This window comes from Notamacropus eugenii, chromosome 2, assembly GCF_028372415.1.
Source record: "Notamacropus eugenii isolate mMacEug1 chromosome 2, mMacEug1.pri_v2, whole genome shotgun sequence".
NCBI classification, from domain to species: domain Eukaryota; kingdom Metazoa; phylum Chordata; class Mammalia; order Diprotodontia; family Macropodidae; genus Notamacropus; species Notamacropus eugenii.
The window spans coordinates 209182726-209243673 of NC_092873.1; the positions used below are offsets into that span (position 1 = coordinate 209182726).

The window sequence follows — 60948 nt, forward strand, 5'->3', positions numbered from 1 at the left end:
CAAATAGCAAATGCTTAATATGTGTTTGTGGAAATAAATATTATTATCTGAATAATAAAAACATAGTGGGGATTTGAATCACTAGCACTCACACTGGATCCACACCTCTGCAGTCCTCCTCATCTGGCCAGTGGATCAGCTCTAGGATTCCCTTACTCAAACTAGATTCTATCCAGCACTCCACATTGGTGAAAGTGGTGGTAGGCCCTTGCCCTAGGGTTTTCCCAGAGACTAATAACAGTGATCTCCTCAGGTCCCAAATAACCCCCATCCAAAGCAGCTGCATTGGCAGCCCTCAGGCTTCCAGTGCGTGACTGACTTTGATTTAAATCTATGCTTTCAAAGTTAAAAGCCCACACAGTTCATAGAAATAAGGAAGGTCTAATCCTACTCCCAGTCATACGCAGAACATACCTACATTCCAGTGATTTTGAATAGACACAGAGGTTCTGTATTTGAGGACCGGGTCAGTCTGAATATTCAAAACCTTAAATAGAAGCCTTGTTTGGGGGGGAACAATAAACACAATTTTTGGTGGGGAAAAAATACACACCTTCTTTTACATGGCTATAGCCCAGTCAGAAGTCAAGCAGCTCAAAGGCAGAGCTAGCGTTCCTCCTCTGATTCTGCTGCCATGTCTGGTTTGTTTGAGGTTATTTTGACCCGAATTTTCCTTACTTTATTCAGTAGCAAAAGTTTATCCCTAATCTTTTTTTATTTTGTTAGCTTTTCTTAGCTCCTATCCCAGCAACTTCATCTTTCAAGTCTAGTAAAAATCAGCCCTTTGGCTCAGGAAATGCAGCGATTTGGAATAAAAACTTTTATTAGAGCAAGTAATTCAGAGGCATAATAGAATTGAGCAGCATTAGTTAGTTAATGCTTCCCTTCCTTTCTGTTAGACACTATCATTTACATTGGGATGGGATGAGGAAATACTGGCTAATAATTACAGCTGTCCAAAAGGGGAGTAGGTTGCCTTCAGAGATTATGGGGTCTCCCATGCTTCCATGTGGGGATGGTCACACACAAGGTCTTACCATGACTCACAACTGTGTATTTGCCTAATTAGAAATGCTAACATTCCCCTATCTGTCCACAAACTATGAGCATACCTCTCCCATACTCCATCCTTGGCACACCTATCCTCTACCTTCATTGATACCTCTACTCTCTCTGCTCCTCTGTATTTTCCCAGACTCCACCTTCACTTTCTTCCCACTCCAACCTCAACCCAATAGTCAGGCATTTCTACTCTATACCATCCTCTGCTCTTCTACCTTTTACTCCCAATCTCATTTTTCTCTGACCAAATCCAAGGCATGGATTACTCCCACCATTACCTCCTTTGCCCCTATTCATGAGCTGAGGCAGGGAGATAGAGGAGATGCCACAACCATGATGACTGGGGATATTATAAATTCATTTTTCTCTAACACCAACTGGGCCTTCACTTCAGCAAGGCAGTCCTTGTAGTCTTCCCTAACTGATTATCTTTGGATTAGCTTCCTAAAGAAATTATTCCAAACCATATTCTCTTCTAAGCTGGGGACCTTATCTCTTACTTTCCTTAAAAACAATACAATAAAATTGAGGTTTTAACAGTTCCCTGTTCTCTCATCCCTTTCATCTCAAAATCCCTTGCCATCATCTCCCACTTTCCCCATTTCTCCCAGTCTCTGAGATGGTCCTTCTTTCTCCTTTCTCCTCCAAGGTCAATCCCTCTACCTGTATACTAGATCCCATCCCTTCCCAATTTCTCTAGCAGACTGCATCATTAGTCATCCTTATTCTCTCTCTTTCTTTCTCTCTCTCTCCCCTCTCCCTCCCCCTCCTATCCTCCCTCTCTCTCATTTTTAAACTCTTCTTACCATCTCCCTGTATTCTCTCTCTTCTCTCTCTCTATATGATCCATATGGTATCATGGCAAGAGGGTTAGTCTGGAGACCAGGAAGCCCTAGGCTCAAGTCTCACCTGTGACACATGGCTTTGTGACTCTGGGTGAATAACTTAACTTCCCCTTGCTCCAGGTAAACATCAAAGGTTATAAATTGCAGAAGGTGCCAACTCTACTTTCCTCATCCAAAAGTTCCCTATATCAAGGCCCTTTCCAGATCCTAAAACAAAATGGATACTGTGCCTAATAAAAGTCCCTTTCAACCTTGTGTTCCAGCAAAAATTCTAGGATAACTAACGAAAATGACTTCATGTCCTTTAATGATCCAATCAATCAACAAACATTTCTTGAGTCACTACTATGTGTAGTAGACAGTATGATGTCTCAGACATTTATGATGTTTTATACAAAGATAACTCTCATTCGCATTTATCTGATTAATAACAATCATGATATGAATATTTTATGAGTTCTTTCCTAAACACTCAAAGAAAGCCTGGTACAGTGGAAAAAACATAGGCTCTAAAGTAAGAATAGCTAGGTCCAAAATCTACCTCTGCAATTTAATATCTATGTAATCTTGGGCAAGTCCCTTGTCCTCTCTGGGTCTCAGTTAATTCATCTGAAAAATGAAGGGTTTTGATGGATGGCCTAAGGTCCCTTCCAACCACTGATGTGCTGGCAAATGTTTAATAGTTGGCTCTCTAGGGGGGGAAAGGTATGCACATAAGATATTTTTAAATTTAGTCTGCCTTATTACTATTTTCTCCTTCACTTTCATGGGTCTAATGTAACAATCAATAAAACAATATATCAAAACCTGATTTGTAGCATTTGTTAATTTCCACAATGCAAATGCTCATACTGAAAATTTAATGATCTCCTTGTTAGCCTGAGCCAGTTCTAGCACACTCCTCTTTCTAACTCTTTCTCTGTGATTCTGCCTTACAGTCAATGGTAAAATTAAATAAGATTGAATCAAGTCATTAAACTAATCAAATTGTACATAAATCTGTTAAGGAAAAGGCAGCATAATATTCTTAGCTATGAATGAAAGCTGAATTAAAATATCATTGTTCTTGTGAACTGTTGACTTTATAGAGAACCATCACACAATGCCAACCTTTTACTCCTAAGCCAATTTTATTGGAATCTGCTTAAAAGTTCAGAAGATATACTCACTTTACAGTGTGGAGCAATAGTCTCCATCTTCTTTCAAGATAGAGTACTGAATGACAAATTAAACTTTCAGCAAGTCTTGATATCTTTTAGAAATGTAGCATATGTTTTCCAAATCAGTCAACTACTTAGAAAGTGAATGTGAAGAAGCAGACAGCTTAGACAAGCCCAAAATGTCATGCTGCTGAGTTGGAAAAAGAAAGCTTACTTTATTCAGTCAATAAGGAGGAAATTTCTGAACTTTGAGTGATAACTTAGCTTGTGTTTAGAATGCATAATACTAGCTCAAGATTCTCAATGACTTGGTTCACCAGACATGGAATACTCCAAGATTCCTTAGCCGCAACTTGAGTAACTCTGGTAAATAAAAGGAAGAGATCAATAGCCAAACAGAATTAGATGGTAAGCATAGAAGAAAAAAAAAAACTCTGTCTTACAAAGCAGGACTAAAAACCTGCCTTACTGAAAGAGTTTTATCAGATTCTTTAAAGGATGATATTATGCTTCAGGAGCATGATTCGACCTCTAATATATCCAAATCCATCAAATACGTCATGCCTTTATAGAGTGAGGGGAATGGGAAGAGACAGACAGTGAACAGAGGCATCAGGTTCATAGAGCTACAGCTGAAAAGAACTTCAGAGTCATTATGGTTCAACCTCTCCATTTCACATATAAGGAAACTGAGGCCCACAGTTAACTGTCTTGTCCAAGATCACACAGGCAATAAGCATCAGAGGCAGGATTTGAACCCAAGCTTTCTCATTCTAGAGCTAATAATCATTCTAGTGTTCTACTAGAATGTTTGAATTTTTGTTTGTTTGAATGTTTGTTCTAGGCAAAACACTTTCTTTAAATTCAGGCAATAGATACTGTTATTTGACCATAGCAGAGAGGTTAAGTAACTATTTTCAAGCCTTATGTAGTCTATGTAGAATGTAGTGTCAACTTGAATCATTTGTGGTTTTAAGACCAAAAAATGTAAGGTATCCAAAGTTCCCAGATCACATTTATATTTTAGGCCAACATATATGTATGTTATGTTTAAAATATCCCATCAGAATTATGAGTAGAAGGCTGCTATGTGGTATTTCTCCCTGAATCCTTTTTAGCATCTTCTACTGGGGTAATAGCAAGTAGAGCACCACAAAAGGGAGAAGAAATATTCTTTATACGAAGAATACTTGCTTAATTTTAAAGATATCTTTTAAGAAATGTCTTATAATTTGAATTATTCACATGCATTTGCAATTGTAATGACATTTTCTCAATGTTAAGAGAGTTTTAAGCTGCACCTTTTTTCATCTGTTTGGTGGAACGTGCCCGTGTTCTTTTTGGAGTTATTAATAACTCCATGGATCACAGCTTTATTTGGGAAGAAAGAAAACGCTTAAAGGTGTTTTTCATCTGACAAGTGTTAGAAAAAAACAAAATCACTCGCTCACACTCACTTGCTTCTCTCTTGACAGTTTAGCAAATACTTCAAGGTCAGGTGGAAAATGTATCTTTGGCTCTGCCCACACACCCTCAAGCGAAGCCAAGGCTGGCAATGATTTCTTCAGCTTGATAAATGCAGAATGCAAGGCAGGAGACCTCTGTTCCTGAAGTGAATTTCTGTTATTTCTGGACATTCTATTTAGATGATGTGCTCTATCTGTTTCTTTGGGTAAAATCAACTTGAAAATTGTTCAACCTCTGCTTCCCATGGCTTCTTCTTGTGGCTGTTCAGTCTTAATGAAACTACAAGTTCTACGGGCCTCCATGAGCAAAGGGAATATCTTTTTTGTCATTATTGGTTGAAATTCCATGCAATTGCTAAGGTCCAGAAAGCACTTGAAATGCTTTGGCTTACCACACCCCTGTAACCACATTCATGTGTGTGTATACAATCGTTAGCCTCTAAAGTGTGCAAAGAGAAACCAATCTAACCATGTGCATTTTCCATGATTGAACCAATGGCTTCAGTTCTGCTCAATTAAAACGGTCTGCCCAGGACTCTCAACAGCACAGTGATTGATGTCAAGAATTACCCTTAATGAGACCTACTGGCTGCTTTTTAAAGAAAATGGGAAAGGCTCACATGGATCTCCTGTCTTCAGTGGTGTTTGGACTAGGGAAGTGGAGTGCCATAAAGACAACCAACAGAGCATTCCAAAAAAGCAAAAGTCAGTATTGTTTAACAAAGATCAGCTGCTCAGGAGACACCTATCCAAGGCCTGGCTGTCCCAAGGGCACCGTCTGCTGGTTATAACCTTCACAGGCACCAAAAACACAAGTAGAACTTACATAAATGAAAAGCACAACAGAAAATATCCAGCCAAGATGTTCAAGGAGACTTCTACCTTTGGATTGGAATGTATGAAAAAGTCAGTGCCATGGATTCCACCCTTCTTGTATCCTGTGAGATGCCAGACTTTTAGGAACACAGGAGGTCTCCTAAAGAGACCAGCCAAGAGATACAGAGCCTTGCCATTTAAATGAGGCTACAAGAAAGGGCCAAGCAGCTGGACTCTTCATTGTTTAATGTTCTTAGGGGTTTGATGAAGACTAAGCAGGCTCCCATGTGTCTCTGTTGCTACTCATTTTTGCACAGTCTACCCACAGTGACCTCTTAATATCTCATCAAGAATGAGAACAGCTTTGGTGGCTCCTCCTTAAGATGGAGCTTTGCAGTCAAGCAGCAGGTTGGGTCTCCCTCACAAAGGCATTTCCATGTACCCTCATGACCCTGGCCTTGACCCTTCCCCTCCACCACTGCCACCCTTCTTCAGATGCTGTGTTAAATATATAACATGGCTTTGTGTGAACAGAAGACATCTCTCATTCTTCATTATTTCACTCAGGCTAGAGGTCACAGCAAGGACTGAGACAGCTCTCTTCTCAAGGGCTAAAATCCTGTATCTGAGTGGGTATCTAGCTAACACTGCCAATGACCCCATCACTCAGAACACTTTGTAAAGTGGCATTTCCAATCAGTGTCCTGACTTTGAAGACTCATTTCTTTCTTCTAAGACATCCCTATTTCTTTTTTTAACCCTATTTCTAAGAACCAAAGTCCAGCAAGCTTACTTTGTCAGAATATGCCCCCCAAAAAGTAAATTATGCTAAACAGTCCTGCAGATTTAATGCCATTGAGGATCAACACACATTAATGTGACCTATATTAGAAGCATATATCTAGGATGCAAAAAAATCACTACAGTGAAAAGTTATGTCAAAATACACAGAAGATTATAAAAAATAAAACAGCATTTTTTTTCTGGAGGAAGAGTAGTCATCCATAGTACTCTAAATACATACGTGGCATAACTCAACTCTCCTTTTAGGTTCTTAGCTTCCTCTCACATATGGAATAGAGCCCACAACTCAGAAAACAATACTGAAGTGCCGAATGATCTCAGAAAATTGGGCCTCCAATTTGGGGGGCTGCATCCAAAGATATCTGCTTGGTAAAGAGCTGAGGACTCCATGTGGTTGTGATATTTCCAGAAGAATGAAGGACTCAGTCAACCATGATGAAATTTTGAAGGATTCCACAGAGTCTAAGCGTTTCAAAGCTGACACTTCAACTGCTAAACCATTCCCTCTGGTTTAAAGGAGTGATTATTTGGTTGAGGGAAAGGAGAGATGAAGGAGGGGTAATGAAGGAGATTCTTCTCTAGTAATGCATATGGGAACATCCCTGTATGATTGCATATGAAAGAGGATGGAATCTGAGGAAAACCTACTGATTCATTCAGACACACAAATCATCCAACGGGGGGAGAAAATCCCATTTTCTCTTGAACTCTAGTAGGAAATTTCCCATGCCATAATTGTATTTGTTATAGTGCAATGATCAAAGGCAATAAATTCCTCCATCTATCCCCATTCAGGGAAAACATATGGCATTACTAGGAGAATCACATGTAATGCTGATTTTGTAGGCTACATGATTAAATACCCATGTGGAAAAGGGTACATTGGGGAGAGAGCAAAAGCACTTAAAAGAAAAGGATAAAAGCATGAGTGCTATGATGTGAAATCTACTTCTATGAAATCTAATTTGATTGGTTGGTATGGAAACTACACTGCCTGTGGAGTCTGCAGGAAAGGGAGCAAAATAATAGCTCACATTTATAAAGTGCTTTATAACTTTACAAAGCACCTTCCTCAGTATACCTCGTGAGGCAGAGAGTGCAAGAGTTCCTCTCCCCATTTAAAAGATGATACTGAGACTCAGGGTGTTTAAGTAATTTGCATGAAACATACAGCCAGAAAATGAGGGGGTCAAAATCTGAAGCCCAGGCTTCTGACATCATATTTCACAGCCTTAAAGTGGCAGTGGGCTTAGTAGTACCTGGCATGTAATAGGTGTTTAATAAACACTTGCTCATTGATTGATTATACTCACTGGTTGATTATGCTATGCTACCTTCCCAGGATACAAATAACGCATAGATTAGCACACAATATAGGTAACACACAAATTTTTAGAAAGATCCCAGAAATTCAGAATCTAGGCTCCCCATTGGTTTTTCCACAGGGATCAAATGTGAAAAAGCCATAAAGGGAAAAGAAAAGACAAGAAGAAAGGTGGAAAGAATCTATATTTTATTTGATTTTCAATTCTCAGATGGACAATTGAGTCTTGTGGAGTTAATCTATTCATCCTTGGTTCAGAAGGCAGAGGTGGCATCTGGGAAACCAGACCTTGGTTAAAGGTGACTCCTCTCTTCTAATACTTCTCACTGTACTATGTCTAGGTCTCTTTTTGGCATTTATCACTTTTTGCATGAATATTTGTGTCTGAGTTCTCTTTTCAATTGTAAGATACTTAAGGGCAGGATTTGTATCTTGTTTTATTTTTGTACTGTAAATATTTCATTATATTTTTGGATTGAATTTATGGAATACATTTAATTTGTAGAGTTTGTCCTTGTCCCATCCTGATACTTCACCACAACAATCCATTATATATCCCCTTTTCTTACTCTCTCCTCCTGAGTATTCTCAGCAACCAGGGAAGACCTGAATAATGAACTATGAAGTCTACAAGAAGGGGTCGAGATTCCCTTTCTAGCTACGGTGTTCCCAGCTCATCAGGAATCAAACGCTTTGGGCTTCAGATTCTTCTGGTAACCTGTATGCCGTCACTCCCAGTGATCTAGATATACTTTCTTTTGGCCCTCTTCTTTTAATTGACAATGTGGAAATAGCCATAGTTGCCCCTGGCCAGTGCTCATCATCTTTAAATTGCTTGCTTCAGGTACAAAATTATGAAGTAAATAAAGTGTGATTTCAGTGCTTCTAGCCTCCCTTTTTTGATGGCTTTGGTGATGACCTCTCCACATTTTCAGTTGCCTAAGACTTTCATGACCCCACTATCCATCTCCTATTAAAATCTGCTCCCACGAAGGAATTTATAAAACTCATTCATACTGTGTAATAAGGCCTATAGATTTATCTAACGAAGTCTTATAAAATGTCTACCAAGATTTATAGAATTATGCTCTTCTCCTTACCACAGGGTATTTTAAGTAGGTTAAGTCCTTAAGCCATAGGCATAGAGATCCAAGGGAGATTTCAGAAATTATCAGGCAGAGGAAGATATTTAAGATGGGATTTGAAATCATTCCATGGAGGTTGCTTCAAACTCTACCTCCTTTTAATGACAAAGCCAGTTTAACTGGATTACAGAGTTTTTTGTTTTGTTTGTTTGTTTTGTAGGAAGAGCAAGGAGGCCAATGTCACTGGAGTACGTGGAAGTAAGTAAGGAAAAGAATACTGGAAAGGTAAGAAGGTACCAAGTTATAATAGATTATAAAACTCAGATAATATTATATCTGACCTTGGAAATAATAGGCAACCACAGGAGTTTATTGAATAGGGGAGGAAGGAATAACAACATGATCAGAACTGTACTTTGAGAAGATAACTTGGATAGCCAAGTGGAGGATGGCTTAGAGTTGAGAGAGAATTGTAGCAGCAAGAGGAATCAGAAGTCTATTGTGATAGTTCAGGTGTAACATGATAAAAGGCTGGACCAGGGTAATTTCAGTGTTCAATGGAAGAAGGAGATGTATTCCAGAGATGTTGCAAAGGTAAATGCTCCAGGCCTTGGTTACAAATTGGATATGGGAGGATGAGGGAGTAAGGAGACAAGGATGACACCAAGGTTGCAAATATGGGTGGCTGGGAGTATGGATAAAAATTACCTTTCTCCCTCATGTTTCTCACTGTACTTTGTCTAGGTCTCTGTCTTAGAAGTATAACACTGTAAGTCTAGGATATGGGGAGAAAATTTTGGACATGTTAGGTTTAAGATGTCTACTGAACATCCAGTTCAAAATGTTAAATAGGCAGTTGGAGATGCAAGACTGAAGGTCAGGAGAGAAGTTAGGGGTGTACAAATAGATCTGAGAAGTATCTGTACAGTCAAAAACTGAATACATAGGAGCTGATGAGATCACCAAGCTAAAGACTATAGAGGGAGAAGGGAAGAGGAAACACAATAGAGTCCTGTGGTACAGAACCAGTAGATAGGGAGAGGACGAATATTAAAAAGAGAAGATGACTGAGGATGCAATCTGCTGGAGAAGATGAAAGGAGATGGGATCAAGTGCACATATAGAAGAGCTGACCTTGGCAAGAAAAAAGGTCACTTCATTGTCAGAGGCTAGATGAAAGGACTGGAAAATAAAAGATTATGTCAAAGGATTTTGAGATGAAGGGAATGGGAGAAAAGGGAGCTCATGTCTAATGGTCAAATTTTTATTTTATCATTAAATTAAGAGGCAAGGTCCTCAGTTAAGGAGTAGGGAGAACTGGAAGGTTTGAGGAGGGAGTAGAAGTTTTAGAATAGCTTCTGTGGAAAGTGAGATAGGAAATCAATTAGAGAGGAAGAAAAGGACTGTACTGCTGCTCTGAGGTCTCAACTGAATTTGAATAATATAAATTTATAATGTCCCCACTCAAAATAGTTATGAGACTTTCTCCAGATGCTTTCAGGCCCTTGTGAGTAGGAGTAGAAGAGAGAAGATAATGGGAATAATCCAGAGCCAAAGTCTGAACAGAGAAGAATAGGAAAAGGAGGCAAGAGATTTAAGAATACAGGGTTGAAGTGGCTAAAAATTGGATTGAGAATGGAGGGGAAGAAAGTGAAGTCAATGTAGGGGTAGCCTGTAAAGTATGGAGAAGTGGAGGGAGTTGAGGTCTCAATGAAGATAAAAAACAGCTGCAGGAGGGGTGAAGCAGAAGGAGAGATAACATGAGGTTGTGGTCAGATAGAGGAATATCAGAGTTTCTATTAGGCAAGTGGGCAATGATGAGTGTGACCATCCCTATAGGTGGTTGCAGTAGGATGCCTTCATGGGTGGGTCATGGAAAAGTCACTAAATGAAAGGTAGTTTGAGAGGAAGGGCACAGGAGTTAAGGGGAGTGGAAAAGGAAAGGGGAGCATTGGAAATTGAATGTTTTCTGTGAGGGACATAGAATCATAGTGTGTCTGGATTTCAGAGTGCAAGAAAGAGAGTCATACACAATGATACTGGAAAGACTGGTTGGGGCAAGGCTGTGAAAGTGTTTAAAAGCTAAATAGAGGAATTTATATTTGACCAAAGAGTTGACAAAGAACCACTGGAGTCTACTGAATAGGGTAATTGCATGGTTAGATATCTGCTTAAGAAAAAATATTTTGGTATTAATGCATAGGTTCCCAAAGTGGGCAATACTGTGTCTTAAAGGGTGTGGGAATGATCCAGGAGGGTGTAGATTTGGGTGCAATTTTTTTTGGGGGGGGGCATGTCGAATAAAAATAAGGAGAGAATGGAAACATAAGAAAAGACATGAAAGTTTTGAAAAACCATTCATACATGTTTCATCTGTTTTGTAACAGAGTTAAAGTAAGAGTGATGACATTATTTTCCAAATAAACACACATAATACAAGTTATAACCCATCAATGGTCAAATTCACCAACAGGTCTTAACAAGCAAGTGTTGGCAGGTGAGTGCTGGAGATTCAGCATGCATTGGTAGGAATATGTTCCTGTAATGACTTGTTTACAAAATGATACTATACAGTTACATGATGATTGCATCATCAAAATTTCTATGCAAAAAAAATATAAATTTATAGTAAATTATTAAATTTAAGACACATCATTTTTAAAAAATATTTTATGTTTTTTGGAATGATGCAAATTTCAAAAGAACAAAGGGTTAAAGAAAGTAGATAGGAGGGAGCTAAGTAATTTTTTAAAGGGGCAATAGGCCAGATAAGTTTGGGAATCTCTGATATAGAGGATGGACTTACATGGGCAGAGAGTTGAGGTAGGGAGGCCAATTAGGAGACTGATACAATAATCTAGGTGAGAGGTGATAGGGCCTGAATGAAGGGGGTAGTTATATGAGTAGATAGAACAGATCAGATTTGAGACATGTTGTGGAGATACAACATCAAGATTTGGCACTTGATTGGATGTGTGGGATGAGGTACAGTGAGTAGTAGAATATAATGTCAAGATTATGAACCTAGAGACTAGAAAGATGGTAGGACTTTTGACTGAAATGGGGGAGTCTGGAGAGGGGTAGGTTTGAGAGGAAGAAAAGAGAATGGAAGAGAATTGGAAAAGTTCAGTTTGAAATGCCAAAATATCCATTTTGAAATGCCAAGATATTCAGTGTGAAACAACCATTTGGAAAGCAGTCATGAAGGATGAATGCTCAGGGAAGAGACTGGGGCTACAGATATAGATCTAGTGCTTAGCACAATACCTGACACATAGTAGGTGTTTAATAAATGTGTTGACTTGAGTTGGGAGTCATGGGCATAGAGATGATAACTAAACCTATACTAGGTGAATTTTGAGGTTCCTTTCTAGTTCTAGAGCTTTTATTCTAGTATAAAATCCAAAGACTCATTAGGAAGCGTATGTAATTAGCAGTTTTATTCATTTCCACTGGCCCCAGTTTTTGATACAGACTGTGTAATCTGAGGTAGGCTAACAGAAAACTGAAAGCTTTTTTTTTTAATTTTTCAGGGGGAAGGGAGGCAGGGATGATATCTTCAAGGCTCCAGGAACCCTCCAAAGGCCAGTCCCTTTTTCCTGGCCTTAATCATAAACAAGTTTCTCTCTGTGAGACTCTGACCTTCCCTCTACTCTCCCACACACATTAGGAAGTATGTTAGCTCTTTGTCCTAAACTCAGAGCTTGATTCTGGTGCCTCCAACTAAGTAGTGTCTCTCTTAATATAATACTTTTCCTGCTCAGATCTCTGGGACCTGTTGAACTCTTCTTCATTTAGCCACCTTCCCTGGACTTTACTCATAGCCTGCCTGTACCTGCCCAAATATGCTTTCCTGGACCCTCCAGATATGTTTGCCCCTCTGGACACTCTTTAGGACAGGGTCCTGGAACCTTCTAGCCAGCTCTGTCCAGCTGCCTGCTAACTACTAAAATCCAGACTTTTCAGAACAATTTGACTTGAAGAATGGTACCTTCCTAACCTGGTTTAAACTGATTTTTTCCCCCAATTTTAATGAACTCTCCAGTCCCACTTCATAAATCCAAATTGTCCAGACATTTGTCAGGTCAAACTCTGGTCCAGTAAAGTGTGCTAGCAACTCTGGAATGCTTGGAAACAAGTGACACAATCTTTCCTTGCTTCACACTCACAATCTAAAAACAGAGTTTTTGACCACTTGGGGCTTTTTGCAGATGATAATGGAATGAAACTTTTTTAAAGAGACCATTTCTTTTGACCTCTGAACTGAAAATTTTCAAAGACCATTAGAGGAACATGGAGGTACAGAAATCATTTTAAGGTTAACATCTGACATAGCAATAATAACAATAATAATTCACATTGATAGTGCTTTTACAAAGTGTGTTATATGGATTATCACATTTGGTGTCTACAGTGATCCTGTGAAGTAGATTATACAAGCATTATTCTACCTCTTTGACAAATGAGGAAACTGAGACTCAGAAAAGTTAAGTAGTTTGCCCAAGGCACAGAAGTAATTTATAAAGTCAAGATTAAAACCCATTTTTTTTTTTACCATTTTACCACATTTTGAATTTTACCTTTGAATTTTTTCTAAGGAAATGGAAATGAGAATACAGTTCTGTGCACCTGTCAGGCCCTCCTAGAATTAAAACAGACTGATAATAAATTTAGTCATTCTTTTTTGTTCCAGGTGCCAAAGATTAGAAATTCTTCTGCCTTATCTCCTCCCCATATCCTAGATACTCTCAGGCTCACAGTTATCTAACCAATATCCAGCTTTGCAGCCCCCTTTGGATTGCTTTTGTGGGTTCCCTCTTGGTTGTGCTCTGTTGCTTCATTTTCTAATTCCTATCTGGTTATATCACTTTGATCAGCAATGCATTGAGTATTAGATCTGATTTCATACAATATTCATAACCACAAGGATAATATGCCTCATTACAACTGAGATGCATGCAGCAATTTTGAAATTTCCTGCTCTTGTTTTCCTTTTAACATGTATCCTGGCTGGTGAGAATTTATGTCCAATACAAATATATGAAGCTAGGGTAATGTTTGGTCTCATTGCACTGGTAATTGACAACCTTCCTATCCATAGAAAAGACTTGCTAAGCCATCTGGACTCTTGTCTTGCCAGTGCTGGGCGATAATTTGTTTAGTATTCACTAATGTTTTGGCCATTCCAGTTTTAAATGACAGCGAGGAATTGGGCTGCTAGAACTTCTTTGCACACAGGGTTCCCCAGTTCCAACAGATGCTTTCGATAAGTAGAGGCTTCTTGACATTCAGCTTGGTCTCTTTTCTCGAATTTTTCATGATTCTTCTTTACTAATATATATTTTTAGATGTAAATACGAACAAAATCTTTGGTCATGTGTCAGCAATTTGGAGTGATTCATGCAAAATCAAAATAGAATGAAAACAAAACAAAAAGAACTTGCATTCTCTTCCAGCTCTCCATAGACCATTCACCAGTGAGATTAAATAGCTGACCTCTGTACCATGCCTTGAAGGTTAACTAATTCAGTGTCTTTTGAGATGGGAAGCCTTAAAAATCAAATATCCTATTTTTCTTTTTTTGTTGGTAGAAATGCCCTCTCTTCTCTAAAATTCAAAACTGAAGGCTATCAATTAATTTAAAAGGCAATGCACAAACTCAAAACTAGGTAGTATGTGGGGGAGGGGAGGCATTTGTGTGCATGTATGTATATATGTATGTGTACATGTGTATATTTATATGTGTGCATTATATTATGTGCACGTGTGTATGAGTTGTATGCATTGTGTGTGTTATGTCCCTGGTGATCAAACTAGAGACAATCTGTCAAATATTTTCTAACATAAAAGGGCCACAGATAGGAGATTTGTAAACTAGGATTTGCAGGCCCCCTCCCACAGAGAGATTTCAGGGGATCTGTGAACTTGAATGGGAGAAAAAAAATCACATTTATTTTCACTAACTTTATCACTGAAATTTGGCATGTCCTTCAAATATGAATTTTTAAAAAATATTCTGAGGAGTGCATAAGCTTCACCAGACTGCCAAAGGCATCCATGGCACCAAAAAAAAAGATAAGAACCCTTGCAATTAGGTAAATATAAGATATGACTAAAGAAGGTAAGCTAAAGAATAAGAGTGAGGTTATTCAAGGCAGCCTGCTATAGAACCTCAAAATAAAGGGTACCATAATCTGATCAGACAATAATTCTGGCACTTGACAAGCTGATGTATGTTTGGCATGTAATTATATTTATCATTTGGCAAAATTATTTAAGTATACCATAGTCCTTGTTTAGGTACATGGAACTAGTGAAGGAAAGGAAACTAATAAAACTATGAAAACCTATGGCTTTGAAAAAACAAGAATGACTGACTCAACAAATGGACTTCTAATCACACGTACAGGGAAACCACAACAAAAAAGCATCCAGTCTCCATTAAAAAACAGAAAATCCAGGACATGATCTATCAGTAGTCTACAAAGACTAAAGCAAATAAAAGCTCTCCTCTTCCCAGCAACAATGATATTGTAAACATTCTTCCTCATGTGAAGGTTATGAAGTCCACTGAGTTCCTTTGGGGAAAACTTTATAAAATCTTGAACACTATTGTTTAGAAAACGATCAAAATTACCTGTGGTTCCTCCTTTCTGTGTCTTTGGGCTGCAGCTTCTAACTTGGAGATAACCTTCCCAAAGGCTAAGAGCCTTTCAAACTCCTTGTGGTAATTAATCAATACAGCATTTTTCGCTTTCTCCAGACCCTCTCCTCCTCTGAAATCCCACAGAGGCTCCAGCAGAGAGAGCAAAAATGCAAAGGAGGTCTGTGGTTTGGAGCAAGCCCAAACTAAACTGAACTACTCTTGATATGTATTAAACTGTCAGCAAAGAGCACCGTGACCCCAGAGAGGAGAGAGTGGGGAGCTCCTCTCGAAACCTGCCCTCCAGCCTTTTGAAGTGCTAGGTTTAGTGGGTCATCTCAGAGAGAGGAATGATAAGAAGAAGATGCTCCCATTGCTAGAATCTGATTACCCTGGCCCTCTTTAAACCTTAGAACTTTGCAGACAGCCTGAGTTCTCTTCATATCTCCATCTAAAAGTTATCATATCCAGTTGGGCAACTTCTTGTCCTTGTATTTCTGGTTGACATTAGTTATATCACCAAAGTCTTTTCCCCTCCCTACAGCAGAGGTTCTTCACTTGGGACTCATGCACCCTCAAAGGGTCAGGAGATAGATTTCAAGGGATTCTGTAAACTTTAATGGAAAAAAATACATCTTTATTTTCATTAACCTCTAGCTTAAATTTAGCATTGCTGTCCATTATGAATATAGGTAATAAACATTATTTTGCAAAGGGGTCCATAGGCCCATGACATGTACAAAAATTTCAGAACCCCCAGCCTAAAGTCAACCTAGAGCTTCGTACTGAAATCCTGCTGTAAACCTTTGAACAGATCATTTAAGTGTTTTACCTACCTTAAAGCCTTGCTGTAACAATCAAATTAGGGAAAATCTATCAAAATTAGAAGTGTAATAGATAAGAGATTCTTAAGCTAGGTTTCACACCATATAGAGATTTTAGCAGATCTGCAAACTTAGGTGTGTGTGTGGGTGGTGGGAATTACATGTTTATTTTCCCCAAACACTGCCATGTCACCAAAAGAAGTTAAGAACCTTTGCCATAGATAGAAGTATTATTAGAAAGTATGGACTAGGAAGTTGTGAGAAGAGAATCAAACTGAGCTTATTCTGGACAATCTACTAGAAAGCCTCAGCGTATACTTGCCTCTCCCCGTAAAAGTATCATGGGCAGATTGAGGGAAAGGGAGGAAGCAATCCCATTAAGGCCTGGATTGAGAATAGATATGGAAAGAAAGAGTTCAGAGAGAAGACTTCAGACAAAAAATAATATAATCGTAAGGTTAAGATTAATCTGGAGGATAACAAAACAAAAGACTACCAAAGATATTATAGTAGAAAAAGATCACTAGATTTAAAGTCAATGAATCTAGGTTCAAATACCACCTTCATCATTTATTACCGATATGACCTTGGGCAAGTCACTTAACTTCTCTGGGACTCAGTTTTCTCATCTATAATATGAAAGAGTAGATCTCATTGACCTCTAGGGTCTCTTCCAAACAATTAATAAATATTTATTAAGCACCTACTATGCGCCAGGCATTATGCTAAGTAGTGGGGCTACAAAAAGAGGTAAAAACATAGTTCTTGCCTTCAAGGCATTTACAGTCCATTGAGGGAGTATATATCAAATATATACAGAGCAAGTCTATGATCCTACGATCATAAGAGAGACAACACACCAAAGGTTTGAACCACTTATGTGTAGAGCTAATGGCATAGTTTCTCAAATGACTTGCATGGATACAGAAAAGAAAGAAGTAGGCAGGAAAGTATGGCATCCATATGATGGCATAGGATCTTGGAATCAGAAAGTTATCGTTATTATTGTTTTTAATTGAACTCTTTTTTCCCCCTAGTAAATACAAGAAAAGGCAAAAATGCACAGAAAAGGAGACAGGCTTGGAATTTGTTGGTATAAACCAGAGATGAGGAACCTCTGCAGCCTCTAATCTACATGTGGTCCTCTAGGTCCTCAAGTGCGGTCCTTTGACCAGACCCCAATTCAATTCAGCAAACATTTCTTAAACTCTTACTATGAATCTGTTTAGAGGAAACTAAGGGGCTCAATGGATAGAGTGGCTAGGCCTGGGGTCAGGAAGACTTGAATTCAAATCTCACCTCAGACATTTATTAGTTGGGCAAGTCACTTAACCTCTGTTTGTCTTAATCCACTGGAGAAGGAAAAGGCAAATCACTCCAGTATCTTTGCCAAGAAAACCCCATGGACAGTGTGGGGTCACAAAGAATTGGACACAGCTGAACAACAATGAGTTGGGTCTTGTGCTGGGTACTAAAGATACAAAAAGGAAAATCAATGCAATTCCCACCCTCGAGTTGTTGATAATCTGATAGAGGTGGTACAGGGAGGAGATTAGTTATGTGTATAATGAGCATGCTACAAAGTGGGTTTTTATAAGAAGAAAGGAAGAGCCTAAACAAAGGACTGTGAGAACTGGGAGGAGGCAGAGATTAATTTTAGTTAGGCGATCAGAGAGTTTCATGCAGGAAATGGCACCAGATCTGGACCCTGAAGGATATCTACAGGTAGAGACAAGAAGGGGGTGCCTTCCAGCAATAATACGTACTGGGAAGTAGAAGCAAAAGGGAAGGAATTCCAAGAAGAGGCTGGATAACCACTCGTTGGGGATGAGATACAAGGTGCATGTTGTTAGACGCAGGCTGGAGTAGACTGCCTCTGAGGATCCTCTCAACTCTGAGATTTTGTAATTCTGTAAAAGTAGATGATGAGGGTGGCCCAGGATTGGGAATTGTAAGGGTGAAAACAGTGGGGTGGGGGAGAGAGGAAATGGATGGATGGTCCTTTGTTGAAATGACTTAAACTGGGTCAAGAATATGAAAGAAAGGAAATAAATCCAAGACTGGTGATGGCCTAGTAAATAAAGAAGGATGAAGGGGACATATTCAAAGAGTATACATTTCAGAGAAGGAGGAGGAGTAAACTGATGGAAGCAAAACAAAAGTTTGGAACTTATAGTGAAAAGTTATCACCACCTGCCTAAGACTCCCACAAAGACAAGAGGATCATAACGATGCAGGATACTCAACAGGACCTTATATCTCTTCCTCTTAGAGAACCACATGGAATGGGGAAAATACAGCATAGTCCCAAGCCAAGTTAGAGACCCCTGCATTGAGGGAACCAACCAGGGTGGAAAACTCTATGAATCAGGAAGCATAAATTTCCAGGATACTAGGATACTCTGCTGGATTTTCAGGGTCAGTTAAGTAAGACCACTGTCATTTGTCTATCCTCTTAGAAAAATGGAAGCCACTGCATTACACCAAGACTGAAAACAAGCAGAATTCTAAGGAAAGTGAGAGAAGAGGACAGAATCTAGCCCTGTTTCAAGTGTCAAGGATGATCCATTCTAGTCCCATGACTACAGGACCACAGAGTCAGCATTTCATTTTTAAAGCATTTTCATATACATTTTCTGATTTAATTAATACTCAAAAACAACCTTGGGAGGCAGAGAGGCAGGGATGATATTATAGTTGCCATTTTGCAGATGCAGAAACTGAGGCATGTGTTGGGTTGCAAGGAACACTGAATTATGAGTGTTGTCACTGGCTTACTATGTGACCTTGAGAAACTCATTTAACTTTTCTAGATCACAGTTTACTCATCTATAAAATGGAGGGTGGAGGGAGGGGTTTGAACAAGATGATTTCAAAGGGCCCTTCCATCTGCTCTTCCATACTATGATACTATGATTCAGCAAAGTAGAAGAAGGAGCTCATGTTCTACAAGACAACTTGAAGATGTCCTACCCCCCTTGGAGATTTAAAGGAACTTTAGGGAAAAGAGCAAGGACTGGACTCTCCACAGAGATGCCTTTCCTCAATTAAGGCTCTATTCCTCAATTCCATAACATCTCTGGGTATCTACTCTATATTTCTGGTGGAAGTGGCTTTTGGATAAGGGAAATGAACTAAAGAATGACATATATCTTCATGGAGAGAAGAGGTAGCATGACAAGAAGCATTGAGAAAGCAGGGTAAAAACAGCCTATGGTGGTCATGGTGGTGGTGGTTACTCTATCCTCTGCTACCTCAGCCATTCGGCATTTGAATGAACTAACACAGAAAGGGGTTAGGAAAACATTTCAAAGGGCAAGGGAATGAGGGAGGTTGTCTAAAGGTGAACATGATTTCTTCATTTCTTCGGCCATGGAGCTGCTCACTTATCAATTTTCATCTTGAGATTTTTCTCACCCCTGCTGTGAGACAAAGATTGAGTTGTACCAGGAACCTGGGAGTTTAAACATTCCAGTGAGTCTTTCTATGTATTTTTTATTATTGCTATTACTTGAGAATATCACATGCCCACTTTGATTCACCGCAGTGCCGTTGCTCTAATTGCTTCAATATTTAGATTGATTTTCCTGTTTTTATACCATTTGGGGGCATTTTGATAAAGATGGAACAGCATTTTCACCACCACAATACAATGATTCATTCAATTATAAACAACTTGTCTGAGGTCATCTGAAAATCTGAGTGGAATGGGCTGCCTTAGGAAGCAGTGAGCACCTCATCATTGATGGTCTTCAAGCAAAAGCTTGATGACCATTTGACAGGTATATTGTAGTGGTTAGACTAGATGGTTTTTGGGACCTCTTCCAACTCTAATACTCTGTGATTTTATTTCTTTCTTAAATCTGAATCATATAATTGGGCTGATATCTTTTTTTTTAAGTCATTTCTTTCATTTACCTAATGCTTCTTCCATCTCCCTGAATACCTCTCCCCAAAGACAGCTTGAGAGTCTGGCAGTAATTTTTAAAACAAACTTAAGGATGGGCTTGAATGACAGAAGCACATGTAAACCTTATTAGAGTTTTAAAAACTCAAACTAATATTTTTCTACTAGTCTCTAGTGGACAAAGGGTTACTACCCTGGAAGTCACTCAACCTCCCAAGGCTTCATTTTCCTCATTTATAAAATGAAGTTCAATAAGATGAGCTCTAAGGTCTCTTCTAGTTCTGCATCTATAATCCTATTAAGCAATCAAGAAGAAATTCTTCCCTATTATTCACTCAATTCAGTTCAATGAATATTTGTTAGGTGTCTACTGTGTGAAAAGCACTCATCTAGGTTATGGCAATACAAAGCCCCCAAAAAGCAGTCCTTGCCATCAGGAAACTTATATTCTATTAAAGGATGCACAACATGTACACAAATAAGTAAATATAAGTTAATTTGAGGTGGCAGAAAGCACTAATAACGGGCTTATAAAAGAGTTTTCCAGAGGAGGAGACAGATTAACTGAGTCTGGAAGGAAGGCAAGGATTCTGAGAGATAGAAGAGACAAAGGAGTAGTACATTCCAGGCCCATGCAAAGACAATTATATTTTTTTTTCTGGCTGTCCCCCAGGCCTAGAATGCTGTCCCTCCTCATCTCCACCTCCTGGCTTCCCTAGCTTCTTTCAAGTCCTAGCTAAAATTCTGTCTTTAACAGGAAGCCTTTCCCAATCCCTCATCTTTATACTAATTATCCTGAACAGAGTTTGTTTGTACATAGATATTTGCATTTTATCTCTCTCATTAAACTGGGAGCTCTTGGAAAGCCAGGACTGGCTTATTCCTTTCTTATACCATGTCCTTAGGGTTTAGCATGATTGTCAGGCACATAATTAATTAAATGTTGATTTAATTTATCACTTAATAAAATTAATAATTAATTTGTGATTAATAAAAGTTTGTTGACTGATTGACTGGAGATAACATGTGGAGTCTGAGAAATAACTGAAAGGCCAGTCTGTCTGGATAAGAGTGTATGATAAGAAATAATATGAAATAAAAAAGGAAGGGTAAGTTGGAGGCAGATTACAAATGGCATTGTATACCAAATAGACAAGGTTGCATTTTATCCTCAAGGCAAAAGGACACCACTTAAGATTTTTGAGCAAAGTCATAAGTAATGTGGCCAGATCTGTGCTTTAGGATTATACTTTTGGCTTTTGTGTAGAGAATGGATTAGAGAATGAAGAGATTAAAAGTGAGAAGATCAATTTGGAGACTCTTGCAGTAATTCAGGTGAGTGTTGTTGATGATCCAAAACAGGTTGTGGCTATGTGAGTGCAGATGAGGCAGATCTAAGAGATATTGAGGGAGTAAAATCAGAAGACTTAGCAACTGATTGAAAAAGGAGAGCTACAGAGAGGGAAGAGTTAAGATTGGCTGTGAGGCTATAAACTTGGATGACTATAAGTATGGGGGTGCCAGCAACAGAAATTGGGAAGTTTGGAGGAGGATTTGCTTTAGAGAAGAAAATAATAAGTTCCATTTTTGGACATATTGAGTTTGAGATAACTATGAGGCATTCAGGTAAAGACAGACTGAAGTTTAGAGAAGGAATATGTAGATAGACATGTATATGTTATAGATATAGATAAATAATACCCAGCAGAGCTTAAAGGCTTGAAAAGTGCTTTATATATGTCATCTCATTTTATCCTTAAAACAACCCTATAAGGTAAATACTACTTTTATCCCCACTTTAGAGATGACGAAACTGAGTTTGAGAAAAGGTAAGTGACTTGCCCAGTTAGTGTCTGAAGTAGGATTTGAACTCAGATTTTCCTGACTCCAAGTCTAGCATTCCATCACCTACACAAAGATAACTGAATCCACTGAAGTTGATAACAGCTTGATAACAGGAGAGATGGAATTGACAAGAGCCCAGGTAAAAGACATCCACAGTTAGGGAGTGGAAAATGAATGAGGAACCAGCAAAGGAGAGAGAGAAGATACAGTCAGACAAGTTGGAGAACCAGGAGAGAAATGGACATCATGGAGACCAAAGAAGAGAGGAACCAGTGGCAGAGGGGAGGTCAACTGTTGGAAGCTGTAAAAATTTCAACTAGGAAAAGGTGTAAGAAAAGACAATTATATTTGTATTGTATGCTGCTACTTGACTGAAGTTATCAATTATCTTAATTCATTTCTTTACTGATTCTCTAGGGTTTTCTAAGTACACTGTAATGTACTTACATCATCACTTCTGCAAATAGAGATAATTTTGTTCCTCTTTCTCAATGTACATATAGTTAGGGGAAGGATTCCATTAACTGATCAATCAACTCCATTTCTCCCTCCCTGCTCAGTTGATGTAACCAAAGAAAGTACTAGGCAGAAAACAAAGGCAACAGGTATTCCTATATGCCCACACCTAATTATCCCTTTACCTCCCAGCCCTTACAATCAATCAAAGAGGAAGCCAGCCCTTTCTAGGATTCATAGAATGATTGGCTTCGGGAAGAGGAGAGGTCACAAAAAGAAGTTGAGCTAGAAGAGTAAAAGCATGGATGAAAGTGGCCACCATGAGAAACAGGTCTCAGGACTCAGAGTGAGACTGAGTAGGTTGATGGGATATAGGCATGTTGAGACAGGTGCGCTGTGTCTGGGCTGTAGGCCCCAAGGCTTTGTTTAATTGTTTTTTTCCACTTAGGTTCCTTATGAGGGCCTACAACCTTTTCCTCTGGGCAGAGGATAAGGTTTGGTTCTTAAAAGTTTGCTCATAAAGTCAGGAAGACCTGGGTTCAAGTTTTGTCTCTGACCCACACTTGCTGGATGTGTCATTTAACCTCTCAGTGCTCCAAATGTCTCTCTGACAAGTTGCAAGATAGGTGCTTGTTGTTGCTGTTGTTTCTCAGTCATATCTAACTCTTCATGACCCCATACAAGATTTTCTTGACAAAGATACCAGAGTAGGTTGCCATCAGCTAAAATCTCACCTTCCCAATCCCCTTTAATTCTACCTTCTGTTTATTGTTTCCAATTTATCTTGAATATGTCTTATTTTGCACATAGTTGTTTGATGTTATCTCCCTCATTAGACTGTAAGATTCTTGAGAACAGGGATTATCTTTTGCCTTTCTTTGTGTCCACAGCATTTAGTACAGTCCCTGCTGCATAGCACTTAATAAATGCTTATTGACTGACATATATGGAAATATCTAAGATGTTACGTGGAACAGATTATTTATAACTTGCAGTAATTTCTAACCATAGGATTCTGGTATGCTTCAATTTAGAGGGCTCTTATCCCACTGTTTGCCCATCACATTGATGAAGATATTCTTTAAAGGAAGCACCTATTTATCATAGTTACCTATCAGAAGGACTATGCTAAACTCTGGGAATACAAACAAAAGCAAAAATGAGTTTCTCGCTCCTCCCTTGGTGGGCAGGGAAGCTTCTGGCCATGGTGCCCTCTTCAGCTCTTATGGATGGAGGGGTAATCATCGATAATTCTCTTCCAATTCCCTGCTTCAAGTCTTCTTGCCACATAAGAGGCCCAGCTGGGCCTGATTCTATTTAAAAGTAAGCCTGTGCATCTGTGAGAACTAGTCCATGGCCAGAGGATAGCCGTAGTGAGGCCTCACAGTCAAAATATCAAGTATTTCCTTAAAACATATGAATAAAACAACTAACAAGGACACATAGTGGTTAAATGTAGCTTCCAGTGTCTTCCTCATACCTATGATAAAGACACATTCATTACTCTTGAGTCCCATGCAGAGCTGAGATTCCATCAGGCCAAAGGAGTCACTGTCCTAGGATCACTTGAGATTTTCTACTCAAGGGTGGGGTATTCCTCAACTTATCATTGGTCTGCCATTGATGTCTGTTTGCCTTCCTGATTCTACCTTCTTTGGCTTCTGAAAGGCAAACTTAATTATATCTGCACCACAATTCTGGTGGCATGCTAACAGATCCATACCTCCCCCCCTATATACTTAGTGTTTGTGTTGCTTTAGTGTTACTTAGTTTACAAAAGTCACTTCTGCATTTGTACAGAGCTGGACATTCCCCCAAGAGTCCATGTACTTCAAAGTTCTCTCTCTCTCTCTCTCTCTCTCTCTCTCTCTCTCTCTCTCTCTCTCTCTCTCTCTCTCTCTCTCTCTCTCTCTCTTTCTTTCTCTCCATCGTGAGCAAACTCATTTATTTCTTCAATGGAGTTCACTCACACTACTATCCACTCATTTAGTTTTTAAAGGATGCTGAAGGCTGCTGGTAAGAAAAGAGAAGTCAGTTACACTCCCAATCCCTTCTAAAAGCATTAATACTGTTCTCATTCCCAGCAGACTCTTTCTTTACCTTTTGCATACTTTCTTCTCCTTCAAGGCCCCTCTCAAGTGTCATCCCCTCTATGAGGCCTTCTCTGATCACTCTGCACCCCACCGTCCCCAAAAATATATATATATATATACATATATATGTATATATATATATACATATATATGATCCATTGCAGCTGAAATTTATCTCTCCCTCCTCAAATTTCTGATATCACTTTTCACTTGTGAAATTTCACTTATCATGCTTATTTTGGTTCATGTCTCATTCCTCTAGTAGATCATAAGCTCCTGAAGAACAAAGACTGTGTTACTTTACAACTTTCTATCCCTAGTACCAAGGGTGGGCTGTAGCAAGAGGTTGTTAAATTTTCAGTGCACACATTTATACCTCAGAAATCAGCAAACACTTCAAATCAGTGCTTGATTTATTGGGTTTTCTTAAATTAGCCAGACCTAAAAAAGTGACGGAGATGTCAATAATGCTGATTCAATTTAAAAATGCATCACATGCATGTTGCTGTTTTTTTCCCCAAGAGACCGTTGTTAAACATTTACTAGTACACCACTGTCAGTAACCAGCACAGCTTGTTGAACTGAAGGATGCATCTTTGGGTGAAATGGGTAACCTCAGCAATCCTTTTAATGTTCAGATGTGAAAAGCAGATGTATTTCCATTTTAGTTTAATATTTATCAATTGTATCTTCATAAGTCATAGAAGTTATTACAGATACATATGTTGATTTCATTATCTCAAGTACTAAAGATATTTGAAGGAATATGATGTGTTACATTTGGGAAAGTTCCAGGCCCTTTCTTTTTTCCCAAATCTAGAGAAAGTGAACTCCAATCATTCGGAGACCTGGAATTCTCAAATTACTAATCACTTAAGTAAAGTTTTAGGAGATACCAATGTAGGTCTCACACTTTGAAATATGAAAAAAATATTTGTGGAGAAGGGAGGAAGGAACCTGTACAGAGTATTTAATATATTTTTTAAATTGGGTATCTTGTAAAGTATCAACTCATACCATCAGTATTTGGAAGAGTTTTATGAACACACCAACAAGGGCAGAAACCTTATCTACAACATCCCTTAATTCAATTCAATCAATTCAACAAGTAGCTATTAAACATCTACTAAGGATGAAGTTGGGAATAGAAAAACAAGAAGGAAACCATCCCTGCCCTCAAAGAGCTTATGTTTTTGTGTTGTCATTTATTATTTAAAATGTGGTTACTACCTCTCTGTGTTGATTACAAAGTTCAAGTCAAACATCAATTTTCCCTCTTAAAGAAACTGTCTCATCTGCTCATTGGTATTTTAAAGGGTGTATGTGTCTTGTTGTAAAAGTTAAACTGCCCCTTGCATACTAGTTCCATTTTTTTATTACAGCATTTAATATCAAAAGTAGAAGGCAAATTATTAACTCACGGAACTATTATTGTATTAAACATTAAATCATTGACACAGTTGTATGTGATTTCCATATTGATAGAGCTGAGAAGTTCTGGAATTACATTCTTGTTCCACCAACTTTTTTTTTTTTTAGTGTGGCTTTCCTTACTTCTTTATATAACCATCAAGTTGACAAAAAATATGACTTACATCATTGTTGGAGACCTTCCTGTCTGGTTCACCAGGAACTAACTGGGTTACTAGTGCCAATAGAAACTCTAGGCTGACTTTTTGCAAGTTTTGTGTAAGTCTATGTAAAAGCATTTAAAAAACATGAAGTGCTATATGTAAGTTTTGATTTTTTTCCATTATTTCAGGAAAACAATAAAATCAGATATATAAGATTTTAGATCTGAATGATCACCTGATCCAACATCCTCATTTTTCAGATAAGGAAACTGAGACTGAGAGTAGTTAAGAGTTAATGAGAGTTAAAAATCTTCTCTGCCCCATTGATAGGCCTCAGGTGGGGCTATTGAGAGAGGCTTGATTAGGGGAGGCTTGTTTCCCATGAAGGCCCACAATGAGGCACTGGGTCAAGAGAGGTTATGCCCTTTGCCTCTAAAAAGAGTATATACACTCTGAGGAGAGGGTTTGCTTCCGGGCTTAGTTTTTAGAAGAAAGTTCATGTGTCAGATGAGACTCTGGGCAACCATCTTAAGAAGCCCCCCAACTTTGAAAACCCAGATGTTGGTGCTTCTCTCTCTGGTAATGATGTATGTACTGCCTATAGTGAGACTGTTGGAAGCCCTGTCTGTTGGTCCTGCTTGTATTTTCTCTGTTACATAATTAAGGTAAGATTGTTTACTCCTTTTAAAGTTGCTTTGCTTTTAGAAAGCAAGTCCTGTGTATGCCAGGGTGCTTGCTGATACAGGAGCTTATATAAGATCACGTGACACAGTTTCCATTCACCATATTACCTCCTTCTTTTTGTCCATTTCACTACATTAATGTTCTCACCTTGTGTACATCAAAGATGATTAATCTATTGAAATATAATGGACAGAATTCTGGTTTTGAAATGAAAAGACCTGGGTTCTAATCCTAGCTGTGAATTGGCAAATTGATCACTTAAATTGTTTACTAAATTAATTAATTAACCACTAAAATGAATCATTTAACCTCTTTAACCTTCAATTTCTATGTCTACAAAATGAGGATATTAGTAATTGTGTTACCTGACAGAATTACATGAAAAAAGCATATAGTAAATTTCAAAGTGCATTCCCCAATTGACAAATGGTCAAAGGATATGAACAGGCAATTTTCAGAGGAAGAAATTAAAGATATCTATAATCATATGAAAAAATGCTCTAAATCACTTTTGATTAGAGAGATGCAAATCAAAACAACTCCGAGGTACCACATCACACCTGTAAGATTGGCAAACATGACAGAACAAGAAAATGATAAATGTTGGAGAGGATGTGGGAGAGTTGGAACACTAATTCATTGTAGGTGGAGCTGTGAGCTCATCCAACCATTCTGGAGAGCAATTTGGAACTATGCCCAAAGGGCTACAAAAATGTGCATACCCTTTGACCCAGCAATATCGCTACTAGGACTATATCCCCAAAAGATCATAAAAATGGGAAAGGGTCCCACATGTACAAAAATATTTATAGCAGCACTCTTTGTAGTTGCCAAAAACTGGAAGTCAAGGGGATGCCCATCAATTGGGGAATGGCTGAATAAATTATGGTATATGAATGTGATGGAGTACTATTGTGCCATAAGAAATGATGAACAAGAAGACTTCAGGGAGGCCTGGAAGGACTTATATGATCTGATGCTGAGTGAAAGGAGCAGAACCAGGAGAACTTTGTGCACAGCAACAACCACAATGTGTGAGAGTTTTTTCTGGTAGACTTGGAACTTCAATAATGCAAGAACTTAAAAAAAAAAATCCCAATGGTTTTCTAAGGCAAAATGTCTTCCATACTCAGAGAAAGAACTATGGAATTCATTCACAGAATATAGCAGATCATTTTTGTGTGTGTGTATTATGTTTTGATTTGTTACGTGATTTCTTCCATTTATTTTAGTTCATCTACATAGCATGACTATAGTGAAAATGTATTCAATAGGAAAGTATATGTAGATCCTATATTGTATGCCATATTGGGGAGGGAGGCGGGGGGGGGGTAGGTGTGGGGGGGATAAGAATATACATTTTATGGTAGTGATTGTAGAACATTAAAAAAAATAAATTAAATAAACTTAAAAAAAATTTCAAGGTGACATATAAATGCCTGGGTCATTGTTATAATCAGGAAGACTTCCCCATATACTGGAGAATCCATCCTTCATTTGGACTCTGTACCAGATATCTTCCATGCCATTGGTGAACACCTTTAGTCAGCTTACATCTGCCTTAAATTTCTTTCAAGGAATCTTATATGATCTTAGCATTTCATGGGAGATATCTTGCTGTCAAGATTGGATTTTGCTCTACTGACCCATATGATTTCTTAAAAGTCAGAAAAAACGAAATAACACAGGATCTTAGATCTCATGTGCCCTACCTACTTTAGTCAACGGAATGACTGTGAAAACATGTGCTAGAGAAAATTATCAACCAAAGAAAATGCCTGTTCCCTTCTCACATTTTCATAAAAGGTATCTTTTATACAAGCATAAGTTACTTTATAAAGGCTTTATAGAAATGAGAAAGTTGGCACAAATGGGTCAGTAATTACTGATGTCCTTTGGGTGAGCTTCTTTTTCTGATAGTAAAAGCATTTACATTGGGTAGATCTTCTATGGAAAATTTGTCAGAGAATACGAACAGGCATCATACCCGATAATAAGGAGTGGACAAGCCACATGTATTGCTGGAAGGAGTTTCCGCTTGGGGAAGATCACAGATCTGTTGAAGTACTAAATCATTGTTGTTATACTCTAATGGTATGAATATACTCCAATACTTCAAATATCTGTAATTTCATCAGTGTGTGCACAGTGCAGATTGCAACTCACCTGTGACTTAGTAGATGGACAAAGAATGTTGGGATTTAAAAATCCATCACCATGAGGCCAACTTGATGACATACTGCAAATGTAGTCAGGCTTATCCTCAGAAAAGAAATATACATACAGTTGATCCTTCACCAGAACAAAACTTGAAGTCTCTCCGTCTTAGGAAGACCAGCCAGATCTTACATTCTTCTGACAAAGGTCATACCCCATAATTGGGGGGGGTGGGGGGTGGGGGGTGGAGGTTTGCGATCTTTAGTAGGAGACTAAAAAATGTAAATGTAGAAAAATCAGAGTACAGAAAAAATCTAATTGAGGACTCCAATTTGGCTTGTTTCTGAGAGAAAACACTAAGAACATTGGGTGGGTAGAAGTCTGAGAGGAGCAGATTTAAGCTTGAGATCAGAAAAAAATTCCCAGTAATTAAAAGTATCCCATAGTGGAGGGAGATACCTTATGTTGTGGGTTTCCTTTCACTGGAGATCTTCAAGCAAAAACCTGATGGTCACTTTTTGGGGCATAGTATAAAGAAAATTCTTTTTCAGTTATTGATTGGACTGAATAACCTATAAGCACTTTTCCAACTCTGAGTTTCTGTGATTCTACTGATGCAGTTTGCATCATACCTACACATTATTAGCCAATTTAATAAACACTCCTCTGGCGACCACCCTTTGGTGATGAACCTCTCTGATTTTAGCTAGGCTGCTCCTTAGACTATAAACACAGAATCCATAGCTAGCCAGGACTGTACTCAAAGCTAGTTAATTTTAATAAGATCTGATGGACCTTGTGAAACCAGAAATGGGTGTTAATATGGTCAGTAGAATAGGGATATGAGGCTGTTTTGCTTAATATGCTATATAATAATTTGATCTTCATTAGGGTATAAAGAACACCCTATTCCACCTAACACCCTATTCTATCCTGCCAGACCTACATATCTTAGAGATGATCTTCTATTTTTTTTTTCTGCAGAAATATTGTATGCATCATAGGTTTTCAAATAAAGCCCACTTAACCACTAGTTAAGACTACTGCAGAACACATTTAACCTCTAAATTCTGTTCCAACTTTGACATTCTATAATCTATTTCAATTAATCAAAGCTGTACTATAATTGTTGAGTTACAATAGGAATATCATCTATTCTTTTTATGTCTTAATAATGATTTATACATTTATGAACCATACTGAGGTTTGCCTAGAACTTTGTAGACTATCTCATTTGAGCTTTACAACGACCCTGTGAATTTGGTACTACTGTTATCCTCATTTTACAGAGGAAGAAACTGAGACTTAGACAACTTAATTAAATTATTTGTCCAGGACTACAGAGCTAGTAAATGTTTGAGGCAGGATTCAAACTCAAATCTTCCACACTCTATGCCCAGTGCTCTATTCACTACAAATCAGGCCACCTTTGATCTATGACCTAATGACATTAGGTTACGTACTATCTTTCAGGAAGAGGAACAGGCTATGTTTAAAAGAAGGAATCATTCTGACCAAGCAATGCAAGGTTGGTTTTTATAAAATAAATATGAAAAGGGAAATCTCTCTGATGAAATAATATAAAAGATATGCACATAAAAAAACAGACTTTAGTTATTTGCAGCGTTGAAAATATCACACTTTTCTTTTGACCTTACGAATCAAACTCTGCTTGGTATTTGATTTTTTTGGTAGGGATTTCTTTGTTGTTTTGCAGGGCTTTTTTATTAAAATGCCAACTTGCTACTTCCCTGTATTTAGTTCTAAGCATAATTCAGACAATTAAAAATTTGCCCTGGTAAAGAAATGACTGACTATAAAAACAGAACAAAACTTCCGTTTTTCTCCTCTTGGAATATGGCTCAGTCATGAGATGGAGATGGAGAATTCCAAATGTTCTCACTTTGGGATGACTGACCCTGGAAAATCTGATTTGAGGAATTTTTGAAATGGATAATTATAAACACTGTGGCAAAAGGTGAACCAAAAAAAAGTCTCAATAGCATGGAAAACACCCCATATCTTACTGTTGGTTAAGTGGACCAAATTTTGGTCATCTGACCCTCCAACATAATAGTGTCATTTTGTTTTGTTTTGTTTTTCAAACACAGAAAGTACCCAAGGACTATAATGATAAGCACTGGTCAAATATGAAGATGAATGGATTGTCCCAGGCAAAAACCAAAGACCCCTGTAACCTTCAGTAAAAATAAAAAGTGAATGAACTTTAACCACTTGTAATCCTCCAACTGTTGTTTTCTGAGCAGCCATAGTATGTCATATATACAAAATGCATGGGTTGTCATCTAGTTAGCTTGAACAACGGTTTTGGCCTGTTTTCAAGAAATGTAAAAACTAGAAGGAGAGATTTATACCTTTATCTAAAAGAACAGAGGAACAATGAAGCTGTTTGGCCCTTTAAGAACAACAAAAAAAATGTGACCTTTAGCTTTTTAGTGAATTATGGAGAATTCTATGGGCACTCATATAGTAAATGATGAGTGTCTTGAGATGGGCCATATTCTGTTAAGTCTGATGAGATTTCTTGCAGTTTCAGGGTGAAGCAAATCTGCAAGAGAAAATTTATTTCTGAAAATCCTTACATCCTGAACTGCAACAAGAACATATAAATGTATTTCAGAGAAAAGCAACGAGCCAGACTGGCAAAAATTCCATTTAAAGACTGGTCAAAAAGAGAAGTCAGTCAAAAATATGACAAAGTCAGGTAAGTGGAACAATTTAGGCATTGAGAACCTCAGAGATCTCTTTGCATTTACTTGCCTGAAATCATATGGTTAACCAAAGAAGGACCCAAATTAGTGCTCTGAGTTATGATTTTCTTACTTCTGATATATGCTCAATGCTACTCACATTAATACAACTCATTCAGAGTAGGTTTCCTACCCAGAAGTGACTAACACAATACACTCTGCATATAATAGATGCTTAATATCTGATAAATAGACAATAAATATCTAGTATCTTAAAGAAATGGATGCCCAGCTGAATTGGATTTGGGTTTGGAAAGGACTGTCTTGAATTCATATCTGAACCCATGCAACTCAAAGCATTCACAAATTTATATTCATAAGTTGGTGTCTAGCGTGAGCATCTGTATTTGTACTTCAGTAAAAATAGGCACAGGATTTACATGTCTTGCCAAGAATGAGAGTAAACTCAGCTGACTTTGTATCCAAAATGAATATTTACTAAGCCCCCTGAATATAATAAGGAATGAACACTTCCCACTTTCCACATTTTTCATGCTGCCCCACACACAAACCCCTTTTTGCTCAGATTATCATTTTTATCAAAACCCTTCACCTCCCACAAAGTGATAGGGCCTAAGATTTATTTAATTAATGTTTGTGAAGGGCTCTTCGATCCTTGTCTAAAAAATGCCTTTGAAGAGCAAAGAACTGTTGATACTAAGATCTAGATCCCTTCTCCTTATCAAGACTATTTCCACAAGGAAAATCATCAGAGCTGATGGATGGGCCCACTTTTATTCAACAGAACTACAGGTGGCAAAACACAGCTACAGGGCTTAGGCAAGAATGTGTCCCTGGCTAACATCAATTGCATCAGCACATTCATTGTCCTTCTCTGAACACAGGACTTGCTCTGTAGTAAGTAACCTTAATATCACTTATCAAAGATAATGCTTGATCCATCTAACTTGCTTTGGAAAAGTCCAAAGTACTATACGTTATAATCTATAACAACTCTATGACACATAAAGACAACAGATGGGAAAACTGAGACTTGGAGGGTGAAATGAGAAGAGCAGTAGCTTGCCCAAGGTGAGTCACCAAGCTCATGGTGGTGTCTAAACGGAGGGCTCCCAGTTCTCTACAGTAACCAAATCATAGTTGTTGTCAGTGGAATAATACTTATCAACACCAGCCAAGTTGGAATAATAGCATTCACCTAGTTATGTTTCCTGACCGCTAGTAGCTTACATTCTAAGCCAAAAACGTATATTTCACATATTGTTTTGAACATAATAGGTCTTTCTCAGAGCTTATCTATCTCTTCAAGATTTCTCTTGGGTTAGTTTTGATGCCTGTCCTAACCATGCCAATGTTTATTCATCAACCCACTGCTCTGAACCTATAGCCTAAGGGAGTCTCATTTATCACTATACATAGGCAGTCCTTAACTTTCAAACACTAGTTACAGTTGGCACATGCATACAACTGTACACTGTTGCTCTGTTCCTCTCTCCATCACCCTGAAGAACCTGATGCCACCCTGGGAGACAAAGTTAAAAGAATCTGTAAGTAAGCTACCAACAGTCAGATTTTTTTTAGGTGCTCCAAATGACTAATATTTAGAGAAATGCAAATTAAATCAACTCTCAGGTTCTATTTCATACTCATTGGATTGGCAAAGTTGACCCCCCCCCAAAAAAAATGAAAATGACAGATGTTGGGGCAACTGTAGGAAAACAAGTACATTGATGCACTATGGGTGAAGCTGTGAATTGGTGCAGCCATTCTGGAAAGCAATTTGGAATTGTGCCCCAAAAGGTACTAAATTACATATCTTCATTGATCCAAAAATATCTGGCCTACATCTATGCCCCCAAAGAGACCAAAGAAAGCAGAAAAGATGAATATGTTAAATATAACAGCTCTTTTTGATGGGAAAAACAATTGGGAACTTGGCAAGTACTCATCAAATTATGGTATATGAAAGTAATGGAATCCTATTGTACCATAAGAAAGGATGAAAGGGAAGGTTTCAGAGAAGGCTGGGAAGACTTGTACGAGCAATACAGAGTGAAGTAAAAAGAACCGGGAGGACAATTAATACAACAGTAACAACATTGTAAAGACAAACTTTGAAAGACTTAAGAATGCTTATCAGTGCAGTGACCAATCACAATTCCAATGAGAAAGCAAATTACCCTGCTTCCTAACTCAAGCCCAGAATAAGACATGAAACATTTTGAACCTGAGCAGTGGATGCTTAACTAGACTGTATATGCAAAGATTTTGTTTTTTCTTTTTTCTTTTTCATGGTGGTGGTGGGAAGAAGAGATGAGAACAAGAGAAAATAAGTTTTTTGTTAGTTGGAAAACAAAAAAATTAAGTATCTTTACAAATGCAACAGTTATGACAAACAAAAATGTAGGTTTATAACAGATGAACTCAGGGCAAAGATTCTAATCCTTTTGCACCTCTATCCACAGGTTCAAAAATATCTTCCCCAACCTACCTGAAAGCTTTCATTTCATTTTGTTATATACTGTTTGCAAATCTAACAGTCATATGAGCTTAAAAAACATCGCTTTTTAAAAATAAAAATACCCTTGGAAGTTTCATGGAGCCGATACTTTAAACGTTAAGTCTGAGTTATTTCAATCCAATGCCTTCCTTTTAACATGTGAGTAAGGTCCTGGGCACTGAGAGAAGTAGAGTTTTGATAAGCTAGGAGAAGGTGGGGGGAAGGGATTCATCTTGGAACCTGAAGAATTTTGAGAGTATGGAAGACCTGATTAAGGGCAGATAGGTGCTGCAGTGGATAGAGTGCTGGACCTGAAGTCTAGAAGACCTGAGTTCAAACCCAGCCTAAGACACTTATTAACTGTGTGAATCTAGGCCAGCCACTTAACCCTGTTTACCTCAGTTTCTTCATCTGTAAAATGAGCTGGAGAAGGAAATGGCAAACCACTCCATAAATGATTTCAGTCTGACAAGACTGCAAACATTGGAGCAACAACAAAGACCTGATTAAGTCCAGTGTTCTAATGAGGGACTTCGGGCAATATGAGGCCCCTCAGAGCCTGCCTGGGGAAAGGTACTGGAAAAGCAAGAAGAGGTCCAGTATGAGGATGTCCAAATCAGCTACCCATTTAGAAAAAGTTGTCTAGAGTCAGCCCCAGCAAGAGAAAAGAAATTCTCTACTTCCTTTTCTTCTTCCTGTATGGAGTCCTGCCCCCAGGAGTCAGATGAAGGCTACCTCTGCAATTCAGGTACATGACAGTGAATAGCACAGTACCTGGCACATAGTAGGTGCTTAATAATTGTTTATTGGATTGGATTATGATTTAAATGGGCATTTGCAATCTAGCCTAGAAACCTAACATATAATATTGCAGGATGTTTTTTGAGGGGGTGGGGACTGATAAAGAAGGAAATGGGTACTGAATTTCAAATGATCAACTTACAAATGAATTTCTAAAGTGCCTACTGTTCATAAGTTTGGGGCTTCCTTAGTAAGAAATAGTGTGGTGTAATGGAAAATGCACTCTTTTTGGAGTAAGAAGACTTAGGTTTGAAAGTTGACTCCAGCACTTAGTATGTGACCTTAGTCTCCCCTCAGTTCTCAGAATCTCACTTTTCTCATCTATAAAATGGAAACTGCAATTCACTAACCACTTTACAGAGCTGTTGTGAGGAAAGAGATTCATAAACCTTAAAGCACTATCAAACTGTGAACTATCATTACTGCCCTGTAACATTTTGCATTAGTTTCATTAATGTTAGTCTCAGTTGCTTCACTAGGCCATTGTAAGCTTCTGGAATGCAAGGTGCATGTTGTAAACTTCTGTATCCTCCAGGGAGCCTAACACAGCACACAGATCCTCAATAAATCCTTATTGACCGATTGATTTCTTGATTAAGATAGCTTGAGGTAGAATGTTTCCGATGGAGAGATTTCACCTATGGGATTCATCTTTGGCTATGTTTCAGCAGAATCCCTCTCCAATCCTACCACTACCACCACACACTCTTACTAAATTTCATTTCAGTCATGTTTGACTCTTTGTGACCCCATTTGGGCATTTCTTGGCAAAGATACTGGAATGGTTTACCATTTCCTTCTGCAGTTCATTTTACAGTTGAAGAAAAGCTAGTAAGTATGTGAAGCCAGATTTGCACTGAGGAAGACTCATTTTCCCAATGAGCCTGGTAAGCTATCTACTGGGTCACCTAGCTTCCCCTTCTTATAAATAGGTCAGTGCATAACAAAGACCTGACTTTATACTAACCTTTAATGAAGTGACAAGATAAAGGTCACTATATTTAGGATGATACTTCTAACTACCACGGTTGCTTATTGATTTTCATATGGCTTATTCTTTTCATTCATGCTTTTTAATTGCAGTTATGACCTGATGCTACATCAGGAAATAGTGTCATTTTGCATGTCTCTAGATCAGGGGTGAGGAACCTGTGACCTCAAGCCACATGTGGTCCTCTAGGTCCTCAAGTGCAACCCTTTGACTAAACCAAACTTCACAGAACAAATCCTTTTAGATTCGGTCAAAAGGCTGTACTTGAGGACCTAGACGCCCACATGTGGCCTCAAGACCGAAGGTTCCCTCTCCCTGATCTAGATCCTTGTGGGCTATTATTTCATTCTCTGTATTTGTATCCCTAGAACCCCGCATAGTGCCTGGCCCATAGTAGGTACTTAATAAAAAGATGTTGATGGATTAATATCTTTAAAAATCAGTTCAAAGTTACACTAGTGTTGAACCTTCATTTAATGGGTCCCTGAGGAAAAGTAACTCAAATCTGCTTCAGTCTTTCAGAGGGAACAGTGGTAGAAAATCATAATTTGATCTTCCATTGAGAGCACATAATCTGGTTAAGTACCAAGATAACTGACAAGTGTTACTGTACTATGTTATTTCTTTGAAGTCAATGAGGCTGAAAATCTCACTCTAAAAAGTTCTCTTAAGCAGAGAGGGTAACTTTGTTCTAATTTGAATTTCTGACATGGCATATTCTTAAACAATTCTGTAAATATTGGTCTGCAAGTCCTGACATAGCTTGGAGTACCCCAGAGAAGAAATACAAATGTGTGCTTGTATATAAACATGGGTCACGCTAAACTAAACTTCAGGAACCTAAAAGAAAGGAAAGATTTTCCTGAGGGCTAAACTGAATCTCCATTCAACATTTCTTTAAGATGAGGCTTTTTCAGTCACCCAATGGCTTATACTCATAGCATAAGCCAAAAGTTCTACTTCTATGTACACGCTGATACCTTGTATATATTCATTTGAACTGCCTTCTGTAGCTGAAAAAAACAAAGAACAAAAATTTAGGATTAGTGACCAGATTCTTAAGACTCAGGATCCAAAATTCTCCCTGAAATTTGAGTCACATTGATTTTTTTTTCTCTTCTCAGTAGGTTTTAATTCCATATGAAAAAGTGATTGTAAATATGAAGACTGAAAATCTGATTTGAAGGAAGAAAATCATCAGTAAAACCTCTACTTCAGAAGTTAAGGGAAGACCTAGCTAAACTTATAAAGAGTTTAGATAAATTATTATTTTAAAAAAAATGTCCTTTTTCCATTTTTAATCGCATTTAGTCACTGCAATTAGCTGAGTATAGAGCAGAGCTTCTCAAATGTTTTGATCTCAGGATATCTGTACATACTCTTAAAAATTGAGGACTCTGCAAAGAGCTTTTGTTTATGTAAAATATATTTAACTTTATATATATTCCATATAACATATAGAACTTAAAACATCTTAGTTTTGTTACAAAAATAGTTTTAAACCTCTCATTTTATTTTTCAGTCATGTCTGACTCTTCATGACCCCATTTGGGGTTTTCTTGGCAAAAATACTGGAGTGGTTTGCCATTTGCTTCTCCAGTTCATTTACAGATGAGGAAACAGGGTTAAGCGATTTGCCCAAGGTCACACAGCTACTAAGTGTCTGAGGAAGTATTTGAGGATTTGACTCCAGGCCCAGCACTCTATCCACAGGACCTTCTAGTTTAAAAAAAAAAAAAAAGTCTCAGGGACCCCTGGGGCAACTTGGACACATTTTGAGAACTTCTGATGTAAAGGAAAAGTATAGACATGGAATCAGAGGACATGGTTTTAAGTCCCTGCTTTGTACTTAGATGAAGGTCACACTTCTGACCTTGAGCAAGTCAGACCTACCTTAACCTCATTTTCCTATATAGATATTTTATATCTACAAAATAAGGGGAAATGAGGGTATAGATGACCTTTACCTATAATAACTTCCTTGCTTTAAATCCTATAATCTGTAAATAACAAGATTGTTGCCTAGTAGACACTTTGAAGAACTGCTTTAATGAATCAATTAATATTTATTATCAGTTACTATGTATCAGGCACTGTGCTTAAACCCCGGGGTACAAATAGGAAAAAGAAAGTCTCTGTCTTGAAGGAGTTTATAATCAAATGAGGGAAGATAACACACAAAAGGAAGCTGAAAATCTGGGTCGGGAAGAAGGTATGATGAGGAAGACAGTCAGAAGTCCCAGAATAGTGCAGCTAGGTTGGAAGTGGATGAGTGAGTTGCCCAAGATCACACAGTAGTAACCAACAGAAGTGAGGTTTGAATGCACATGCTCTTAATTCTAATCCAGTGTTATTTCCACTGGACTATGCTAATAGGATCACCCTTAGTAGCACAATTTTTCATATTACCTAACCATACTTGTTAAAATCTGTAAGCTCCATAAAGATTTCATTCTTCCTACATGCATATTTACAATCCTTGACCTTTTATTTTCAGACGTTATTCATAGTTTGAAGGAGCAAAGGTGAAACTACTCTTTCATTGAAGCCCCAATAGCAATCTTGTAAATACAGATACTGTTATGAGCTTCCTGAGTGCTTTAGAATTCTTGGGATTATGGGCTGTTGGAGGAATATATAGTATAATGATGATGAGTTCACTCTAAGAACTCTTCTTATAAGCTGCTTTGTAGCATTACCATATGTTCCCAAAGCTCGTACATAGCATGCGCAAGCAAGGCATTTATCAACATCTTCTAAAAACTTACTTAGCTCATTAGAGATGGAATGAACTATATAAATTAAAAATAGCCCAAATCTGTCTCCAAATCTTTGCAAAATACATCCACTTACTTTCATAGGGATTGGAGATTGGCATAAGACTACAAAGTTTATCCAAATATAACTAAATTCCCATGGTAAACCTAAATCCATCTTTTAAAAACCTGTCAAACAACAGTAGGTACTGGGCCTTAGACAATCCTGCCTAACCACATCCTTATCACCTATGTAAAATCCAACATTATAGATCAAAAAACTTGTTTATATCTATAACTCAAAGTAACTACCTTCAAGAATTTGAGAAACATGAGGGTCAGTAAATAGCCTGGATTTTTTTTTTCATAGCAAATCTTAATTTGGCCCTTTATTTCAATTAGTGCTCCAGGAAAGGTAATTGAAAAACAAGCGAAAAGGAGAGAAATATACCCATATCTAAGTGCTGTAATAATTTACAGAATATAGAATTTCTTCTAGTAGAAATTGTTATTCTGTAGTATTTTTACAGCACTTAGGATTTCAAAAATTTACAGATGGACATTTTCTTGAATCTTAGGCTAAGATCAGTAAGTAAAAGACAAGCAAGTATGGACATCACTGTTAACTCATCCCTGAAACTGAAAACAGACTGCATCCTTTGGAGATAGCTCATGTCTTTGGAACTCCATACCTGTCCTGGTCCTATGGCATTCCATTTAAATCATCCAGAAAGCACAAGTCACGAAGAGTGCCTTTTTTAGCTGGATTGTTCAGATGCAATGACATCATGTTTATTGGGGGGGGGGGGGGAAGTGTTTCTCATATTATAATTACTATTGACTGCTATTTAAATATTTTAATAATCTTGTTGTGGATCTACCTGAAGATATTTTTAAGCAAGGGGCATATTTCTGCAAGTTACCCAAGTGAAACAATTAAACAAAACTACAAATTCCTGCAAAGCAGAACATTATAATTTTGGATGAAAATATATTCCTTCTCCAGGGGGGTGGGAGGAGCCTCCTCAAATCAAAGACAGAAAAATGTGAATTTTTAAGAGTTTCCTTAAAATGCCTACCCATAACACCACCACCACCTTCATATTGTAAATAAATCCCAACTGAGTTCTTAGTGATTGTTTTAACTTTCTGATTATTGCTTGGTAATCATGGGAAACTAATCAATTATCTCATTCCGTTTCCTATTTACCAGATATTCACACCCTAAACCAGAATTCATCCATAGGCATATACTAGACACAAATACTAACTTACATAATAAAAGCTTTTGAGTACATTGTTCATTGACATGAGAAGATTAACTTTAAATCTCTAACCCCCAAGAAAAGGTGTTTAGTATCTTAGATTTCTCTCACATTGGGACCTAGGATACAGAAAATAAGTCACATGTATTAGTGTACACATAAGGCAAGAAATAGAATATACATTCTGCGGTTAACAAGACAGGCGTGATTGTTAATTCTTGAAGCAGCCCCCTTCAAGGAATGACATCAAGGTTGGTGGGCCTAAAATGATCCCTGCAGCTGGTCTCCATTCTGGTTTTTCTGGCTAGCAAAAGTGTGTCACACCCTGACCCTCTTTGCTGAGCCTGACTGAAAAATGCTCATGAGTAAAGGTATTGAAATTTACAAGGATCTTGCCCTTAGCGCTGTGCTCCTGGGGTGAAGCATTCTTATAAATTTCAAGGAGCTGCCAGCTCACAATAACCCAGCTAGTCAGGCAGACAGTAGAACAAGGGGGCACACAGACATACACGTGCACATGCTTGTCACCTGCACCAGGCAAAGGCAAATAGACCCAACACTTTTACGGGCAACCAGCTTGTTCTTATTTTGGACTATGAAACTGTTTAAATAGTGATGATATTCAGGATGGGTTGAATTTTGGACCTGTCAATCAGATCTGCATCCATCTAGGCTTCCTGGAAAGACACAAACTTCTTTTAAATGAAGGGGTTGCTCTGTTTAACTGAGAAGCTATGTAAATACATTCTTTTAAAGTGGTGTTTTGCCTTGGTGACTTTCTAAGCCAATCCAAACGTGAGAGAAGCAGGCTTTGGAAGTTACTGTAAATAAGATCTCAAAAGATTGAGAGTGGCAGCAAATAATGAACTGTGACAAAGTAACCTAGGAAAATGAAGCATATAAATGACAGAAGTAGTCAAAGAAAAGGGGAGTTTAAATCTCAAGACTATTCCAACTCTCCTGAAAAAGATTTTAATACAGTAAATAAATCATTTCAGGGAAAATGTGTGTATAAACAAACGAGAGAAATTTCCTCTAAATTCTATAATTGAAATGAGGCTAGAGTCAATACCTAGAAACCATCATCAATACAGGTGAAAACTAAAAATTAACAACATATATTAAGAGAAAGAACACTTCCTCCCATTCTTAAATATATATATGTATATCTACATATATATGTGCGTATATATACTTATATATGTATGTATGTATATACACAAACACGGAGAGGCATATATACCCTCAGGGATGTAATTATGAGGACATAACCATTCTGGACCGGCTTTTAAGACATTTGTTTCAAATTATTGTATATGAAATCAATTATTTAGAGGACAAAGGTCCAGAATTTCAGAGGTCTAAATCAGCCCTACTCATATCTAATCTCCTGCTCTGTTCAGTTCAGGACAATTTCCCAGCGCTTGCCTTCCTACCACAATTTTCTTTACACGAAAGGCCTTGTATCTTTCTAAGTTAAGTATCTGAGAGCCTCATAGTAGGGAATACTTTAAGAACAAAAACCAAACAACAACAAAACAAAAAACCCAGCTCTTTAGAACTGAAGCTTGCCTTTCTCTTGCAGCGAAATCTCTTCTGCTTTGCAGGCTTACTCTCTAGCAAACCTTCTTCAGACTTTAGCTGAAAAGGACGTCCCAGCGGTGCAATGGGGTTTGAAATTCCGCAGTTGTCCCTCGTCTCCCCGCCCCCACTCCCTCTTCACACAATCACAACATTCCCACGAAAAGGCAGTCTGCAAGCCGCCTCTGAAAACACTAGGACACTTTAGGCATGAGTTTGCCCTTTCCGACTCTTCCTTCACTGACCTTTGTGCAGAGAAATGCATGACCTAACTGAGAAATATTGAGGCGCATAACCGGGATTAGGAATCTTGCAGTTACACATCCCATTCTTCCGACATTACTCAAAATATCCGGGGCTTCTTTTTTCTTCGAATAAGCTGACGTTTTTCCCTAAGAATAAACTTAAAGGTGGAAATCTTTTGACGTTTTCAGACTTCCCTTGTTTCCGACTTGGGGTTTTCTATATAATGCTCAAGACTTAAAGGGTGACCCTAGAACAGGTTTTTAATAGTCGCTGTTTTCTTGCAAGCGAACTGTCCTGGTGTTTGCATGTACAGTATCTAGACTAGATAGTAGTAGAGACGTTTGCTTAACAGTTATTTTTTATTTAAAGTGATTCTCGCCCCGACCCCACTTTGGTCATTTTAGAAATGAGTCGCTCCTGGTTACTTAAGGTGAACACCACCTCCAGATTGCACCCTCCTGTCTTACCAACCAGTTGATATTAGTTTGGGGGTTTGTGTGTATGTATTTTTAGAAAAGGTGGTGCAGTCTACTGGTTTTCAACAGGTCAGACGCGTGGGCAACGAGGCAGACCAGGTATTTACAATGGGAACACACCAGATCCTTCCCGATCCTCCGAGGCAGGCGCCGCCAGGATCAGCCTAGTCCCCACCAGAGCCGCCGCCGCCGCCGCCGCAGCCTAAGGCATCAAAGATCAGACGTGTCTAGTTCGCGGATCATCGAGCACTGACACTCCCTGGGTAGTGGACGCATTTCACTTGGCCGCCTGGAGCCTCGTGGCAGTATTTCCCCGACACTTTTCCTAGGGGTGGGGAAAAGGAGGGGGAGGCTACTGGGGGTTGGGGGTGGGGAGTGGATAATCTGACTGGATCTAGGTGGGAGGGAAGGAAGAGGAGTACAGCCCAAGTAGCCTTGGTTAGTTTACGGTACCCTAAGAACAGCCGCACCCACTTTGAGAAAGTGGAGAAGAGGAGCGGGCAGAAGAAGTTGAAGGCTCAAGGCCGCCCGAAGTTTCTGGACATCTCTATCCCCACGCAATTATATGTATACCCCAAAGCTTAGTTACTGAACAGAATTACAGGCCGTACAAAAGAGAAAGTTTGGTACTTGACTTCTGAACACACACACAACTCGAGTGCCCCAGTCCCTGCCTTTCTAGGGTCCTTTGTGCTTCCTCTCTCCCTTTCCCGTCCCCTTCCCACTCTACAGGTTCTGACCCCTTTCTCCCCGCCCCATCCCCCGGCCCTTTCCCTCCTGCACCTCCCCGATCCCTCCCCCTCCCCCCCCCCCTCCCACCCGCCCAGGCTCTGTCCTCTGGGCAGGTTACATTTCAAAAGTCAGGATGAAAAGGGTCAGATTTCTGTTCACACGGTTAGAGAGAGCTCCACCGTGGGCTTGATACAAAAGAAAGGAGGGCGATGTGGTAAGAAGGGTTTTTGGGGGGCTTTTTGGTTTTGATTTGTTTTTGTTCGTTTGTTTTTAAAGACAGCTTCACCCTAAAGCAGTCGATCCTCTCTCTATTCAACCAGAATAAGCCACGGGCTTCTTTCCTGCTAGGGCAAGTCCTCCCCGTCCCCAGTTCGTATCTCCTTCTCATCGCTTCCCCAGCCGAAGCTTTTTCAGATTGTCTGGCCTCAGTCTTCTCTCTCTGGCTTTCTCTAGTTGCTCTTCTCTTCTACCTTCTAGTTTAGGTTGGAATTGTGGATGGGTCAAGGGAACACCTGAGGCTGTTATCCTGGGAAGAATGGAATTCAAAGGGAAAAATCTAAAGTCTGATTTCTGATGAGATCTAGGAGAGGATTAGTTAATTTATTTTTTCTCAGTGGCGGTCTAAGTTTTGTTTCTGTGGTTGGATTTTAAGGGCTCTGAAGAGCTTCATTTTGCAGCTCAGGACAGCCTATAGGCAAAAAGCAAAAATTTAGCTTTAGGGCGGTAACGCCTAGGATCTGAAATAGAGAAGGCGGGGGAACCAGAAGGCTAACCTTCGGTCGGCTGGGTCTCAGCCGTTCTATACGCAAAGTCGTGTAGCCAGTTTAAACAGTATTTTCAGTACTTAAAAAGTGCAGTTTAAAATTTCTTTCAAAAATAAAGTTTTAGAAAATGTGGAAGAAACTGGAGCGGAGCCTTAGAAAGTGATTTTTAAAAACTGACTAAAAAATTCGCTTTAAATATTAAGTTCACAGACACTGCTTTTCCCCCATTCCTATTGCTCGATTCTCCCAAAACCTTTATTCTGTGACTTGCCTGCCCGCTGTTACGGAAAATTGAGACAACTATGTGAATGTACAAGCAAAATCAAATTTCCAAAACTTTTCTAGGTCCAAGTATTTGAATTTTTCTGGCTCGAGGTAAATCCTGAATTATTCATCTAGTTTCCTCAGTTCTCCTTGTCTCTAGGTACAGGCACATCACTTAGGGTCACCTTCCAGTTTGCTTATACCTTAGCCCCCACGGCAGGGAAATGAAAATGCAATCCCAAAACTAAAAGTGGAGGAATCACACATAATTAGGTGCTTTTAAAAAAAAAAAGACGTGGAAATAGAGTTAAGGAAGAAATCGAACTATTCTATGTCGTTGTAGCTCTTCCGACCCTTTCAGGAAATCTGGATTCCAGTCTCCTTTGAACGAACCCTATGTTCCCAAATATTCTGCGCTGGAGAAGCAGTGGAAATTGAGGGAGAAAGAGAGAGAAAAAAACGAATCTCTGATAGAAAAGTTTTAAGAGAACAGGAGGATAAAAAGTCTACTTTATGAGACAGGGATCATATGAACTTTGGAAGCACGGATCCAGAGAGGGGAAAAGCCCAGAGGGGCAGTCTCCCTTTTACTACAACTCCTGCCAAACGCGCGCGCGCACACACAGACACAGACACACATACACACACACAGCCACGAGTTTGAGGTTGTTCTTTAAACGTAGCCCAAAAACTTTGTTTGGGACGGAAAGTGACCGGGGCGGGGCTGGGGGTGGTGGGGGGGAGAGGGTTGCCGAAACCAAAAGTCTAGCACTCAACACCTGATCCTCAGTCTCGGCGTCAGCACAACTTCCCTACATCGAGCTGAGAAATGCGGTAACACTCGCCACGGGGTCGACCCAACTGCGCCTTTCCCCGCCCGCAGCTCCCAGGGACCGGAGGTACAGCGGCTGCTTTCCCACGCTTGGAAACTACCCACTGGCTCTAGGCTTTCGCTAAGGACACCCCTCCTCCGATCCCCCTGGCCCCCTCCCGCCCAGATCGCCTCTCAGCTACCAGCCAATCTCGAGCGCTCCCGACTCCGTGAGGGGGCGGGCTGATGCTGCCCATCAGGAGCTTTTCGGTCCAATAGGCAGCGCCTTCGGGGGAGCCAGCTGCGGGGGAGGGGGGAGGATGGGGTTACACCCGGGACAGAACGCGGGGGGGAAGGGGGCGTGCCTGGAGACTGGGCACTTGCGCTTGCTGGAGGTAGGGACTGCAGCGTGGGAAAGAGCAAGCAGGAACAGACCGCTGCAGCCGCCGCCGTCGTGCAGCGCTCGCCAGGCTCTGCGCTACGCTGCAGACCACGGAGGGGAGGGGTGGGGGGGAGAGGAGAAAAAGAAAAGCACCCGGGTTGGTATTTATTCCTCATTAGCTGGCCTTGTGCATCCCCCGGGTTCCCAAGATGAAGCGACCTTGTGAGGAAACTACCTCAGACAGCGACATGGATGAGACGATAGACGTGGGAAGCGAAAACAATTACTCGGGGTGAGTGTGAGTAGCTCCGGGGGTAGGGAGCCGGTAAGGGGTTTCTCCTCATGGGAGTTGTTCTAGGGGTGGCTGGAGCGGGGCGAAGAGAGACCCAGATGGTCCCTTAACCTTCCAGCGTGGCAAAGGCTTAGTGGGAAACTCCTAATGTGGGTGAGCATCTCTTGCGAAATCTCGGGGAGAATACCTCCCGGGCATCGTGGAGGAGACCAGAAAACGTTTGCCTGTGAAGCCTTCCCGGTTTACTTGAGTAGTGGTATTAGGGAGTTTTCTGGGGCACTGTATTGTTTTTGAGGATTTTGTGGGGTTTTAATCCTTTGGGGGTGGGGTGGAACACGAGAGAGGTAAGACGTTCTGAAATATGCTTGTGGTTGTGAGAGACTTAATCATGAGCCATTAACTTCTGAGGCTATGGATCACCTGTAGCACAGTCAGCTGTCATACCCCACTAGTGACTTTGCAAAGGACTAGGCAAACTTCAGGTGTCTCAGCTCCCGAAGGTCTAATCTGGAGCCTTTCGAAAACGGGACTGTAGGAGCAGGAAAAACAGAATAGTTTCATTTTTTCTCTTTTCACTGAAGAGTTAAAAATGTTCACTAGAATTTTTGAGAGGATTTTATAATGTCCAGAATGGCTAGGTGGCGCTTTGTGGAATAAGTGTATGTGACTTTGGCAATCCAGAAATGAAATGACCTTCTATTGTAAGGGCGCTTTCAGGCATCATCGTTTTCACTCTGGTATCAGCATGATTATTAGTTGGGTCATGTTAGTAGAAAACAAATCACCACTTCACATGACAGAGTTACCTGGCATTTTAGTGCCAATACAGGTCAAGTTATAATTGCTTCTAATTAGCATTCCCAGGAGCTGTTAAATTATTTACCTTCAACTAAGTGTCATTCAGAGGTCAGGATTCTTGCCTTTTGAAAATTACTTTTCTTTGGTATTTTCACAGCAGTCACTGTTCTGTCCCAGTAGATCTCAAAGTATGATCTGAGGACCCAGGGGTCTTTGAGGTCAAAACTTATTTCATAATAATGCAAGATATTTTAATGATATTTTAATTTCTAGTAAACATGGATAGATAACCCCTATAAATAAAAGCTTTTGGGAGTCCTCAATAATTTTGTAGTATAAAAAGGTCCTGAGATTAAAAACTTTGAAAACTGCTGATCTATCTTATCTATAGTTAAGTGTTTCCCAAAGCGCAGTATGTCATAGCTCAAACATGAGGCTGAAGGTGTAGAAGACATTGAAGAAAAGGAGGAATGTTTGAGGTGGGGGTGAAAAGGAAAGGGGGGGGCTAGTTACAGTGGAATTCTGAGATAGCAATGCTAACCATCATTTCTGAAAGAAAACTACAAATAATAAAAACAGCAAATTCATGAACATAGGATGCATAATCCTGGTACATTATGAAATTATTACAAAATGAATGAGACAGTGAGCTCAAGGATGCAGTTCCTAGACTTTATAGGTAGGTTTAAACCTAGATTTGTAGACTGGAAGGCTTACAATTACAGGGCTCAGATTCATTTTCAGAGTAAAGCAGATTTACCTGGCCATTCCCCTTTAGTCTGATGCATGTGTGTTAACTTATTTGATTCATAGTATTCTGGGAATTAGGTACATATCAAAGTTTAGTTTTCCTTGTACTAAGAAGTAAAATAAGAAAGCTTTTGTTTATTTTAATAATTGTGTCTAAGGAGAATGCTAGTGACACATGACCAGACTATCTGTTTGATAGCAAGACTTTAATGTGACCTTTATTTTAAAATAGCTTTGCTTTATGCAGTGCCAGAGAGGGAAATGCTCTCAGAGATTAGCTGGCTTTTGGGGAAAAAATCTAAGTAGAACTTCTAAACCTACATACTTTTCACTGTCTTTCCATAATTGTTTCAATGAGTTATGGATAGAGACTCAAAACAGTGTTCTCTTATGGCCAAGACTATCAATTAAAAGATGTAACTCGAACCTAGAGAGAGACCAGAAGCCTAAAAAGCAAAATGTGGTAGAAGTGAAGGAAGAGTTAAGAATACAGGACCAAACACTTAGGGGAGTAGTGTAATCGCTGAATATTTAATAGGTGGCATCAGGTACCCACAAGGAACAATCATTGTGTTATGTAGCACCTGACACATTCTTACTGTTTCATAGGCAAAGTACAGGCTCTGTGATTCGATCAAATTCTCCGACAACAACATCTCAGATTATGGCCAGAAAGAAAAGAAGAGGGGTATGTGTACTGTTTCTTTCCCTCTTTCTTTGATTTCATGAAATCAGTCTAACATGTAACATTGTATCTTTCCACTATGCGTAATTTCACTATTTGTGCATTCATAAACTTTCTTGTGTTTTTTTTTTCCTTTGGGATAGATTATAGAGAAAAGGCGTCGTGATCGGATAAATAACAGTTTATCTGAGTTAAGAAGACTTGTGCCAACCGCTTTTGAAAAACAAGTAAGTTGCTTCCACCACCACCACCCCCCTTAAAATTTGTGTATAGTACTCTCTCACACACACAGATTCTCTCATCTGGTAATGTGGGTTCTTGTTAAAGCTCATTAAAATAATAGTGTATGTGTCCTGATCTGGCATAAAGGAGCCATTTCAATAAAATGCTTTGTTGTGGCAAAACTATTAAAAACATAATCCGTCATGAAGCCGAAAAGCATTTCCATTCTTTTGCTTCTTTTTCCCTTAAGGGTAAGAGTGTTCATGCTTTCTCTGTTCTTTCTATGAATACCAGTAGTGGTTTTGTTTAAAAATGTACTGCATGCAGTATGCTTCAAAAAAGAATGAAATGTAAATTACGCTTCTGTCTCAAATTGTTTTTTTATTTAAACACTTTTTCTTATTAAAAAAGACAGCAATCTCAGAAATAGCATATCTAACCCACAATCTTAAAGTATAAACTCATTTACCAAGCCATTTACTTTCATTTTAATGCCTTGTTATTAGCCTATTTGATTTGAAGCATCCTTTTAAAAGTCTGGTATGGTCAGAATTGACCATGTAATTAACCATGCTCAGAATAGAAATACACCTTTGAAAAATAAAAAGCCCTTTGCACAAGTAAGAAAGTAGAGAGCTGGTCAGTTTCAAAGTTGCTTGCTTCAGGGCTCAAGAAAAGTCATATTTCAACTACCTATACAAGTCTCTTGGCAGCACAGATACAAGAGAGCATCCTTCAAAGGACAGAAACATATGAGGGAAATATTTTCAATTGAGTTATGAGACAACAGTTATTTGTTCCATTTTATTGTTTACTTCATGAACACCACAAACATTATAATACAACCCCTACAAAGCCCTTGGAAAATACCCAGAAACTGCAGTTTTGAGTTATTAGTCACTCTCAGTGAAACTACTTGTACCGTCTCTATGGAAAAGATTAACACTGAGAAAAAGTACAACATGTAATACACAATTAATTATAAATTCTTAACAGAGGAAAAGTTACCGAAAAGACACTCATTCTATATCGTGAGTCTTTCCATAAGGGGAAAAGTAACTAAAATATAAAAGTAATTTTTGATGAGGAATGCTTTGAATCCCTCTATGCTGTTATTAAAATATCAATTATCAATGCTTTTTAAAAATGTTCTGATTACTGAAAGTCTGTCCACAGTTATTAGGATCACTTGGTTTAGGAATTTTTTTGGTTTGTTAGATTTTTCTTAAATATTGACTTAAAACAACTTAAGCTTTAAAAAACAAACCTCTGTTCTCTAGCAGTAAGTTATTATAAACACATGGGTCTCACATTTGCAGAGTTTGGTTACCAAGAACAGAGAGTTAGAACTTGTCATAGTATGATTAGAAGAGTATTCTTTCATGGAAATAAGTAACTGGGGGACCCTCACTATAGGCTGAGTTTTGGTACTATCCATTTAAAACAAGTAAAGTTTAGAAATCGAAACCAAATCTTAGACTCTGTTTTGAAAACATAAGAATTTAATATATTATCCATTATCCATTCAGCTTTTGCTGGCCAGTCAAGCAGCCTTAAGAGATATCTGTGTGTTCCAGTGACTTTTCATAGCTATCTTTACAAGGAAATAATTTCAACATTTTTAAATGTCTAAGGTTCCTCCTCTATGAAGGAGCTCACAGTCTAATCAAGAGGACATATATACAAATAAATTAACAAAGCAAAGTAAAATGGGTGGGGAAGTATTTCTAATTCAATTTTAGAGAAACCATCACAACTTTTAAAAAATGATTCAAAGATCATTAAGAATTTAAAATATCCAGAGTAGAACTTGAGTTTTCCTCCCATCTTTTGGATATTGATACACAGACTGACACCTGCTGGTCAAAACTGAAAAGGGTTGCGGCTTTTGTTTTTTGGTTTGGGTTTTTTGGTTTTTTTCTTTCATCCAGCGAGGGACTTTGCTTATGATGAACTAGTGGATTACTTTAATGGCAAAATCATTTTCCCTTTAAAAGCTTATTTTTTAAAAAATCAGTTTTAAGGACAAAGTCATTAAAATCATGTATACTTTATATCATATAATAATCAATAAGTCTGCAATATCCTATAATATTTTAACATGCATAGTAAGGCAAAGGACATTTTTCCCAAGATGAAAAATAGATGCAAAGCTTTTTATCCTGTATAATTGTACAGTTTTCAATTCACATAAAGACATATGACACTATAAGTTTACCTGAAAACCTTTTATTTTTTTTTATATTTCATGAGGTGATCATATATTTTTTTTCAAATTAATTTACTCTTAATTTTCAACATTCACTTCCCTGAGGTTTTGACTTCTAAATTTTCTTCTCCTCCCCCTTCCTCAAGATAGCATGCAATCTGATATAGGCTTTACATATACATTCACATTAAACATATTTTCACATTAGTCATTTTGCAAAGAATTAGAACCAATGGGAGGAACCATGAGAAAGAAGAAACAAAGAAAAAAAGTGCAAATAGTGTGCTTCTATCTGTATTCAGACTCCATAGTTCCTTCTCTGGGTATGGATAGCATTTTCTATCATGAGTATTTTGGAATTGTCTTAGATCCTTACATTGCTGAGAAGAGCTAAGTCTATCAAAGTCAATCATTTCACAATGTTGCTGTTACTGTGTACAATATTCTCCTCACTTCACTTAGCATTCGTTCATGTAAGTTTTTCCAGGTTCTGAAAATCTTTTATAAGATCAATTATTTTATTAGACCTCCAATAATTCTTTAAAAGTAGATTTGATAAGTATTACAAGCTATGGCATAGTATGAATAGTTGCAGCTATTCAGTGAAGTCTGATGGGCATCTGAGATATATTTTGGGAAGAAATTCAACTAATAATGCTGTGATATCAAGGAAAATTAAAACCATAACATTAAGTTCAATGAAAAGTATACTAAATTAGAACCTAGAGGATTTGTAAGGCTTTTTTATTTTCTTCTAGGGGTCTGCAAAATTGGAAAAAGCAGAAATACTACAAATGACAGTAGATCATTTGAAGATGCTTCAAGCAACAGGAGGTAAAAGTAAGTTATTTTCTCTGTCCTTTTTTTTTTTATTTAAATCTCACAAACCCAGAGCTGAACAGTTCTTAAACATGCTAGGATAGGCGGTCCCAGATTAAAGCAGTGGAAATCAATGCTAATGGCAGGATTAAACTCGTGGGAAAGGACTGCTGGAACAAAAGAAACACTTGACCCTGGGCTTGTGTTTGCTTTCATAACACTGTGGGAGTAAAGGCTTCATTCACAGGCAGCCCAGTCAGAGATTTGTTTGGGGCTTCAGAAGAGCACTGAAATCTGCACTGGGAGACAAAACAAACACACAAACATCCAAACATAAACAGGAGGTTGGAGACAACCATTAGGCTGCACCAAAACCAGTGCTAGAAGTTGGTATAAAGTTGGTATCTGTAAGGAAGTGAAAATTTTTTGTTGTTTTGCATAGCTTTTGTTTGGTAAAGGGTGGAGGGGCGCAGAAAGCTATTTTAAATAACTGATAATAAACCTCTGTATTTCACACAATTAATGGAAATAACTATCCCCAGATTCCAGGTCCCAGATTTAGGTACTATGGGGAATAGGCTGGGCAGTGGTTTAATGAAGGTAGTGGAAAGATGAGAAGGAAATACTTCTATCAGTTATGGATCTCTTTTTTTTAAAGACCTAAAATGCACTTCCTAAAGGACAGCAGGCCTATAAACACTTCAATTCCCTTACATGTACATCCCTCAGGTTTTATATGTAGCCTTTGTATGACTGCTTGCTCTTAAAAGATGTTCTTAATGTTTATTTCAACCACCTTATAAAATTATGTAGGGAACACTCATGCAGTGTGATTTTCCTCAGACCTTACCCTCCCAAATACTGATTGATGTAACTGTAAAGGACATTGAACAACAGTTAGTGAGGAAGCCTGGGTTTAGTCCTATTATACCACTTACTGTGTGACAAAGATAACTCACTTAAAATAGCAGTAAAAGCAACTGTACTACCCACCTCACTGAGTTGTTGTGGACCAGAAGCCTTTGCAAACTGTGAAGTGCTAGATAATTGTAAAAATAAGACCCGACCTCAGACACTAGTTGTGACCCTGGGCAAGTCACTTAACCTCTCTTTGCCTCAGTTTTCTTATCTGTAAAATGAGGATAATTAATTTCACCTACTTCCCAGGGTTGTCATGAGAATCACATAAGACTTAGCTCAGTGCCTGGTACGTAGTAAGCACCATATAAGTAGTATTGTTATTACTAAATTTAGACAGAATGAATAAAACCCTGATTTCTGTTTTATGAAAATGTAAGCCAGAAATGTAAGACATGTCCTGTCTTTGTCGCTGTTCAAGCAGAGGCTCCATAACTGCTTATCAGGAACGTTACACGGAGGAATCATGCTTTTAATAGGGGTCTGACTAAGGACTTCTGAGGTTCCTCCTAACTTTATTTTTGCAGATGAACAGTCTGGCCCTATTAAGGTCAGATAGGGCCTTAATAGGGCCAGACTAAAAGGGACTTTTTTTTTTCAGCCTCTGTTTGAAATCTCTGGTAATCTCTGGTAGAAGCCAGGGAAGCCACTGAGTTTAGTGGAAAGATCTGGGAACTAGGAGTTAAAAGTAGCTGAACATGAACCCTTACTTAGTACCTGTGTGACCTTGGGCAAGTCACTTTCTATCAGTAAAATGAAGAGGTTGATTACATGACCTCTAAGGCTCCTCTCAGATTTAGATCTATGATCCTGTGAACTTAGATTATAAAAGAGTATATTTCCTTGTTTCATACAGATTCTAAGAAATGTTGGGTACAAAGGTAACTGTTGTTAGAAATTTCTTGTACTTCCATTTCTTTTGTTAGGTAAAAAATTTGAAATTGAGCCTCTTCTATCCTCTTCTCAGCTCATTAAAACCCTCACTGTGCACAGAGCACAATGCTAGATACCAGGAAAAATGCAGGATTTAGATGAAATGAAATCCTGCCTTCAAGGAGATTGCAAGTCTAGTTGGAGGATAAGTAGAATAAAATCACAGATCACCACAATACAAAAGTAAATACCAGCTGCACTTCCTTGAAATGTGATTGGCTTTCTTATATTTGAATGGTTTATCATTTTGAGTCTTAGCCCAGGGGCTATTCTCAGCTATTCAGAGAGTTCTGAAGTTGGCCTTAAGAGAGAACATTCATTTTTTTTAAAAAAAAAAAAAAAAGGTCTTACTGTCTGTTCCCGGTAGGTAATTTAAAAAATACTTAGGTAGATGATGCATAAAGGCTTGGGGAAGAAATATGCGGTTATCATGTCTCTTAGTCAATAGAACATCCTTTGTCAAAGGTTTTCAGCTGTGGGCTGTGGCTAGATTATAATTTATTTTTTTAACAACTTTTTTTTACTTCTGTCTGCATTTGGCATTGGTATTTTTTAATTAACATTAAGAAACAGCAAACTACTCAGGTCTATAAGTTACATAATAAAGTAGGGTGCTAAAATATGTTTAGTTTATGGCTACAAAGGAAAATTTTCTGCGAGTGTCTGGGATAAATTGTATTGGCCCATCTTCTATTTCCTTTGTAGCAATGAACAGGCTGAGTAATGTTTCTGAAGCCATTTGGGCTGTGTCTCATGAAAATAATACTTCATTCCCTTGCCTCTGATCTTACTGCTTTGGGAGATTACACCTTCAGACTTCATTAACAGGAGAACTTAGAAGATATTGCACTTTCCATTGAGGGGTCTTCGATTTCAGAAATATCTTTGCTTCCTGATCTAATGTAATTTGTTAACAGCATTATTAATATGTTAGGGTTAATCATAGTGGTTTTTTTGTACTTATCTAACACCTTTCAGTTTGCCTAATTCAGGGATGGAGAACCTGCAGCCTCAGGGCCTGTGACTGATTCAGTCAAAGGGTCATACTCGAGGACCTAGAGGGCCACATGTGGCCTGGAGGCTGCCAGTTCCCCACCCCTGGATTTATTAGGCATACATTGTTTTTGGTGGATCTATTTTTACCTCGAAATATGTTTCCAAGACTTCCAGACTTGTAATTCTAAGTATAGAATTTTTAATACATGGCACAACTGTCTTCCAAATTGTTTTGGCTATCGAATATTATGATGGTCACAGAATGTCAGAATCAGAAGGGACCTTAGAGGACATCTAGTCCAATCTGTACCTGGACAAAAATTTATTCTACTGCATCCCTGAAAAGTGGTCATTTAGGACCTTTCTAGTAATTGACATATATAACAGAAGCCACAAAGGATTTCTTCCCTGCTAAGTAGTTATAAAAGATGACAATTATGTGTCATTACATTATCTCTTACATACATACATACATGTATACATATGCAAATAGGTTCATGAAAAGATTTCATCCAAAGGGCAAAAAAATAACTAGAAATGGCATTAAATCATATTAGAGAGAAAATACTACTACATACTAGGATCATAGCTCTAGAACTAGAAAGGACTATTCCCACTCTTCATTTTTTTAGAGGTAGCTGATGTCACACAAGTAATTGACAACAGAGATGAAATTTGAACCTGGGTTCTCTAGCTCCAGAGCTCATGTTCTTTTCATGGACTCCCAAATTCTAAAGATTACTCTTTGAAACAAAGTAGTGAACTTACCCCCATATTTATCTATCGTTGTCCGCTAATCTTGTTTTTCTCTGTATATGCAGATATGTAAGAGAGCTGTGATTTCATCAGTGGGTAGAACTCCCAGTGTGAGAACTCCCTTCATCAACCCTGATCACAATTTATCTAAAACCTTAAGTTCTAGGAATGTGTTTTGAGGTTCATTGAGGTTAAATGATTTGCCCAGGGTAACATAGCTAGAAAGTATATTTGGAGATAATTTGAACCCAGGCCTTTCTGACTCCATACCTAGCACTCTATCAACTCACATTGCCTCTATTTTCCCCTACATATGTAATTTATTCTACTTACCATATATTATGTTATTATATTCTGATAAAGGGATAGTTTTACATTAACTGTGGTATCATAGGAAGAATGATGACTTTTACGTTCATGGGATCATAGGTTTTAGAAGGAGTCTTTAGAGGGCATTGAGTTTAGCCTTTCTCATTTTTTAAGAGGTATAGAAACTAATTCATTTTTGGTGGAATTGTGAACTGATCCAACCATTTTGGAGAGCAATCTGGAATTGTGCTCACAGAGTTATTCAACTGCCTATAACCTTTAACCCAGCAATACCACTGCTTGGTCTATTTCTGAAGATAATTATGGAAAGGGGGGAAACCTGTACATTCTAAAATGTTTATAGCAGATCTTTATGGTGGCAAAGAACTGGAAATTGCAGGGATGCCCATCTTTTGGGGAATGGCTATAGTATGTGATTGTGATGGAATACTACTGTGCTGTGAGAAATGATGAGTTCAGCGATTTTAGAAAAATATGGAAAGAGTTACATGAAATATTGAAGAACAAATTGAGCAGAATCAAGAGAACATTGTATACAGTAACAGCAATATTGTTTTAAGAACAATTTTGAGCAAATAAGTTATTTTGACTATTATAAATGCCCAAATTAAAATAAAGGATATATAAAGAAAACTGCTGTCTGCATCCAGAGAAAGAACTGATGAAATATGATAGGATAATTTCACATATAATATATGTATATATATACATACACACATACATATTTACATACATATGTATGTAGATAGATATTTCTGTCTAATGGTAGCCATCTCTAGGGTGAGGGTGAGGGAGGAAAGAAAAAAGGAAAACAAGAAATTTCTATGATAATTTTATTATGTATTTAAATGGAACATCAAATTGTACATAATAGATTTGCAATTTCATGTGCAGTGATCTTTTTTTCATCATATTATGTTATGGAAACACTTGTTTTATTCCATAAATTAAAAATATATTTTTTTAAAGTAAAGAAACTGTAGCATAGAGAATTTAAGTTATTTACTCAGGGTCATATAGCTTGTAAGTTTCTTGTTCCATGTCTTCCTAAGTCCAAGTTCAAGGTTCTACCCAGTATACCAGGCCTTGAGGCCACATGTAGCCCTCTAGGTCCTCAAGTGCAGGCATTTAACTGAAGTCAGACTTCACAGAACAAATCCCCTTATAAAAGAATTTGTTCTATAAACCTTGGACTTGGTCAAAAGGCTACATCCAAGGACTTAGACAACCACATGTGGCCTCGAGGCCACAGGTTCCCCACCCCTGCACTATACTATTTCCTCTTCCTCCCATGCTTAGAAGATTTGAGTTCCTGGAGTGCCTTCAATAGCAGGCTAAGGAGTCTGGGTTTTATCCTATAGCAAATGGGAAACCATTGAAAGTTTGAGGAGTGGAACAGCAAATAAAAGGTGCACCATAGGAGACCTGGTGTATGGAAGTGTATGGAAGGTCACTTGTAGAAGAGAGAAACTGGAAGCTGTGACTAATCATGGGACCTGAACCACATTTCAGGCATGACATGATAAGAACCTGGGTAGACTTAGGACTATGATGACATTATCAGGATGAAGAAGAATTATGAATATAAAAATCAGTAATAAAATGTCACTTAAAAAAAGAAGCTGAAGCCTAGTCCAACTTACTCCCCATGTGAACTTTGGCAAATCATTTAGTCCTTCTTGGCTTCAGTTTTCTCATCTGTAAAATAAGGGAGCTAGAATAGATGATCTAAGGTCCAAATCTCATGATGGTGTGACTCACCTTTGAGCCAGTTATAAGACTAATTTCAGGTGTGTGTATGAGTGTATATACACCCACTCATTAGACTGTTTTTGGAAAAGTACCAAATAGAATATGCTTAAGAATGAGCAGCATTCAAAAATTTAATGAAGTTAAGTATTCCATGAGGTATCTTATACCATTAAGCAGCCATGTGCTGGTTGGTAGAAAACTGATTTATAGAGCTCTTCAAATTAGTAACTGACTTACACACAAAAAAACCTCATTTTGTTTCCACTGAAACTCTTTTCTTCATGAGGAGCACTGACAAGATGTTTTCGGTTTCCTGTTTAAGTAATCCAACGTGTCAAGATGCACTTATAATTTTACTGAGCAGACAATATCCTAATGAAATTGCTAAGGAAAGTACCCAGACTATCCAAATGTATGTGGTGTTTGGTATCTAGGTTATAAAGGCCAACACCAGAGAGAAAGGGGTAGGATGCTATAGACAGACCTTTCAATCTTCGATTCATGTTGTGTGTAAAGGAGACAGGAGACTCTAGATCTCTATTACTGTGAAAAGGCCTACCATGGAATTCCACTCCACAGTACAAGAAGAGAGTGACAACATGTTTTTTGAAGAGTCTGAAACATGAATATTCTTAATTTTTTTCCACTGTAATATTTGGTCACAGGAACTGTTATACTATATTGCTACAGTTTGTCACACACCAAATATGCTTTTTAAAAACTTCTATAAAACTAAAAGTACAAATATCTGTCTTAAGTGTTTAGAAGGAATAAGTTCTAGCTAAATCTCAGCAAGGACAAAGTGGAACATTAGCTAGTATTTGCTCACACCATTTTTTCTTTCTCTTTTCTCACTCTTTCCCCCCTCATCCTTTTTCTTTTTCCTTCCCCAATTCTATCTTTCAGGTTATTTTGATGCCCATGCACTGGCCATGGATTTCATGAGCATTGGATTCCGAGAATGCTTAACTGAAGTTGCAAGGTATCTGAGCTCAGTGGAAGGTCTAGACACATCGGATCCCCTGAGAGTTCGCCTTGTTTCTCATCTCAGTACCTGTGCTTCTCAGAGGGAGGCAGCCGCCATGACTAGCTCCATGGCCCACCACCATCATCACCCTTTACATCCACATCATTGGACAGCTGCTTTTCATCATCTTCCTACAGCCTTGCTTCAACAAAATGGACTGCATGCCTCAGAAACCACGCCTTGTCGGCTGTCCACAGCATCAGAAGTGCCTCCCCCTTCCCACGGCTCAGCCCTTCTCACAGCCACTTTTGCTCATGCCGACTCTGCACTTCGAATGCCTTCCACGGGTAGCGTGGCTCCCTGTGTTCCGCCTCTCTCCACTTCTCTCCTGTCCCTCTCCGCCACCGTCCATGCTGCTGCTGCAGCAGCCACAGCAGCTGCTCACAGCTTCCCCCTTTCCTTTGCCGGGGCATTCCCCATGCTCCCACCAAATGCAGCAGCAGCAGCCGTAGCAGCTGCAACAGCCATCAGCCCACCTTTATCTGTGTCAGCAACTTCCAGTCCCCAGCAGACAGGCAGTGGAACAAACAGTAAACCTTACCGACCTTGGGGGACAGAAGTTGGAGCTTTTTAATATTTCCTGGAAGCTTTCTACTAGACTTTTGGCAGTAGTAACTGAATGTCCTTCATTTCAGAGTCAGCTTAAAGGCCTGCACCCGGAAGGTAGCAGCCATGACAGATGCCTGAAAATCCACCAAGAAACAAAAAATACTGTTTTTAGACACAGGTCTCACAAGAAGAAATTACATTACCTGTTTTCTTCTTTGTTTTTGCTTTAGGCATCTTGTTAACCAACGTCAGTGAGCTTTTGAAAATGTTGCGTTCTTTTAACCATTTAAAAGTTTATGAGGGAAATATACTGATTCTAGAGATAATCTTCCAGCTCCACATCTTCATGTTTGTGGGTTAGGAAAGAAAATACTCCATGGAATTCTCCTGAGGCTGGATGAAAAAACAAAACAAAACATGATTTAAAGCTTCATAAGTGCCTGAGCTAGGAAATATTTTCTTCATAAAGGAATAACATTGCACAAGAAAAGAAGGTAGAGAGGTATGGGTTAAGGAATGAGAAGGGAGGGAGTACTGAATTAGGCTACAGACATCTGATACATTTCCAGAGAAGAGTGCACTGTTAAAACCAACAGATTTATTTAGCTAAAGGAGGTTACTGAGAAATAATTTTCAGGTTGAAAGGCCTAGTTTTATCTTACCTAGTTTACTTTCCTTGTACAGACTTGCCAAGTGGTGACATTTACGTAGCATTGGTATAAGCAATTATCCTATCAGTGCTTGGATTAACAAACAATTCAGCACCACTTGCAAGCCTTCAGGCGCTTTTTTAAAAAATTGGCTTAATATATGGTGCTTCTTTATTAGTACACCTGTATGTATGTAACTGCCTACTGAGTGCCCACTGGAGGATATTTCATTCATGCCAATACAAAAAAACTCCTTTGTAAGATGTTAAATTAACTTATTTAGTTGCATTTGGACTATTTTTATATATATTATATATACTTTTCATTGCCTCCTGATAACATGCAAAATCTTTCTGTTACCTATGAGGGAGAATTGTAATTTCTGGGGCAACAGATGATAAGATGGGTAGGGAGCATCAGGAAAAGGCACTATTTTTTTTAAGTTCTTTCCCAAATTCACAAATTTCATTTGATTCCAAACCAAGATGAATGTATTCAATGTGATGCCAGTAAATTATTTTATGTCCATACCCAGACAAATAGTGCTACACAATGGTGTTCTGGTTTGTTTGTTTGTTTGCTTTTGTTTTATGACATAAAATAATCTCTTAATACATTGAATCAAGCACGTGAGATTTTATGTTTTGGAAAATAAAGACACAGCATGTATTATGCACTTGATTTCTCTGCTGTGTGGAGAAAGCAATAAACATTATGAGAATGTTAAACATTATGCAAAATATACTTTAAAATATTTGTTTTAAAAATACTGTACCTAGTCTTGGTTTTTGCATTACTTTGTAACTTTTTTCTATGCAAAAGTCTTTACATATCACTAATTAAATGAATTCCTTTTTTGACTGTTGTTATGGATAAATTGAAATTGTTTGCTACTGCAGAATGGAAAAAAAACGTAAGTAGACTGAAAATTAAGCCTAGTTTCCGTAACAATCTAAGCTAAGACTTTTCCCCTTGCTAAATCATTTTTAGCTCATTTTTTGTTATAATTTGCTTGAACCTGAGACTTCCAAGCCTACCTGACTTCAGGATAGCATTTGTTTCCTAGGTTTCAACATTCAACATCACCGGTACGACATTATTGTGGAATATGAACTGATTGGCTCTCTAGATTACTATTCCTGCCTTTTTCTAAGAAAAAAGATGTGTCCTAGGCATTTCTTCTTAGAAATAATTAAATTTCAGAAATAGATCTAAGTAGAAATAACCAATTAAAAAAAACCTTAAATATGCAATACTACAAAGAGAATGTTCTAAAAATCATGTATCTCAAAGATCATTTGTAGAGTTTTTTTTAAACATGTATACATACATACAAGATACTATGTTTCCCCTTTGTGCTTTCTGAAAAGACATTGTAGAACCATAAAAATAACATCATGGGTTTCCTTTCCCTCTCTGCTACATTGAAGCTGGGGAGTATGTATATTACTGATTTTAGGGAAATAGCAATTTAAACAATGTGAAGAGTGAATAGAACGAAGAGACTTTTATCCCCTTTTTGTATCTTTGCTAGCAAGCACACATCGTATATCACCTTTATTTAGTGTTGCAGATTCAACCTGAAGTTTGCTAACGTCTATACCTGGGTCTGTCCATTTTCAGAATCGATCCCAAATTCATGTTTAATCCAGTTGTAGATATGGTCTCAATTAACTCAACAAACATTTCTCAAATCACTCTTTGCCAGGTACTCAAAGGTGCAAGGGGAGGAGGGAGGTGGATAGAGAGTGTCAGGGAAACAATGAACATGAACTTGGACAAACTTAGGGAAATAGTGAGGATAAAGGGGCCTGGAGTCAGTCACAAAGAGTCCAACACAACTGAATGACAGTATCAGTACAGCAGTAACAGCTTCCTGACTTCTGGCTAGAGTACTGCCACCTAGCTGCTTCTAAAGATCATAGAAATTCGCTTATGAATCTACCTATCTAGGATACTGGTTCCCAATAATCTAATCATAGTGCTAGTTCTGAAAGACAGAAAACTTAAAGGGAAGATATTTCTCAATAATTCTTTTATATGTAAATTTATCAAGTAATATGTGAGGCCACCATGTTATTGAAGCACAATTCATGAATATACTAGATGACAACAAATGTAACAACTTTTTATTATCTTCTGGATATGATGTCAGTGGCAGCCTCAAGGTCGTGTTCCTTCGGGATCAACTTGGACTATTTATCACGGTGTAATGC

At 38.4% G+C, this 60948-nt stretch overlaps 1 protein-coding gene across 2 annotated transcripts; it reads left to right on the forward strand.

Annotated features, from left to right (window-relative positions):
- Positions 1-42947: 42947 nt before the first annotated feature.
- HEY2 (hes related family bHLH transcription factor with YRPW motif 2) lies at positions 42948-59597 on the forward strand. Of its 2 annotated transcripts, XM_072643222.1 has the most exons (7): positions 42948-43039; positions 44644-44752; positions 45226-45338; positions 47496-47574; positions 47715-47798; positions 50761-50842; positions 57413-59597. In XM_072643222.1, exons 1-7 carry the CDS (start codon positions 43035-43037, stop codon positions 58105-58107), a joined length of 1167 nt encoding a protein of 388 aa, XP_072499323.1. In that variant the 5' UTR covers positions 42948-43034; the 3' UTR covers positions 58108-59597. The 2 variants fall into 2 exon arrangements, with proteins under 2 accessions (XP_072499323.1, XP_072499324.1); XM_072643223.1 differs by lacking the exon at positions 44644-44752 and having other exon boundaries at positions 42953-43039.
- The last annotated feature ends 1351 nt before the right edge of the window (positions 59598-60948 follow it).

Coding starts and splice junctions, on each gene's coding strand:
- HEY2 (XM_072643222.1), top strand. Junction 44,753..45,225: donor GCAGCTCCCAGGGACCGGAG/GTACAGCGGCTG, acceptor ATTCCTCATTAG/CTGGCCTTGTGCATCCCCCG. Junction 47,575..47,714: donor CCAGAAAGAAAAGAAGAGGG/GTATGTGTACTG, acceptor CCTTTGGGATAG/ATTATAGAGAAAAGGCGTCG.